The sequence below is a fragment of the Lynx rufus genome, unplaced genomic scaffold (assembly GCF_022079265.1).
Source record: "Lynx rufus isolate CCGP_SWC_20201006 ecotype Redwood Valley unplaced genomic scaffold, mLynRuf1.p SCAF_1, whole genome shotgun sequence".
Taxonomy (NCBI): domain Eukaryota; kingdom Metazoa; phylum Chordata; class Mammalia; order Carnivora; family Felidae; genus Lynx; species Lynx rufus.
In genome coordinates this window covers 174,681,491-174,752,774 of record NW_025814823.1, presented here as the reverse complement: position 1 = coordinate 174,752,774, position 71,284 = coordinate 174,681,491, and the positions used below count along the sequence as shown (strand labels likewise).

Below are 71,284 nucleotides of genomic sequence, written 5' to 3'. Positions count from 1 at the left end.
TGCTCCAGAACCCATTTATACTTAAGAACAGTTGGATCCTTTCAGGTATTGCTTTTAAGGCTTTTTAGATAGAACCAGAGCAGAATTTAGTCCAGGGCTAATTCTTTGCCATGACTGAGGCCAGATTCTTTTGTGAACTCTACCAAACACCTTGCGAATTTTGAGATTTTTCCAGTCTGGTTGGTGGGAACAAGTACTGTTCCTGGCCCTGTATGAGTTCCAGATACTGTCCCTTATAATCGTTACACTCCCATTTCCTCATATCATGCACTGATGGGTTCTCTGCCGAATGCTCAAAAGGACTCTGAAGAAATCTGGAGTTCTCTCTCTCTCTGTCTTTTTCTCTGCATGTCTCTCCTCTCCAGTACTCTGTTCTACGACCTCTAGGTCCTCTAGATGCCTTGGTGTTTCTGGACTTGCAATTCTGTCTCCTCAACTCAACGAGTCCACCAGACTCCACCTGTGTCCCCCCACCCCCGCCCCGTGCCATGGCCCAGAAATCCTGAGTCAGTAAGCAAGGGTGGTTGTCGGGCTGACCTTATTTGTTTCCGGTCTCTCTGGGGTCCCTGTCCTTTGTCGCCTGCTGTCTGCTGTCTTGAAAACCATTGTTTCATTTTGTAGATTCTGCCCATTTTATTGGCTGCTTCAGTGGGCGGGATCGATCCAGGCCCGGTTGTGTCATCTTGTTTGGAAATAAAAGTGTTGACATTTTATTTTATTTATTTATTTATTTTTTTATTTTTAGCAAAAGTGCATTTTTTTAATTTTTTTAATATATGAAATTTATTGTCCCATTGGTTTCCATACAACACCCAGTGCTCATCCCAAAAGAATAGAAGTGTTGACATTTTATTTTATTTATTTATTTTTTTTATTTTTAGCAAAAGTGCATTTGTTTTTATTTTTTTTAATACATGAAATTTATTGTCCCATTGGTTTCCATACAACACCCAGTGCTCATCCCAAAAGAATAGAAGTGTTGACATTTTAGATTTCAAATCTCCAAAAGCAAAGGAATCAGCAAGGGAAACTGGGATTGGCAGTGGAGACTTGTTAAACAATACTGATTTTTTTTTTTCCTGTGTTTTTTTGCACCCGAAGACTGCTACTGACCCACTGCTCTGGGCTGCCACAAACACCAAATCTAGCCCTGGCTCACTTGTTATTGTAGCTACAGAATTTTCCCTTCCCCTTGCCTAAATCCCTCAGTCTTGAGGGATACAAGGAATCAGTTTGGCCAAGCATGGTCTTCTGGGGCTGTGGACAGAGCCAACTCTCTGAGAAAAGACGGAATGTTTACAAATGCCGTCACACATTCCATAAATGTTTATTGAGTGTCTATTATTGGCTAAGCACTTTTCTAGGTGCTGGGAATACAGAAGCAAACAAAACAAACATTCTTATCCCCACAGAGTTTATACTTCTGTGATAAATGATAGATACATTTCACACAACACAGTATAGCCTTGCTAGGAGTCTCAGTTTCGTGGAAAAAAAAAAAATTAATGCTCTTGCTGGCAAAATCATAAACTAAGTTAAGATGAAAGACAGCCTAATTTGAGAAAATTGTTTATACTGTGTAAATATAGAATCTATTTAAGTCACCTTAAAGATACTTCTTTAGGCCATTTACAGAAAACACGAAGCCCAGGGGAGACACTTTGCAGAGAAAATGCCTCAGCAGGCTCTTAAGGCAGTAAATCGATGCTCTGTGGAGAACAAAAGCTGATGATTTGTCTGTTGGGTCCATGAGACAATGTATGATTGGAAAGGCCCAGAGAATCCTTCAGAACAGACTTGGTGAGCTGAGGCCCGTCTCCCAGCCTACCTCTGCCATTGGTTACATTATGTCCCCTCCTCAGGACGTAATCACCAGTCAGTCTTACCCCCCAGCTTCAGGTGTCCCAACTCTGCAAGAAAACAGCATGGACTGCAGGAGAAGGGACAAGGAGTCAGACAGGCCTGGCCCTGAATCTTGGCTCCATTCGAATCTAGCTGTGGGAACTTAGTCTAAGTGCCTTCACCTTTCTGACCTCCTTTGCTCACCCCGCCCCGAAAATGCAAACACTACTATTTGCCGTACAAGGTTGTTGAGATTAAATGGGATCCCGGCCAAGAAATGCCAGGTAGGTAGGCAGGCGGAGATCAGGAAATGTCACCTCACTTTCCATTCTGTCTTAGTACATGCGGTTTGTCAAATGTCATCTGTTGGGTTTTGGCAGCTCAGCAACCGGTCCCCCTTCTTCCGGTAGAAGCATCGAGATTTGTAGCAGGGAGTTTCCTGTTCTCTATTGATCACGTTCTGCTGGTGTGATAAGGTCGGTTGACCCTCTGTAGCAGAAAGGGTGGGCAATGACCTGAGGATGCTTCCTCCCTGAGACTTGACTCGCAAGCAGGACGACAGAGAGGCTGCAAGCATTTGGCAGTCACCCATCCCATCGGGATCACCCTGACCGTCTGCTGTGAGACTTTGTGTAACTCTTGCCCCCGGAGAACGCTTTGTTCCCCATCCACTCCCAGGCTTGTTCTGCCACCTTGCCCTCTGTCCAGTGCTAGCTTTCCAGGGAATCTGTTTTCATTGAGGTTAGCCATAGTGCATTTCTGTTACTTACAACAGGGAGCTCTATCTGATGCGAGAAACAAAAGAGCAAAAACCAACAAAACTCGCATTTTGTGTTTTATTTGGATTCAAATCAATGAGAGACACCAGTGTTACTTGCCTGGTCCACAAGGAGAAATAGTAGATACAGGAAGTGGCTGAATCTTCCTAATTAACAGAAGAGCCTGTATATTCTCTATAGTGGTGGGTCCTCCCACTGACTTATTTCATTTAAAGCTGTCATTCCCGGGGCGCCTGGGTGGCTCAGTCGGTTAAGCGGCCGACTTCAGCTCAGGTCATGATCTCGCGGTCTGTGAGGGCTGTGAGTTCGAGCCCCACGTCGGGCTCTGTGCTGACGGCTCAGAGCCTGGAGCCTGTTTCGGATTCTGTGTCTCCCTCTCTCTGACCCTCCCCCGTTCATGCTCTGTCTCTCTCTGTCTCAAAAATAAATAAACGTTAAAAAAATAAATAAATAAAGCTGTCATTCCCTCCAACAATCACATTCAGTAGATTCCGTGAACAATGTAGCGTACCCACCTGCCTCCAGTGATCCTTTGACTTGCCCCAGCCACCTCCACCTGGAACCCTCGGAGCCAACGTTCACTAAATCCCCACTTTTGGACACCGGGATTTTTAACTGATTGACTGCTTCTCCAAAGAGTAGAAGCTCCCATCCCAGCTTTTGGAGGCTGGATTGGGCCCAAGGGAGACTTCCCAGAGAAGACAACACTCAATCTCATGGCAAAATAAAGGCAGGAATCATCGGGATGAAGAAGGAGGGAAAGGTATGTTTGGCCGAGGGAACGATATGTGCAAAGACTTGGAGAAAGTGATGGTCGGGGAGAGAAGAGAAGAAATGAAAGATGAAGTCGGATGATTGGAAGACATGTAAAAAGCACCCACCCCTTCTTTGGAAACCCAAAAGCATTTTTAAGGCCAATATGTTTTCATTCAGAGGCTTATGGGGAGGGGAAGTCTCAAACATACCCAAAAGGTCTTGTGTTCGTGACGCAGAAGCCCCCATATGTCTCAGCGGCTCCAGTTTGGAAGAGATAGGGAACTTTGAGAAGGGCTGGGAGAATGGCCAATAACCTTGCAGCCAGAATCCTGGGGGCCTCGGGAACAGGTTTCCTTTCCGTACTGCCCATACGTCGTGTAGCCCCAGTGTTTGGCCGCCCACCTCTCGGAAACTCTTGTGTTGCAAACTGTCTACTCAACATCTCCACCAGGTCATACGGCTGTGTCCTTTGTTAAATTCGTCATCTTTCTTCAAGATTTGCTGCTCTTCTTGTGATTCCTTTCTTGGTCGAAGACACCTCTGCCCTCCCAGGTACCACAACAGAAACCTATGCGTAACCTGTCATCTTTTCTCATCTCATATATGACTTTGGATGTTCAAAGTCATACACCTCTGCCCGTTCTTCTGGGATTCACGGAGACATCTGCCCCCTTTTCTCTACTTCTGCAAATACTCTTCTAATTCAGGTCTCAACATCTCTCACTTGGTTACCACAGCCAGCCTCCCAATCATATGCCTAGGACACCAGTTTTTAAGTCATGGGTTATATATAGCTTTAATTGTCAGAGCCACCTTGTGAACTAGGATTGGCAGGGATGAGCAGAATCTTTCATTGTTCCCTCCATGTTGTTACCTGAGGCTACCAGATATCACAGCAAATATTATTCACCCTTTGCCCCTTAAAAAATCTATTACTTCCTAATGTATTATTTTTTTTAATGTTTATTTTATTTCTGAGAGAGAGAGTGAGACAAAGCGTGAGCGGGGGAGGGCCAGAGAGAGGGAGACACAGAATCGGAAGCAGGCTCCAGGCTCCGAGCCATCAGCCCAGAGCCTGACGCGGGGCTCGAACTCACGGACTGCGAGATCGTGACCTGAGCCGAAGTCGGACGCTCAACCGACTGAGCCACCCAGGCGCCCCCTAATGTATTATTTTATTAGGTCTTATATTTCTTTAGGCATCACCCTGTTGGATTTAATCCTAGCAAGAGGAATTTTATCTTCAGGCTTGCAGAGGAATCCCTCCTAATTAAAGGTAAAGGAACAAAAAAATAGCTGCCCACAGCTCTACTCAGGGGAAGAAATCCTAAACAATACAGCCTTTGGGGAAACACATTTAGATAAGGTTGGAGGAAGGAAATATTTACAAGAATCTAACTCAGTTTTCTGTTTAATAACCATGCAAGAGGCCTCAAGTATCTATAAAAGTCTCTTTGGTGATGCCTGAGCTCAGGGTCTTGCCAGTGTAATACACCTTCATTCACACAAGGCCTTTCATAATCATTGGCCATCATAGGGAACACTGTTCAAATTGGCATCTATCATTCCTGGAAGGTTTTTAAACTGCATTTTTCTTTACCAGATGTCATTTCTTTTTTTTTTTCTTTCTTTTTTTTTTTTTTTAATTTTTAACGTCTATTCATTTTTGAGAGACAGAGAGAGACAGAGCATGAACGGGGAAGGGGCAGAGAAAGGAAGACACAGAATCCGAAGCAGGCTCCAGGCTCTGAGCTGTCGGCACAGAGCCCGATGTGGGGCTTGAACTCATGAACTGCAAGATCATGACCTGAGCCGAAGTCTGACGCTCCACCGACTGAGCCACCCAGGCACCCCAGATGTCATTGCTTTTTTAAAGCCAGAGTTAGCAGGGTAACTAGAGAATATGAGACACAGTGGCAAAGCCATAGATCACTAAGATCCACTTGGGTCAAATTATTGCAAAGCACAGCCAATGCCAAATCAATGATGTTTCTGAGTCAAAGCAGTATAAAAACGTTCTTTTGTATTTGGTGCAGTACAATAACCGTGGGTCGTGTTCATGCTCAGGCGGGCTAAAATGAAACACACACCAGAAGAATGATAGCTACTAAAGCAACAATGTAGGAAAGAAACTGATGTCTTTAGCGCCATCTATGGGCCAGCCCGGATGGAAGTTTTACTGTCTTTATTTTAAATAAGAAAAAACTGAAAGCTCAGTAATATTTGTCAATTTGCCTCAGATCACATACTAATAAGAGACAGGTCTGGGCTTCCCACCTAACTCCATCTGATTGAAAAGAGTGGGCTCTTTCTGTGTTTTTTCATATTTATGTGTTCATTCCATAATGATTTATCAAAAACCTTCCATGAGCCCCCCCACACAGTTTTTAAATAAGTGTGGATGTATTTAAAACTGACAACTATAACTTGCCATGAAAGAAAGAAAAAAGAAGAAATAAGAGGGCACTGGCGGGGTAGGGGAGGGGCTCAGTCGGTTAAGCGTCTGACTCGATTTCGGCTCAAGTCATGATCTCACAGTTCCTGAGTTCAAGCCCTGTGTCAGGCTCTGCACTGATATCGTGGAGCCTGCTTTGGATTCTCGCTCTCCCTCTCTGTCTGCCCCTCGCCTGCTCAGGTTCTTTCTCTCTCTCAAAATAAACAAATTTAAAAAAAAAAAAGGAGGAAATAAGAATATAGGCTGGGAACAACCTTTTTGGTAGATTATATTATCGTTCAAAATAATTCCTACCCTTTCCTGGGAGAAGATTCTACTTCTCCAGCTCACTGACTTCAGGCTTGTCCCTAGAACTCATGGTACCCTCCATATAGGAACATTAAGCATCCACACCCTGTTGTGCATGTGTCCATATGACTTACTTTGAGCACTAGAATGTGGCTAGAAGCGACATGCATTTTTGTCAGACGGATTCCTTTAATCCAGCTCATGGTTCATCATCTCTGTTCTCTTTTCCCTAAGTCCAGCAATGTCCCAGGTAGAGGCTGTCCATCAGTCTGTCCCAGAGTGAAGCCATTGTGGATCAAGCTGACCCTTGATGGACATGCTGTGGCTATAAGTCACTGAGATCTGGGGGCGATCTGTTAGTGCAGCATAACACAACCTATCCTAACTCACACACCTTCTTAACAGAGTGTGGGTCCGTGAAGACTCCTTTGAGGAAGTAACAGAGGACCTGAGACCTGAATGAAGGATTCTGCTAGGTAAAGAGCGGGACAGGAGAGCTTTCCAGAAAGGACAAAATAGCCCGTGCGCATACCTTGAGGTGAGAAAGAACTTGGCACATTTGAGGAAACAATGCCTGATCGTCTGGAGTGGACAAGAGTGGTGAGAGATGAAGCTAAAGAGACATGTGGGCCTGAGCATAAGGACCTCAGAGCCAAGTGAGAAGGTTGGATTTTATTCCATGTGTGACAGGAAGCCACTGAAGGATTCCGAGCAGTGGGATGAAGTGAACAGATTCAAGTGTTCACACACACACACACACACACACACACACCTATATGATACAAAGTATGCATAGAAAAATAAAGCTGAATCCCTACCTCACACTATATACAAAAGTAGATCCTAGATGGATTAAAGACCTACATGTGAAGCATAAAACTACACAACTTAAGAATTAGATAGTGGAGGGGCGCCTGGGTGGCGCAGTCGGTTAAGCGTCCGACTTCAGCCAGGTCACGATCTCGCGGTCCGTGAGTTCGAGCCCCGCGTCAGGCTCTGGGCTGATGGCTCAGAGCCTGGAGCCTGTTTCCGATTCTGTGTCTCCCTCTCTCTCTGCCCCTCCCCCGTTCATGCTCTGTCTCTCTCTGTCCCAAAAATAAATAAACGTTGAAAAAAAAAAAAAAGAATTAGATAGTGGAGGATATCTGGGGAGACCTTCTAAATCAAGACCTCGAAAGCTCAAAACATAAGGTAACACGCTGATGGATTTAATTACATTGACATTAAACATTTCTGCTCGGAAAACCACACTGTCCACAGAGTTAAGAGAAAGATGACGGACTGGGAGAAGGCACTTGCCGTGTTTGTAACAGACACTGAATATCTGCACAGTAACAAAAGCAGGAAGCTTTTGAAATTGTTTGAAAAAAATAGGCAGAGAATATGCCCAAGCAAGTGTTAATAAATGGATACGAAGATCTTCAAATTCATCAACAGCTAAAGAAATACAAAGTAAAACAACGACAGGGTGCTTTGTTCTCACTGGAGGGGCAAAGATCAGAGAGAAGAATGACGTCAGTTCTTGGTGAGAGGTGGAGAACCAGGAGCCCTTTTGCACACCGCTGCGTGTTTCGATATTGCCGCCGTTGGGAAGGGTCCTCTGGCAGTGCTCATCCACATTGAGCATGTCTGTATGCACAGAAACCTTCCCCCTGAGCGCGTTCCCAGAGTCTTTATTAAGCAAGACTATCACTGGACACATGAGAAGATATTCATCACAGATTTGTTTACGGCACCGAGACGTGGAGGGCACCCTGGGTATTCGCAATGGGTGCTGGATAAGTAAAATATAGCGAGTGGCTCTCCACCACAGAATTTATCCGCAGGTAGAAGGAACAAACGAGGCGCAGACAAAACGATGTAAACAGATCCCCCAAACTTGGTGTTGAGTTACAAAGCAAAACACCAAAGGAGGTGTCCAGCAGAGCACGATTTCACCATTTGTATCATTTAAAAACCATGCGGCCAAAACAACATTACACTTTCTACCGGGATACGTAGTAACATGTTAGAACTGTTGCCTACCAAGGGAAGGAAAATGAAAAGCAGAGAATGGGGAATAAAGTGAATAAATATAAGCGTATATTTAATCCAAACAGAGTGTCTCCAACTCCACCTCTTTGCATTACCCTAAGAGCTCAGGTTTACTGAAGATCAGAGTCGAAAAACTTCCTTTCTGCCCTGTGGCAACTTTCCACTGAGGAAATTAACGCAGAACAGCCTGGTCATTAGGAGAGAAGTGAGGGAGACAGCAAAGAGTGTTGGGGATAGAGATCAGTTAATCAGCTAACCAGCTAAACTCTCAAAATATTATTCTACTGCAACTGTTTCAGGCTTCTCGGGGAGAGTTTTAAAACCCAGAAAAAATAACCAGAAAAAAAGTATTCCGTCTTGCCATTTTCCTGCGACTTAGGTTAGTCAGTTTTAAATGAATCCCAGTGAGGGCTGCTATGTGCAGTCGTATAGTCTGTGCACTGCACAAATATGCCTCCCCACTCAAGAGAATGAGGAGGAGCTAGAATCCAGCAGGGGCTCTGCTTATAAGCCCGCTGACCTGGGGTTCCTTCAATCACAGGTAGGAGTGGCTTTTTGCAACTCATTTGCCAAAAAGGGTGACTTTTTATAATTCCTACAGAGGCACTGTATGTGCCAGCTGGAGCCCTGAGTCTGCCTCATCAATATTCTTCTCAGAAATTCACATATCGACTCAAAGGTATTTTTGCAGCCTCTGCATTCAGTTCAGTCTTAAGGCTATTTCACTTGCCCTCACCTGTCTGGAACGCTCCTCCCCTGACCTCTGCATGGCTCCTTCTCTCCCTTCATTCAGGTCTCTACTCCAACATCACCTCCAAAGAGAAGCCTTCCTTGAACATCCCCTCTGAATTTCCAACCCCATCCTCACCTTGCTTTGATCTTTTGTTTTTAATGTTTATTTATTTTGGGGGGGGAGCATGAGTGGGGAGGGGCAGAGAGGGAGAGAGAAGAGAGAGAATCCGGAGCAGACTCCATGCCATCAGTGCAGAGCCCAACGTGGGGCTCGAACCCGTGAACCGTGAGATCACGACCTGAGCCAAAATCAGAGTCGGTCACTTAACCGACTGAGCCACCCAGGTGCCCCTCACCTTGCTTTGTCCTCTTAACCAGCTTTCTTCATTCCACTATTCACTTCCTGAAATCCCATATGTATTGGCTCAGTGCCCCTCTCCCCAGTGGGAAAGTAAACTGCACAAAGGGAGGAGCTCAGTCTCACAGGTGCCTGTCTAGCTCCGGCACAGAACAGGCGCTCAGTAACTAGATGTCGGACGAATGAATGGATCGGATCTGAAGAGTAAGCAGGATATGGACTCTTCATTGAAGAGTTAAAGACATGGAACAGCACGTACTTCACCGGAGCAAAAAGAAATGTGAAGCGTTATTTCTTCCTCACTTCTGCCCTATTATGTTAAGATTAATTTGACTAATGAAGCAGTCCCTTAAAACTCATAATGGAGTGAGTCAGCTTTCTCAGAATAATCAACATTATGTTTAGCCTCCAGGACCTATTTAAAGACATAATTGGCTTCCAAGAGATACTTAGTGTTGCTTTATTTTTAAACAAAGAGCCAATTCATGATGTGTTTTTCAGATGCTCTGTATGTGACACACGCTGGCTTTCACCCCCAAACAGGAATGCTCTGAGGATTATTGTCTGCGCATTTGAGGAGCAGGAGTCTAAGGCTTGTTCGCCTGCTGACCACAATTCAGCCTTACTAATGGGGGGGTGGGAGGGGGGGGACAGCAGGTCAAGTCTTTACAGTTACCACTTTACATCCTGAGGCAGACCCCCTGTGTCTCCAGAATGGAGGGCCGCTTTGAATCAATTGAAGGATGACTTTGTTGGTTCTTTGGTGTTTGGTGCATCCTGTTAAGAGCAACAGCTTCCATCCCCGGCTGCACTTTGAAGCTTTAACATCCAGATTTCAGAGGCGCCTGGGTGGCACAGTCAGTTAAGCATGTGACTTCGGCCCAGATCTTCGGGTTCATGAGCTCAAGCCCCACGTTGGGCTCTGTGCTGACAGCTCAGAGCCTGGAGCCCGCTTCGGATTCTGTGTCTCCCTCTCTCTCTGCCCCTCCCCTGCTTCTGCTCTCTCTCTCTCTAAAAAATAAACATAAACATTTTTTTTTTTTAAATCTAGGTTTCAGGTCCCACCTTTTAAGATCCTGATGTAATTTGTCCGAGGAATAGGGGGAAAAAATGAGAATTTTCCAAAGCTCCCAGGTGATTTTAAGCTGGAGCCGGGGTTGAAAGTCATTTTTTTAAAAGGTCCCTCATAGGACTTGGGCAAAACAATGTGAAATCTCATGCTGCCTGTACTCTGCCTGGAGAAATGCCCTTGGTTCCCCACTTGTCCACTTCGCTACTCAGGCCTCTCTGCTTTGCTGACGCCTCCTGGTCCCTGACTTCGGGCCCTGACCCCACTCTCTCCTAACCTCTTCAGTAAACCAACCCCATGAGGATACTCCCTCCAGCTTTGTTTCTTCTTTTTTTAATGTTTTATTTATTTATTTTGAGAGAGAGAGAGCCCACAAGTAGGGGAGGGTAAGAGATAGAAAGGTAGACAAAGAATCCCAAGCAGGTTCTGTGCTGTCAGTGCAGAGCCCATGCGGGACTCGAACCCATGAACCATAAGATCATGACCTGCGCCAAAACCGAGAGTCAGATGCCCAACCGACTGAGCCACTCAGGGACCCTACTCCCTCCAGCTTTGACCTCAACCCGTCTCCCAGGCAGAATTCCCGCATATCACCTAGCTACACAACCCCCATCGGGGGCGGGGAGAGGGCTAGGCCTGCCCCTTCTCCACCCACCCCTGCTCGTTGAGATCTGCCACCGCAGGCCTACCCCATGCACAGCACTGCCCACATGAGCTGCAGCTTTCTCATCCGCACCCAACGGGTTGGGCCTCTACACTGTTGCACATACTATTCCTTCAGCAGAGAACAGCCTTTCAAGCCCCTTCACTTTCTCTTCCTTGTCGCTTAAGCCCTGGTTCGCCTATCACCTCTGCGGGAGCCCTTCCCTGACGTGTGCCCAGAACAGACCAGTTGTTCCTGCCTCTGGGCTCTAGGTCGGCTGCTTAGACCACCTGGCCCTGCCTGCGTTGTGCTCACTGGCTCACTGGACCCGAAGCCTCTTACCGGCAAGACTGTCTAACTCGTCCTGGTGCCCAGAGCACCTTCCTGCGCCCCGACCCAACGCAGCATCAGAGAATGTGGCAAGCGGACCAATAAACGAATGGGATGTCAGGGAGAACCAGGAGATTTCGTTTGGTTTACAGGGGAATCTGTGCTTGGGCCACAAGCAGGCATTGATCATTTTTGTTTTTAGCCTTCTAAAGATTAGCATCCTAATGGTAAGAAAAATCAGATGGCAGGCTTAGCACCATAAGGCTCTGTATGCAAGGAGCAAATTAGTGAACAGAGGCCTTAATCCAGCCCACAGATGTCTGCTGATTGTCTTACCTTGTATCTAAAATAACAACTTAGTCGTCATCCAGATGGCTAACAGACACATGAAAAGATGCTCAACATCACTCGTCATCAGGGAAATACAAATCGACACCACAATGAAATACCACCTCACACCTGTCAGAATGGCTAAAATGAACAACCCAGGCAACAACAGATGTTGGTGAGGATGCAGAGAAAGGGGAACGCTTTTGCACTTTCGGTGGGAATGCAAAATGGCACAGCCACTCCGGAAAACAGCATGGAGGTCCCTTTAAAAAATTAAAAATAGAACTACCCTATGACCTGGCAATTGAACTACTAGGCATTTATCCAAGTTACAAAAATGTGATTCAAAGGGGCACATTCACCCCAATGTTTATAGCAGTGTTATCAACAATAGCCAAATTATGGAAAGAGCCCAAATGCTCCTCAGCTGATGAATGGATAAAGAAGATGTGGTGTGCATATAAAATGGAATACTACTCGGTGATGAAAAAGAATGAAATCTTGCCATTTGCAACAACACGGATGGAACTAGAGTGTACTACGCTAAGGGAAATAAATTAGAGAGAAAAAGATAAGTATCATATGATTCCACTCATATGTGGAGCTTAGCAACAAAACAGGTGACCATAGGGGAAGGGAAGGAAAAATAAGATAAAAACAAAGAGGGAGACAAACCATAAGAGACTCTTAAATACAGAGAACAAACGGAGGGTTGCGGGAGGGGAGGTGGAGGGGGGAAGGGCCATAGGGCTAAAGGCTTAATGATAGGCATTAAGGAGGGCACCCGCGATGGGCAGTGGGTGTTACATGCAAGTGATGAATCACTAAATTCTACTCCTGATATCATTATTACATTCTACGTTAACTTGGATTTAAACAAAATTGTTAAAAAATTAAAAATAAATAAAATAAGAACTTAGTTGTCAACATTCAACAATTAGGAAATTCTACAGCTTTTACAGATTTTTGGCTTCTCAGACAGGGAGCCCCCCCAAAGCCCATATTTCCATGGCAATAATTTGCCGGATTGGGCAGACTCTGCCATGTTCCCTGGGCTCAGCTCCATACTCGCTGCTGCCTTCACGACCCAGCTGACCCTCGAGGGCCTTTGAGCTCCAACCCCCAGTCTCAGCCGCATGCGCGGTGACTGGCCCGCACTCCGCCGTGTGCTGTAGTGTTAAGAGCACCTGACCTAGCGTCACAGCAGCTGCGTGGCCTTAGGTATGTCACTTCACAACTCCGAGCTCCTTGTCTGCCTTCCAGCAGCTCACAGACAAGAAGAGGAAACAGACCACGATTACAGAAATATATGTGATGAAATAAGTGATTTCACAATATTAAAACCAAAGCATGATGAATGCCAGAGAATAACACTAAAGCACCCACTGGCAAGTACAATAAAGTGCCTGGCAGATGACGGGCAGCTTCCTGGAGGAGGTGTCTTTCGCGCTGGGCTTTGAAGGACGTGTAACAGTTTGTCCACGTATCAAGACTCTCTGGGAGACAGTTATTCCGGCCAAAGTGTATGCAAAGGCAGGAGGAGGAAAACAGCTTGGGGCATTCTGGAAACAGTGAGCTGGAAGATGTGCCTGTAGCAGGTGTAAGGCAGGAGGTGAAACTGATTGGAGGTTGAGGTCAGTGTCAAAAAGCCTTGAATGCCATACCAAGGAGGTTGAACTTAACTGGAGGGCAAGAACAGGCTTTCACCTGCAGTGTAACATGAGCTTCATAGCTTGGAAATATCACCCCGGAGGCAGAGCTTATGGGTCAAAGCACATTGAGAACTAAATGCAAAAAAAAAAAAAAAAAAAATCTGTTCTTATATCCATAAGAAGTTAATCATATGAATGTTCATAGCAACTTTCTTCATGACCCTAAACTGGAAACACTGTAAATGTCCATTCCCCCAAAACTGTGGTAAATTCTTATAAAACAGAATTCTACACAATGAGCAAAAACTAGCTACAACTAAATCCAACAACAGGGACAAATCCCAAAAACATATTGAGTGAAAGAAGCCACACACACACACACACACACACACACACACACACAGACACACAAGCATTTGCTGTATAATTCCATTTGGATGAAGTTTCAGAACAGACAAAACCAGTTAGAAACAAGTGATGGAAATCATGGAAAGTAGGTAAGAGAAATCAGGATAGTGTTACATTTGGAGTAGGAATGTACTAAGAAAGGGCATGAGGGAAATTTCTGGAGTGATTCAGTGGAGAATACGGCAGATAAAACACTTGCTCTGATGGTAGATGACACAGAGAAGAAACAAGTCAACAAATAAACAAGGTCATTTTGGATAGTGACTATACAGGAGAGGAAGGAAAAGAACGACAAGCTCCAGTGTGCGTAGGAGAGGCTACTCAGGTGGCCAAGGAAGGCTTCTCTGAGGAGGAAACATTTGACCTGAAAGCATTCTAGGCAGTGAGAACAGCATATGCAAATGTCCTGAGGTAGGAAAAAGTTGGCCTGTTCAGGGTTCAGCAAGTTTGGCAATATTAACACGGACAAGGGGAAGGATGGCATATGGTCTCACTGGACAAATAGGACAAGACAGAGCATGAGGGCCCACAGGCCATGGTGGAGAGTTCATATTTTATGATTAGTAAAATTGAGAGATCCTGAGGATTTTAAAACAAGAGATGACATGATCTGATTCACTTTTTCAAAAGACCAGAGAATGGATTATTAGAGGCACGAGTGGAAGTGGAGTTGTAAAATCAGGTGAAGAGGAGTATGAGGTTTAAAGTGCCAACTAGGCTAGGCTATAGACCCAGTTATTCCATAAAACACAATTCGAGAAACTGCTGCAAAGGTGCTTTGTAGATGTGATTAACACCTACAAGCAGGTGACTTTACATAAAGAAGATGACCCTCACAATGAGGGTATGCCTCATCCAATCGTTGAAGGCCTTGAGAGCAAAGACTGATTTCCCTAGAGAAGTTCCGTCTCTCAAGACTGCAGCATCAACTCCTGTCTGGGGCTGTCCTGCCCTACAGACGTCAGACTTGCCTGCTCCCCCCAGCTGTGTGAGCTAATTCCTTATCAGAAACTCTCATCAGAAAGAAAGAATGAAAGAAAGAAAGAAAGAGAGAGAGAGAGAGAGAGAGAGAGAGAAAGAAAGAAGGAAGGAAAGAAAGAAAGAAAGAAAGAGAGAAAGAAAGAAAGAAAAGAAAGAAAAAGAGAGACAAAGAAGGAAGGAAGGGAAGAAAGAAAAGAGAAGAAAAAGAAAAAGAAAAAGAAAGAAAGAGAAAGAAAGAAGGAAGGAAAGAGAAAGAAAAAGAGAGAGAGAAAGAAGGAAGGAAGGAAAGAAAGGAAGAAGAAAGGAAAAAAGAGAAAGAAGGAAAGAAAGAAAGAAAAAGAAAGAGAAGGAAGAGAAAGAAAGAGAAAAATAAAGAGAGAAAGAAGGAAGGAAGGGAAGAAAGAAAGAAGGAAGGAAGGAAAGAGAAAAAAAGAGAGAGAGAAGGAAGTAAAGAAAGGAAGAAAGAGAAAGAAAGAAAAAAGAGAAAGAAGGAAGGAAAGAAAGAAAAAGAGAGAAGGAAGGAAGGAAGGAAGGAAGGAAGGAAGGAAGGAAGGAAGGAAGAAAGAAGAGGGAGGGAGGGAGGGAAGGAGGAAGGAAGGGGGGGCAGAAAGAAATAGAGATGTATCCTCTTGGTTCTGACTCGTGAACCCTGACCGCTACAAGTAGTTCACCCCTCAGGGTTTCTGTGCCGACTAGAGAAGAGCACTGTGAAAAGGACTGCTCTGTGCCCAGCTCACAGTGGGCACACAACTACTATTATTGCCCTTCCTCCTTTCGATAAGGCTCTGCTGAGTTGCTGGACACACAGCCTCCACGTCCTTCCTTCTCAGGACAGGATTAGCTCAGGTCATTTTCAGAGCAGCACCGCGAAGTTTTTAGAGACAGAGAAGCTAAGGTCCCCACTGGTTTTGGGTCTCGTAACCAATCAGGGCAGAGATGGAACCAGAAGTCAGGTTGGTCTGCGTCCAGAGCCTGTGTTCTTAAGCACTGGGCCACATGCTTCTATTATATGTACAGAAAGCAGAAGCCGAAGCAGGGATGAACCGAAGTTTGGTGGGTCAGAAAAGAAAAGGAAATACTGGAAGGAAACTTACTAAAAAAAAGTCTGTCAGGGAGAGCGTTGGGGAATAGCATGGAGCATGTACAAGAACTTTTCCAGTCTTTTCACATTCATACGATTATGTATTTAGTTTATCATCATAAATAACTTTGCCGATATAATCTGGAGCTTAAAGTTTCCACTGGCATGTTAACATAAAAGGAAAAAAAAAAGATTCTCACCAAATTCCCTGTTCTACCATGAGGAAAATGTCATCTTGTGAGATACTCAGCAAGATCTTTCTCCAGCTCACTGAACTTTTACTATGCTCAGAAATGTACCCCCTTCTTTGCTGACTTAAGCATTGTTTTATTTTTGCCATGCCTTGAACAGTTCAAAGTCCACATTAAAATGCAAGGGTTTTGCAACCTTTGTTGATGCAAGCCTCGCAAGAATTCCCAAGCACTCAGCTTCCTTATCAACAAAACTGAAAACTACGATCTTAGTTTCCATGGAAGCTGTTTCCAAAGGCCGTTTATTTGATACAATGGACACTTTTTATTTCTGCATCCTCAGCTCCTTTCTACTTCCTTCCTCTGCCTCCTTTTCCTACTTTTTCAAATCTGAGCTGAGTGCAACCATCTCTGGGAGTCCCCTTCCCCCAAATCAATCAGGAATGGAAATCTAACTTGAAAGAACTTTGTGATTTAAAAAAGAAAAGAAAAAGAAAAGAGTGTATGTGAGTAGCTTTCCAAGGCCTGAAATGATGTCATCTGAACTCTGTCTCCCTTGCATCTTTCAGCTTAGTTTCTCTTCTGTAGATTGGCAGAAAGTCCGCCCTGACCAATATCCCCTTATCCATGTTCTCCCAGCTCTGTAACTCCAATAGGGGCGAGGGAAGGGGACGAGTCTACATATAAACACAGGACAGGATTCTGTTTGGTCCAGCTTGGGTCTCGTACCCAGAACGTGGTAGGTATGAGAAGATAAAAGATTGATGATCTGACTAGGATCAAATGAAACAAGAAGGGGAATGAATTGGAAGTGAAGGCGTGTCAGTTCTCTTTTTTTTCTTTAATGTTTATTTATGTATTTGAGAGAGAGAGAGAGAGAGAGGGAGGGAATCCCAAGAAGGTTGTGGGCTGTCAGTGAAGAACCTAATACGGGGCTCGAACTCATGAACTGTGATACGACCTGAGCCAAAATCAAGAGTCAGACTCTTAACCTATCGAGCCACCCAGGCATCCTGAAGATGTATCACTCCTAAGCCTTCGCCTCAAGAAGCACTGAGTTTCCTTCTTCTATATCTATCTCTGTCCCTCCACCCCCTTGTCAGTCCAATTGTCCCAGCTGAGTCCCCAGACATGTAAAAGAGCCCTGCTAAGATCCACAAAGCCACTGACAGCCCACAGCTGACCAGACATGAGTAAGCCTTGCTGAGCCCAGCTCCTATCAGCACAACTTCCAGTCAACATAGGCTCAGGCACAAAAATAAATGTTCATTGTTGTATACTCCTGAGGTTTCGTGGCTGTGCTGGAACATCACTGTGGCAACAGGTAACTGATACGCTCTGTATCTACTCTACCTCTCTTGCAACCCCATTCTGCAGGCAAGCTAGTCAGTCCCTCCTCCAAGCCCTCAGCACTTAGCTATACAGCCCGCATTATACTGTTGCAATTCTTATATTGAATTATAATCATTTCTTGTAATTACTTGTTTACATCTCTATCTCCTTGCCAACAAGCCCTGTGAATGAACCATTTCTTTTCTTTCTTTTTTTTTTTTTTCCATCGTTTTGAGCCAAACACTTGCACAGGGTTTGGTAAGGAACATAAACTGCTTCAACATTCGTAGGAATTCTGAGGATAAGGAGTGCTACCAAAAATTTTGTGAAACCCGTGCTGAGTGTCCAAATAAATTACTGACCAGCTTGAAAATCTTTACTTACGCATCGGGCCGATTTCTTTTTTCTTCTCTGTGAGTTGCATAGCCATGATTTTTGTATGTCTTTCCATTGGGTGGTTTCTTCTTATTAGTTTGTAAATTTTTTTAAAATATTTTCTGGGTAGGTATTCTTTACCATATCCATGCATTGAAAATATTTCCTCCCAGTCTGTGAACTTTTCACTTTTTATGGTATCGTTGGTGAGCATGAATTTTTGAGTTTTAATAAGGTTTAACTTTTCAATCTTGCCTATTTTGTACTTTTTGTGTTTACTTAAGAATGACTCCTTCTCCCAGGGTCATAAACATACCCTCCTCTATTGTCTGCTAAAAACTTGAGAGCTTTGTTTCTCATACTTGGGTCTTTAATCCACCTGGAGCTGAGTTTTGTGTATGGTACAAGTAAAGATTCAATTGCCCCAGTATTATTTAGTGAATATTTAACCTACGCCCCTCACTTGGGATGCCAGCTCAGAGCACATTTCTGTAAGTGCAGGGTCCATGTAGGGTATTGCTGTTTGGCTGCACTAAGCTATTTGTTGCACAAACATACTACCTCTCTGTATTTATAGCATGAATCACTCCCCCCTCCTCTTTTTCTTCAAAATTGTTTTGGCTATTTCTGGTTCTTTGTTTTTCCCTATACATTTTATAGTCCTTTTATCTAGCTGTGCGTACACACTCTGATACCCACTGGATTTGTCAGGATTTTGTTTGGGATTGCATTACATTTATAGGTTATTTGGGGGAAGAATTTAGGACTTTAAAAATGGAGTCTTCCGGGGCGCCTGGGTGGCGCAGTCGGTTAAGCGTCCGACTTCAGCCAGGTCACGATCCCGCGGTCCGGGAGTTCGAGCCCCGCGTCAGGCTCTGGGCTGATGGCTCGGAGCCTGGAGCCTGTTTCCGATTCTGTGTCTCCCTCTCTCTCTGCCCCTCCCCCGTTCATGCTCTGTCTCTCTCTGTCCCAAAAATAAATAAACGTTGAAAAAAAATTAAAAAAAAAATGGAGTCTTCCTCTCCATGAACATGATGTAATTCACCATATACTGCATTTCATCTATCCCCAAGATATACCCAGAACCCAATAATTCTCACCGCCTCACTTGTATCAACCTGGTCCAAGCCGCCATCTTATTTCCCTGGCTAGCCAGGGTAGCCACCCTACTGACCTCTTTCTGTCTCCATGTCCTGCAGCCTATTCTCCATACCGTAGCCAGAGCGAGTGTTTTCAAAGACGTAAGTCAGACCATGGCACCTGTACCACCTACAATGGCCTTGTGGCACCAGTTGTGGCTAACTCCACACTCGGGGGGACACGGGTTTAAATGAATGGATGAGCGACTGAATGAGCGGCTGCGAACTCTCCTTGAAGAAATGATTTGCCCAATTTCCATTGGTTAAGCCCAAATGGGAAGCGCTGGCACCGGCCTGAGCAGAGAGGGCCACCGACCGCCTGGAGGCCGAAGTTGGGACTTCACCGCGGGGCGCGAGAGCGGGGAGGGGCCAGAAGCGAGAGCGCGGGCACGAGGGAGCGCGCCGGGCGCAGCGCGAGGCCAGGCTGACGGCGCGGCGAGTCGGGGGCGGGTCCGGGGCTCCACGCGGCCGCCTGGCTCCGCACGGGGACGCGCTCCGAGGGCGCGCGCGGAGCGGCGGCGGCGCGCGGGGCCGCCCTGGCGGGAGAATCGCTTCCGGTGGCGGCGCGGGCAGCGCTGAGCGGGGAGTGCCAGCGGCGCGGGCGGCGGGTGGCGGGGAGCGGTGAGTTGCGGGTGTCGGGCCGAGCCGGGGTGGGTGGGAAGCGCGCGGGGAGCCCGGCGGAGGGGCGCGGGCAGGGGCGGAGGGGCGCGGGCCGGCAGGCGGGTTGCGCGGAGACCCCCCTCCCCCTCCGGGCCGGAGGTCGGGAACCCCCGCGCCGTGCCGGGGACTCCCGGGCCAGGGGTCCCGGCACCTTGGGGACCCCTGCCCTCCCGCTGTCTGGCCGCCCCCCACCTGCAGCAGCCCGACCTGTCCCCGAGGCCCCCTGAGCCCCGGCGGTGGAGTGCGGTCTCGCCCCGGACGGGAAGGGGCTCACCCATCCACGCCCGCACGCGCCCTGCCACGCTGTGCTCGGCCGCGTGACCAGACTCCCCGCGGTGAGGACACCCAAAATGGCTGCCGCGGGGACAGGCCACCGCGCTACGGGCGCGAGTGATTGCCTGGTGACCAGGTGTTACCGACCCTACCCTCATGTCCCCACACTCTTAGCTCTTGGTTTCTCCTCCCGGCGCAGAGCAGGGCTCCTTGATCGGGTCAGAGACCACCCGGCCCCTGCCCTAGAACTCGCGATCTTGCAGGAAAGAGGGGAGCGAGTGGTCCTGGCCCCACCTTGCATCTCCATGCCCTCTTGATCTTTCCCACGTGTCACGGGTCTCCAACCTCCCCGGAATGACAACCGCGGTATCTGCTAAGCTTGTGCAGTGATTTCTTTCGGTCCATTTACTTTTACATTCTTTCAGCCCCGTGAGGTGCTTGGTGGTGGTGTCCATGATCCAGATGAGGAAGCTGGTACTCAGAGAGGTTAAGTAAGCAGCACAAGGTCGCATAGTTGGCCATCTGTAGAGCAAGGCCACGTCTCAGCTTAAGTGTTACTTGCCCATGACTGTGTTGTCTAAAATTGCCCCCTCACGCATCCATTCTTTGTTAGGTTACCCCTGTGGGTTTTCTTCAATAGCATTTGTCACCAGTTGGAATTAACTGTGTTTACTTGCTCGTTTTCTTCTCTCATCTTGTGATCAGGGCCTGTTTGTCGTGCTCACCTATCTGTCCCTACCTACATCCAGCAATCTCCTGTACCAGGTAGACCCTCAATGAATACGCGTTGGGTGCCTGAATGACAACGCCTACCTCCGAGTGACTTCGGAGCGTAAGCACTTAACCACCTCATGGACAGCTGCCTTCTGAACCCCCACTGCATTTTGTTTGTACTTCTCTCAAACTCATAATCTCTCTTGTGCCTCGCCTTCTAGATTTTGACTCGGGTGCCTCTTGCTTTTCTCTTCCTTGGTCTATCCCCGGTTCGCTGAGCTGCTTCCAGGCATTGCAATAGGTGGGAGGTGGGTATGCAGGTAAATAAGGAGGCTCTGCGACTCTTACGGTGCTGGAGTCAGACTTGACATACAAGGTATACAGGATTGGGGGGGATCTCTTTGAAAAAATGCGTGGAGGCTCTACCAAGAAGTTCTGGGGCCTCTAGCAGGTCTTTCTCCCTAGGACTGCAGGTGTCCAGCTTGCAAAAATGACAGTGTTTGGAAGGGAAGATCTACCAGATCCTGCCTTAGCCCTACATATAATTGCTCTAAGTATGCCCTCAAGGGTTAGATTGAGGGTGCAGGCTTTTAAGCCCCGTGGGCCTTCAGAAAAGGGACAGTATCTGGTGTAGTTGTCAGAGAGGAACCTGCATAGCAAAGCAAAGTCTGGCTGGACTTCAGAGGTGGTCATATATTTAGAATGCTCTTAATGCTCTGTAGAAGTCTCATGAAATCTCATGCCAATGGATGTAAGATGATGCCAACAGGGAGGAAACATCCCTCCCCCTCTTCGCTTCCTGGGCAGAAATCTTAGAGGACGACCAGAGCAACAGTGACCTTACGAATCGGTCCATCGTCCCAACTTCTTTGCTCTCCAGTGCCTTAGAATAAAAATATGGATGGCATCTACGTCCATCCTCCTATGCAGGCAGTGGTCAGATGTATTTAGTTGGAGTATAATCATGGGTGGAACTGACCTTTTGTATGAGGTTAAAGGTAAGACATCGGTAGCAGTAATCAAATAAAAAAAAAAAGGCTGACTTATCTGGAAAGTGAAAAATTAAAGTATCAAACCTGTATGTAATTATACAAAGTTCAAAGTTATTGACATTTTAGTTAACTGTTACTTTGTCACATATTTTCAGGTACAGTATCTATAACATGATTTGATTCTTTTTTTTTAAATTTTTTTAACATTTACTCAGTTTTGAAAGGCAGAGAGAGACAGAGCGCGAACGGGGAAAGGGGCAGAGAGAGAGGGAGACACAGAATCCGAAATGGGCTCCAGGCTCCGAGCTGTCAGCACAGAGCCCGACGCGGGGCTCGAACCCACGGACCGCGAGATCACGACCTGAGCTGAAGTCGGACGCTTACCCGACTGAGCCACCCAGGCGCCCCCATGATTTGATTCTTTAAAGCAGGTGGTAAAATATTCAACTGAATATGTCTAAAATAGTATGTTAACATTTGTATAGGCTGATGCCACCATCTCAAGTAGAAACCAATAGCATTAAAAAAAAGAAAGAAAATGGATGAGAACTTCACCCCATCCTAAGAAATTAAGAAACCCATACGCAAAGTTGATCTTGACTGCTGGAATATGACTGATGATTGTATTGTCACTGGGATGCTTTAAAGTTAATCCAAGAGTGGGATCTGCATTGTGGGGTGGGAAGTAGGGGGCGGGGAGGGTGCTGACAGGGAGATAGGCAGAAGGCGTTAATTCTCCATGTCTTCCCTCGGTTCTAGAAAAGCCCCCCCTGGAATAGAGGAAAGTGTGCAACAGAAAGCCATTGATGAGTGGAAATGCGCTTTGAAGGAATCTAGTTCTTTGCACAGGATTCAACTTTCTGGTCTGTAATTTGGTCTCCTGTGTGGCCACACCCTCGAGAAAGGAACCCTGTGCCTGGACGACCAGCCCAAACAAATTAGTAAATGTGCTGTTAGGCTTCTTGGGTTAGGGTGATTGCCCCTGGCAGGCACATCACCTGTGGGCCCCCTGGGGTCAGAAACGTGGTGGAAAGTCAGACAGAAGCACGGATTGCAGGTTGTGCCATCTTGGGTGTGGAACTTGATTTTTCTGAGCAACTCTACAAAACTGGGGACGTTTTCTTGGAGAACAGAAATGAGGGTTTGGCATCGAATAATCCCGGAAAGCCTAGCATCTGGCATAGTGGGCACTCAGTCACATTGCCCAGACGGTGACTTTGACGGGGTGTTTCACACCTGCCTGGCCCTAACTAAACCAGGGCAACTAGGATTTCTTACCTCTTTCAAACTGCAGTTGTTTTAATCAACAGCAAGGGTACAGTTTAATAATTTAATTTCCATCGTTAATCTTTAGCCAGGGTTGAAGGTCTTTGTTACTAAGTCCCCAATAAAAAGCATATTCTCTGCTAACCTGTTTCCTGCAAAGTTTCGGCAAAAAATTTTTTTCCAGTATTTAAGCATTTTCTTGGCATGTAGCTAAAAGTTTGAAACAAAGTTTCTCTTGGAGGGAAGTTATTTTTGATAGACACTTTCGATCATCATCTTCAGGCAGCCAAGCTCCAGTCCGTTTCTCCCCCAACCCCATCACCACCACCATTGCCAGGGACTGTATTTATGGGCAGGACTTCAGCCAGTGAGGACATCCACTCACAGGAAACTGGCTTGTTAGAAATGTTTCCTACCTTTATTTAGCATTTTGCAATTAATAAAGGTTTAAAGCTCTCTTGTGTACCTCAGCTTGCTCTATGAGCCACCTCTTATCTCCATTCTATAGATGATAATATTGAGGCTCAGAGATGTGAAGTGAGTCACCCAGTGACATGCCTACAAAGGAAGTGACAGAATCAGGACTCTAGTCCACAGTGCATTTGGTCCAGTCCCGATCTGATTCCATACACTGTCAGGGTAAGTGCTCGCAGGACCAGGCCATAGGGCAGGAAGCTACTCTCATCAGGAACCAGCCAGAAAGAACAGACCCAGCAACCAGTATTAACGGCCAGGGAGTCATCTAAATGTCTACACTGGCCCTCCAAAAGGGTAAGCATCTTCCCTTAACTGGGAGGGCATTTGGTCATTATTTATTTATTATTTTTTATCTTCTTCCCATGGTGTTTCCCAAACTTACCTAATCATAGGATTCCCCTGGTGTACTTCTTAAGAATCTATTTCCGAGGCCCCATCCACAGCTCTACTGAATCGGAATCTCCGGGGAAATGCTATCCTGGTTACAACCCCTTCTCCCAGGAGCAGGGTTCTGGAGGAGCCAGAGGACTTAGGTTAACGTTCCAACGCCCCTACGTACTTGAGCAAGTTAGCTCAGGAAACTGTTGTGAGGGTTAGAAGAGTTGGTAATCTAAGGAAAGCTCTTGGAACAGATGGTTGTTAAATATTAGTGGTGGTTATTAGGTAATATCCCAGTTTCATCCATAAAGATCCAGAAACTTGGAACAGTGGGCTAATGCATACAAGGTCGCAGAGTCATTGGTGGAGCTGGGATTTGAACTCAGATCTGCTGCCTCCACAAACACAGTCTCCTAACCACTATACCTTCCTTTCAGGGATCCCAAGTTATGAGACAGTTGGTTAAGTACAACCAAACGGATGGAAACCAAACGGATCACCATTGCCTAATTGGTGCAGACTTCAGCAGCCGTGAAGGCTTATATGTAGTAGAAGGTGGTCCTCGTTCTAGGAACCGGGGGGTGGTTTTCGCCTTTGTATAGCTGTGCACTGACTGTGTGACATCTAACAGAAATGCCCTCCCAGAATTGTTCATGAAGATTGTGATGTAATTTGAATAATGACTTGGAAGGAGATGGAGTTCATTAACATTGCCAGTAGGCCTATGATAGATAATGTAGTCCTGTGTTATGAGTAGAGGAACTTTGTCATGCCACTCTGGCTTTAAAAGCTTATGGATTCTGTGACTTAGTCATTGTGTACTTCAGAGCAGGCTTACTCCATATAACGGATATTCTTGAGAATTATGTACAGATTTGGATACCAGAGTCACTCAGCAAGATTTGTGATCTGATAACTCAGTTAAAGACTTTATCGGCAGAGTTGGGCAATGTCCATGCATAATAAGCTCTGTGTACGAAGGATGTCTGCAGGTTTTTGGGGGGAAATTTAGGTTGTGATCATTAAAATGTTTGTTTTTCAACTACTGTTCACAGTATATATTGGGTCTTTCCAAACCCAAGACCAAGCCGGTGTTGGGTACAAGGGAGGCCTTCAATGGATACTGAATATATCAAGTAATTTTGTTTGTGAATTAATGAATAAAAAGGCTTGGAGAAATTTATTTTGATGAGGCTCCCTGATACTATATTTATGCAAACCCTTAGCCAAGGGTTTGAATTCTGACAGTTTTCCTCCTAAGAGATTATTTCTGTCCCCTCTCAGGGGTTAATTAATGAATCAACATATATAATTTGTAAAATAATCTCTTTGGAAATGTCATTTAAATCCGGTCTAATTCTCTAATTATTAATGGTGCCAGATAGCCACATCCTGAGTTCATTCCAAGTGATTTTGTCTCTAAGTGATAAAGCTTTGGCTTTCTTTTAATTGCAAAGTGATGTCAGTCATCCACAGAAAACTTATAAAGTATGTCTGTAAATTTTTTTTAATTATTATTTAATTGCTTATTTAATTTATTTATTTTGAGAGAGACAGAGAGCACAAGCAGGGGAGAGTCAGAGAGAGAGGGAGAGAGGGAGAGAGGGAGGATCCCAAGCAGGCTCCACACCACCAGCAGAGTCAGGTGTGGGGCTCAAACTCACAAACCGTGAGATCATGACCTGAGCCGAAACCGAGAGTCGGATGCTTAACTGACTAAGCCACCCAGGTGCCCCTGTATGTATGTATTTTTTAAGAGAGAGAGAGCACATGAGCTGAGGAGAGGAGCAGAAGGAGAGAGAGAGAGAGAGAGAGAGAGAATATCTTAAGCAGGCTCTATGCTTAGTGCAGAGCCCGACGCGGGGCTCAATCCCACAACCCCCTGGGATCATGACCTGAGCTGAAGTCAAGAGTCAGACGCTCAACTGACTGAGCCAGCCAGGCACCCCTCATGGAAAAGATTGTTGAGTAAGAGTTCATACCTCATTTGGTCAGGCTTCAGGAAGCTCCTTACAGCTACTTAAACATATAAAGAGGTCACCTTCACCAGCCGTTTCCCCGTAATATCTCTGTTCTGGACTCTTCACAGCCTCCTTCCCTCCTCAGCAACCCTTATTCCATCATTTCAGATCGTGCAAGCTGAGTCTGTTGAACGTCAGAAGTGTGCCAAGATGGTATTGTGTAAACCGTAACATTTTGCTGTTGGGCATGTGCAGTTGTCACAGTGGCCGGGAACTGGCTCCTAAGTTCCTGCTGGGGGAGGTCTTCACTTACTGCCTCCGTGGCTGTGATGTTCCACAGTCCTGTCTCTCTCTCCGTGGCATCATTTCTGAAGGTATTTCAGCAGTTCTGCGTAACTGTGAAGGCCTCAGGTAGACGTGCGAAGGGGACATCCTCCCCACTGCTGCCTTCTGATTCTCGAGATGACTCTTTCATTCACTTCAGGTGTGATAAAGCCAGTAAACTCACGCATTCTTGAACACATTCTTTGGCGTCCCGTGCAGGCATCCCTTTAAGGTATTGCATTTTTCCTTATCCGTGCTGCTTTGGCAGTCCAGAGATGTACATCTTGTTCTCTGAAACTTTCTTCTGAACCATTTTGGCTTCTTGATCATTCCTCCTGCCACCAGTATCACAAGGTTGTACATCATGATGACTTCCTCCGGTGTTCTCTGCAGAAATTCCTAGTTGATGAGTATCTGTCATAAAACTGTCAGCATCCGTTGTTCATGAAAAACTGTCAGAACCATGTGCTCAGCTGTGTGTGAGAACATCTCTCTAAAAAGGTGTCTGATCTTGGACCAGTTTCAAGCCAGTCAGGGTGAGGGAGCTAGCCCAGGAACCCCAGACCTTCAGATGACTGCTCATTTTATGGGTGAACCAGACTGTGAGGAAACCAAGCTCATTCCTTCTCCTCCCACCCCTGGGGACTCGGCTTCCTCCCTACAGAGGTGCCCAAGGGGGGCACCCCCAACCCTCCAGCGCAAACAGCTGGTCAGTACCCAGTATGTGGGGGCCAGTGCCATCTGCCAGTCAGTGGGCACCCAGGACGTGGTGGTTTGACCAAGCGGTCAGGCCCAGTCATGGCCCAGCAAGCAGGCAGAAAGGGGGCATGCCTCAAAGACCCCCGCGTGGTGGCAGAGGCCACGCTGGCTCATTCACCCTGGAGATGGCTGCGTGATCAGAGACCCAGATGGGTCTCAGTCCCCTCCCTTAGCCAGCTCCAGGTACAAAATGCAGCGTGCCTGGGGTAATGATGAGAGGGGTCCCCAGCAGCGCCTCGGTGCCCCCTCAGCCTGCAGCCCCCAGCACCCTGGCTCGGTGCACAAAGTGCTGCTGTCTGGTCTGCAGTCAGAGCACCCAGGCCCGGGCATGGACAGGAGGGGAGACAAATACCCCAGGGCAGTGGCGGGACCACTCCTGCCCCCCCCCTTTTTTTTATGTTTTTATTTTATTTTTGAGAGAGAAACAGAGCATGAGCAGGGGAGGGGCAGAGAGAGAGGGAGACACAGGATCTGAAGCAAACTCCATGCTCTGAGCTGTCCGTGCAGAGCTGACATGGGGCTCGAACTCATGGACTGTGAGATCATGGCCTGAGCTGAAGTCAGACGCTTAACCGACTGAGCCACCCAGGTGCCCCACGGCCCTACTGATTTTTAATGTGGACTAGGAAATACATTTTTGAAAAGGAAAAAAAAAAAAACACCAAAAAACCCCAAAGTGGAACTCCTGATTCTAGACACTGGTTGATTTGTTTAAAGTTGAGAAAGTGGAAGTGTGCTTGAAGGTTCATGTGTGAAAAAGGCTTGTCTAATTGAAACATGGGCATCACAGTTAATAATTAAAAATTTACTTGGTTTGAGACCAGCTGTCTTGGTAAGCGTGTTAATATGACATTCCTGATGAGGCTTCATGTTTTTGAAATGCATGGGGGGGCAGAGACAGGTTATGAAGGCTAATTGGTATTTCTTATGCCAATGTACAGTGCTATTTGAAATCCTTTCTAAGTAGGGAGAACGGTGCTGTATTAGTTTCCTTTCGCCACTATAACAGACCACGACAAAATTAATATTTGTAAACCAGCACATTATTTGATAGTTCTGGAGTCCGGTGGTCTAAAATGAGTCTGTGTTACTTCTGGAGGCTCTTTGACTTTTGCAGCTTCCAGAAGCTGCCCATGTTCCTTGGCTCACGGCCTCACGTCACCCCAGTCTCTGCTCGTCTCACATCGGTTCTTCCGGCTCTGCCTCACCTGCCCTCCTCTTTCTCTCGTGGGGGCTCTTGTGATCGTATCAGACCCACCTGAGTAAGCCCCGGTGGTTCCCAGTCTCAAGAGCCCTGCCTTAGTCACAGCAGCAGAGTCCCTTGGTCACAGAAGGTGACCATGCGTGCGGCTAAGACGTGCACATGTTGGGGAGGGGCATCATTCTGCCTACCACAGGTCCTTACAGGGCCCATCACTAAAAGCTTTCAGGGTTGGGGTTTTGGTGGGCTTGGCCGGGAGTCTGAAGATCAGCCTCCTAGCTCCCTTGCTGGGTAGGTGAGGATTAGTTGTGAGTAGCATCTCAGAATCTTGCTTTCCTCCTCGTTGAGCACGCTGTCAGGAGAGCTGAGGTAGACTCTTCTGCCACGGCGTGTAGCAGGAGCTGGCACTCTTAGGCTAGCATCTAGCCCAGTTCCTGGCATGTAATAGAAACTCCAGACGTGTTGGGGTTCCTTTCTTCCATCTCTCCCCTTTTCCTTTGCCTAAAGAAGGACTCCTTCTTTAGGCAAAGAAGGCCTCCACAGCTTGCTTCTTGCTCACATGTTCTAGGGTCACCACAGGGTCCTTGTAGTGCAGAACTTCATAGTGTCCGTAGACATGTTAGTATTTAAACAAAAAAGGAGGGCCTCAAAGATACCAGTTCTGTGCAGGCGTTAATTGATGTACTTTGAGGGGAAAAATAGCTAAATGAGAGCGGTAGAGTAGAGTAGAGAGAGCTGGCAGACCAATGCCCGGGAGTGCAGTCCTGCTTTGGGCTGTCCAGCTTGTCTTCAGCCACCAGCACCAGTCACACAACCCGGGCAAGTTATTTGCAGCCTCTGGGCCTCCGTCTCCTCATCTGTGTGGTGCAGTTAAAAATGGCGAGTCAGGGGCCCCTGGGTAGTTCAGTCGGTTAAGCGTCCAACTTCGGCTCAGAGCATGGTCTCACGGTTCATGGGTCCAAACCCTGCATCGGGCTCTGTGCTGACAGCTCAGAGCCTGGAGCCTGCTTCGGATTCTGTGTCTCCTTCTCTCTCTGCCCCTCCCCAACTTGTGCTCTGTGTCTCTCTGTCTCTCAAAAACAAATAAATGTAAAAAAAAAAAAAAAAAAAAAATCTCATGCCTGGCCTTCTGCTAGGCCTACTGGGTCAGAATCTCTAGACAGGAGATAGTGATTGCCTTTGCGGGGACAAACCGTTCCCTAAGGAGGAACACGTAACGTGTGTGTACCATCTCTCCCTACTTGCAGCCACCATTGCTGAGAGTTTTTAGAACGTGCAGAGCTCTGCAGTGTTCCCCTCCCCCTGGACTGGCTCCTCAGGGGGCTGTATTCTCCGGTCTTCACATTCCCAAATGGGAGTAACCACCTACCAAGGTGTTCTTCATTTTGGCCAGCTGGACTACCAAGGGATTCACTTGGCCTGTTTTCTAGGACACCACCCTGTCCTGCTTTTCCTCATGCTGGTCACTCCTTGTCAACATCCTTTGCTGTAGCCCCACCTGCTGAATCCCCTCCACTCCCTGCGGGGCACGAAGGTGTCTCAGCAGGCAAGTCTGGAAGCTACTGCTCTCCTGGGTGTGAATTGGAGTTTTTGTTTTGCTTTTTGTATGTTTTGTAACACATTTGATGTATTCGAATTCATAATTTAGACATTTCTCATAACAGTGGCACAACTCTTTGATGTGTACTACATAGCCCTTGATTTTGATGTGTTCTAGTTTGAAATTTAAGACGTTTTCTCTTACCATAGCCCGGTCAGCCAAAACCCAGCAGGGACAAAGCTGTAGTCAACAAAGTCACGTTCATTGGCTTCTTGCATTGAGGGAGACCACACACCAGAGGAACCAACAAAGGAGGAGATAAATCTTATAGAGCATCTTGGAGAACAGTGGACTTTAGATGAAGTTCAGTGAAACAGTATTTTGATTGGCTTCAAGCAGGGCTGCGTGTTAAGGTCTAGACCCTGAAGTGGTCCCACTGCCCTGTTTCCTTGGAAATTACAGCGTTAAAAATTTGTGGAATGTCGTGTCCAGAAACTCTGTGATAAACTCCACACCTAGGCTGGGAATCCAGGCTCCTTTTCTTTTCTTTCCTTTTTTTTAATATGAAGTTTATTGTCAAATCGGTTTCCATACAACACCCAGTGCTCATCCCAACAGGTGCCCTCCTCAATGCCCATCACCCACTTTCCCCTGCCACCCCCCATCAACCCTCAGTTTATTCTCAGTTTTTAAGAGTCTCTTATGTTTTGACTCCCTCCCTCTTTTTTTTTTCTTCCCCTCCCCCATGGTCTTCTGTTAAGTTTCTCAGGATCCACATAAGAGTGAAAACATATGGTATCTGTCTTTCTCTGTATGACTTATTTCACTTAGCGTAACACTCACCAGTTCCATCCACTTTGCTCCAAAAGGCCATATTTCATTCTTTTTCATTGCCAAGTAGTATTCCATTGTATATATAAACCACATCTTCTTTATCCATTCGTCAGTTGATGGACATTTAGGCTCTTTCCATAATTTGGCTATTGTTGAAAGTGCTGCTATAAACATTGGGGTACAAGTGCCCCTATGCATCAGCACTCCTGTATCCCTTGGGTAAATTCCTAGCAGTGCTATTTTTTAATCTTTTGAGGAACCTCCACACTGTTGTCCAGAGCTGCTGCACCAGTTTGCATTCCCACCAACAGTGCAAGAGGGTTCCCGTTTCTCCACATCTTCTCTAGCATGTATAGTCTCCTGATTTGTTCATTTTAGCCACTCTGGTGTGAGGTGGTATCTCAGTGTGGTTTTGATTTGTATTTCCCTGGTGAGGAGTGACGTTGAGCATCTTTTCATGTGCCTGGTGGCCATCTTGATGTCTTTAAAGAAGTGTCTATTCACGTCTTTTGCCCATTTCTTCACTGGATTGTTTGTTTTTCGGGTGTGGTGAGGTCTTTTTTGGTTTGGTGAGATCTTTATAGATTTTGGATACTAGCAGGCTCCTTTTCTTTGTGAAGAGTGGAATGTTTCATTCTTTCTGTTGGATTTCCAATAGCAAAGTTTCTAACAGTTTGTGATTATAGAAAACAAGGTGTCTGGGTGAGATAAGAAAGCAGTGGTCACTCCAAGAAGGACAGTGTTATGACACTTTACAGCTGCATCGTGACCTTGGGAGAAGTATGGTTTCCCATTAACTTTGCAGTTGGCTTCATCTGTGTTTGCTAGTCCAGCTGGCTTTATGAACAGCAGACCTGATTTTTACCTTCTCACTCTTCCTGACCGGCTATGTCACACACACTAGATTTCTCACGTCTGTTGTCCTAACACGTGCGCTTTTGATCCGGTGGGCTGTGGTACGTATTGAGAGTTTGATAAAGCCCGGTGACCAGAGTGCCTAGCGTCTGCACCTGGCATCTTGCCGTACCTAAGAGCTTGTGAAGCACCTGGAGAAGAAAGCTGCTATTCGAACTGGTATTAGAAATGTAGGGGAGGGAGACAGGAATACAAAAGCAATGGTTTGAAGCCTTCATAGTGATCCAGTCCTTCAATCTGCTAATGTCATGCAGAGATCAAGCCTAAGGAGATCACCAGCTTTGAAGAGATCAGAGACAAGGATACAACATGATTTATCATGGTGAAAAACTGGAAATAACTTAAACATTAAAGGTGTTGTTATATACCCAAAATGAATATTTAGTGCCGTGGGAAATGCTCATGAAATAAGCACAAAACAAAAAAAATCAGGAAATTAAAATACAGAGTATGATATCAACTTTATTTTTTTATTTATATGATAATATGTATAAAAAAATGCCTGCAAGGAATTACCAAAACATTAAAGATGTTTATTTCAGTGTGGCTAAATTAGCAGAGGTTTTGTTTCTTCTGTGTTTTCTACAATAAGCTTACGTTATTCAGAATACTACCATAAGCATGCATTTTAATAATACAGTGCAGTTTTAAAAATAAGTGTGTATCACTCAGAGAAAGAAATTATTTACTTTGGGGAAAATAGTAATGGTCCTTAGCCACAAACTACACTAAATGCTGCAGTGTTACTCTTATTCATGGGATTGCGCCACTGTGCTTTTTCCACTATGTTAGATTGAAGAACATAACTTGTCTTTTTGATTGGTGGCTTATATGCTCAACAAGCCTGCCTGAATCTGAATCTTGTTCTAATTGTAGGATGTTTAGCATTTACTTAACCCTTTTTTGCATAATTAGTCACTTCTGGTAGAAACAACAAATTTAATAGGCCAGAGTGCAGTAGTAGTTTGAGAAAAGGGGTTTCAAACTTCAGACCCTGTTACTGCTGATGTTAATTTTAACTTTTTATATTTCTTTTTTTTCTAGAGTATTTCTAGGCTTCCAAAAGTTAAGGAGTGATGAAATACTATGTGTCTATAAAGAGAAATATGTGGGAAATTAGTGAAATTTGGTTAAGATCAGGTGGGATTTATGGACAAAGTAAGCTTTGGGTGTAGATGGTCCTTCTGCCAGGTATAGCCAAGTTATTTTTGTAAATAGGAATGTACATAAATCTTTGCCTGAAGGCTGATGTGACTCTAAGTTTGTAAAACGTGTTGGAATATTGTAAGCCTTGACTAGACTTGTCTCTTTGACCCTCTGCAGAGTCCAGGACGATGTCTGGAGAACTTCCAGCAAACATTAACATCAAGGAACCTCGATGGGATCAAAGCACCTTTGTTGGACGAGCCAATCATTTCTTCACTGTGACAGACCCCAGGAATATTCTGTTAAGCAACGAACAACTAGAGAATGCTAGAAGAGTGGTGCATGATTACAGGTAACGTTAACGGCTATGCTTTTTGGTGACTATAGTAATAGGTCGTCCCGTGACCTATTATCTCTAAACCTTCACTTAGTGATTTTACAACTTTCTTTTTAACCAAAAAGAAGAGGAAATAGGAACACACAGCTTATCCTGTTTTATGCTGAGCCTGAATGCAGATATCCAGGGTTCACAGTAACCTGGAAATAAGACATCCATCCCTCCAGCTACTAAGTACCAATCTGTGAGGTCCCCTCTCCCAGCGCTCTGCCTCCTCCTCTTAAGTACACCCCAGCATCTGTAGCCCCCTGTGTATCTTTCTGTCTCCAGATGGAGACAGCATCGTGTAGAAAACAAGTTGTTAAGAGTTAGGGTAGGTTGGTTGCTTCTGAGCTGGAACCTCAGTGAATAAACCCCACGGGCAGGAGCTCAGATGGAAAGATGCCGGTGGCAGGTTTGTAGGTTTGGGCTGCAGTTTATCAACTCAAAGAGTCGGTCATGAGGTCAGAGAAGACAGATGCTCTAGTAAGGCAGTGGTCACACCTGTCTCCATCGAAGACCACATAAGAATATCTCGGGCTTTGTGGGCCACAAAGGGTTTCTGTCGCCTGTTTTTCTTAGTTTGGCGTTTGCGTTGTTGTTGTTTCTTAAACAATCCTTTTAAAAACTTAAAAGCCACTCTTAGCTAGTGAGGCAGACAAGCCAGAAACAGTAGTTTACAGACTCCTGCTCTCGGGGAGAGTCCGCCGGAAGCTGAGAATCGGAGCAGTGGGCACTCGGGCCACAAGCCGCATACACAAGGCAGGAGTTTGATGGTTGGTCACGTGGGTGGTTGGGGAAGGAACCAAGGGCAGCCTGTAAACTCTGTGAGCAGCTCTGAGGCTGGCCGGATCTTAGCATGTGCTTGCGCGTAAAGAGAGAATAGCCGGACAGCAGTGCTGGAAGCATATACAAAAGTACTGAAGAACAAGGCAGGGAGGACAGCAGAAGCACAGTCAGGAATTCAGAAAAGCAGGTGTCCTATGAATCTGGAACAAGCGCCATAAAAAGAGGAGAGGTGGAGAGGAAAAGACAGAGGGGTTGAAAGGGCACAAACACATTGCAAAGAAGCTAACAGTTCTTTGTAAGAGCATGATGAAGCTTCCCGGGAGGCAGTGGCAGGGCATTAATGACGGAGCTGGCTCGGTGAGAGAGTAGAAACAAAGACGTGGGGAGCGAACCGGGGTGCTCTTCCAGCGGTGAAGGGCATGGGGTGGCCCACCTTTCCCACAGAGGGCCAGGTGGTAAATACTTTCAGCTTTGCAGGCCATACAGTCTACATATTCTCTCTTGCATATTCTTCTGTGTTGTTTTGCTTTTTTTTTTTTTTAATGTTTATTTATTTTGAGAGGGAGGGACAGAGCATGAGTGAGGAGGGACAGAGAGAGAGGGAAAGAGAGAGAATCCCAAACATGTTCTGTGCTGTCAGCACAGAGCCTGATGTGGGGCTTGAACTCACGAAACCACGAGATCACGACCTGAAACGAAACCACGAGTCAGATGCTTAACTGACTGGGCCTCCCAAGCACGCTGCTTTTTTTTTTTTTTTTTTTTTTTTTTTTTAAACAACTGTCTAAAAACATACAAACCACTCTTAGCACACAAACCATTCAGAAGCAGGCCATGGGCTGTAGTTTGCCAGTTCTGATACAGAGGAAAAGGTGGAAGCTGACTGGGGTTTGCCAGGAAGTGGCAGAAAGGAACGGAAGGAACTTTTGGGGAGATGAAAACATTCCATACCATGATTCTGGAGGTGGCCACACCACTGTGTACATTTTCCAAAACTCATCAAATCGTACATTTAAAATGGGTGACTTTTATTGCGTTTAAATTATACCTTAATAAAGCTGATGTAATTTCCTGAAAAAAAGGAGATGCTTCCCAATTCATGTGCAACCCTGGTACTGTAAATGACAGAAGTGTGCTGAAAGAAAGCAGTGGCCCATCTTACAAATTCATAAGGCAAAACTCCGAAATAAAATACTGGCACATCAAATCCAGCCTTACGTTAAAACCTGAACAGGTAGGGTTTATTCCAGGAATAAAAAGATAATTTACTTTAGGGCATCTATCACTATAATCTATCACACCAAAGCAGGAAAGTCACATCTTGATAGATGCCCAAAAGAAGGTGAAATTATCCATGTGTTTCTCAGAAAGTAATTTCTGAGCTGGGAATAAGGTACAGTGTGTCTTTAATATGGTAAAAAATACACATTCCACAGTAGCAGCCAGCCTCGCACTAAATGATGAAACAGGAGAACTGAACTTCCCAGACAGTTCTGCAGAAAAGCAATCCTGTGGAATATTTCCCCCCAACACCAGAGACCAAGAGAAGGAGAGAGACACCCAGAGAGGGAGAGACAAGGTGGCTTCCGTAGTCAAATTTGAATAAGTTTACCTCCCATTTTTTTTGTTTTTTAAGATTTTAAGTAATCTCCAAACCCAACATGGGGCTCAAGCTTACAACCCCAGATCAAGTGTTGCACGTTCCACCTGTGGAGCCAGCCAGGCATGCCCCTGCATGCCATTCTTGAGGATGTCCTATCCCATTGACTTTTTAAATATTCCACAAAGTCTTGGACTAAAGAAAGCTGTTGAATCCTTTTTCTCAAACTTGAACGTGGGCCCTTTTTACATCCAGGAGAACACTCCTAAAAATCCTGCACTAGAAGGCATTCTCTCTAAAGTCAGGGGCAAGTCAGGGATGCTTGTATCTTCACTATTGTATAGTATTTTTCTAGAAGCTCTAACTAATTCAGTAAACATAAAAAAAAGGAGGAAGAGGGGCACTTGGCCAGGTCAGTCAGTGGAGCATGTGATTCTTAATCTCAGGGTCCTGAGTTCAAGCCCTGTGTTGGATGCAGAGATTGCTTCAATAAATAAACTTAAAGGGCGCCTGGGTGACTCAGTCGGTTGAGTGTCCAACTTTGGTTCGGGTCATGATCTCGGGGTCCGTGAGTTTGAGCCCCGCATCAGGCTCTGTGCTGACAGCTCAGAGCCTGGAGCCTGCTTCAGATTCTGTGTCTCCCTCTCTGCCCCTCCCCACTTATGCTCTGTCTTTCTCTCTCTCCAAAATAAATAAACATTAAAAAAAATAATAAACTTAAAAAAAGATGTAGAGATCTAAAAACATGAGACAATTTCTTTTTTTCCCTTCCTCCCTTCCTCCTTCCCACTCTTCCTCCCTCCCTCTCTCTCTCCCTCTTCCTTCCTTCCTTCCTTCCTTCCTTCCTTCCTTCCTTCCGATATTCTTACCAATCAACTAAAAAGCTAGTGGAACAAATAAGAGAATATGAGTGGGCTACACCCAAAGAGTCAATAGTTTGCCGTATACCAGCAATAATAAGACAATATTTTTTAATATCATTCCTAAGACCAAAACACGTATATACCTGTATATGAAACATCTGGGCATATACTTACCCGGAGGCGTTAAGAAGTTAGACGACCACAGAGGGTCATTAAGAGAAGCCTTTGAGTAACTGGAGAAACATGCAGTCAGTCTGGACAGAGTTTCAATCCAAATACAATTGTGTTCACATATAAAATTGGCAAAATAGGGGCACCTGGGTGGCTCATTCGGCTGAGCATCCCAACTCTTGGTTTCGGCTCAGGTCATGATTTCACAGTTCATGAGATGAAGTCCCACATCAGGCTCTGTGCTGGACCCTGCTTGGGTTTTTCTCTCACCCTCTCTCTCAGCCCCTTCCCCCCACTCTTTCTCTCTAAAATAAGTAAATCAATATTGAAAAATGACAAAATAGTTCTTTTTAATTTTTTTTAGTAGTTACTAATTTTTTTGAGAGAGAGAAAGAGAGATCGCACATGCGTGTGTGCACAAGTCGGGGAGGGGCAGAGAGAGAGGGAGACAGAATCTGAAGTAGGCTCCGGGCTCTGAGCTGTCAGCACAGAGCCCGACGCAGGGCTCGAACTCACAAAGGGCGAGATCATGACCTGAGCCAAAGTCAGACGCTCAACCCACTCAGCCACCCAGGCAAAACTGACAGAATAATTTTAAGCCTTGTCTGGAAGAATAATGAGTATAATTCAGGGGCTTTTGAAAGGGAAAATGAGTCATGGTAGGAGAGACCTCTGTTCTTACCAGGCATAAAATGGACTGTCTGTAAAAGGGTGGGGATCGGCCCCACAAGGTGTAGATAGTGGGAACTGCACAGAAAGCCCCAAAACCAAACCTGGCATTCACAGGATGTCAGCAGATGATGACTGTAACATTTAAATCTTGGTGTTAGCACGGTAGACCAGCCAGGGGGAAAGCAAAATTAAGCAAATTTCACATTTTCATAACTGAAGATAAGTTCCAAATAAACTAAAAACTTCATTGACAACAACAACAACAAAACAATGTTGAAAGTATAGGACGTAGAGGTGAATGTTTGTACAACCTTGCAGTGGGTCAGGCCTTTCTAGGTATTTGTTCCTACCTGACCACATAAAGATAAACATGTTCTGGGCAGCCGGTAACACAACTAACCAGATCAACCACAGTGTGTTAAGTGTACATGTGAGTTGCTTAAACAGTGAGGTTGCTGCTGCCACTGATAATAAAAAAAACAGTCAAGTAAAGAAAAGGATAAAAGGCATATTTAGAGTCTCAATGTTTCATATAACTTTTGCCACAGGAAATGTACTCGTTTCTAAATAATCTTGGATGCAGAAAAGATTTATTTATAAGAAGATTAACTTACTCATCCTTTACAAATGAAAAGATTAGAAGCAATTAAAACGTCCAACAATAAGGGATTGGGATAATCTGCTATCTGAGATTCAGTGGAATGCTGTAGCATTTGAAAGGATGATGTGTTAGTTTCCTAAGGCAGGCGGCTGTAACCAACTACCACAAGCTGAGTGGCTTAAAACAACAGAAATGTATTTATTCTGTTGCAGTTCTGGAAGCTAGAAGTCTGAAATCAAGGTGTGGGGAGAGCCATCTCCCTCTCCCTGAGAAGGATCTAGGGGAGAATCTTTCTTCCCCTCATGCAGCTTCTGGTGGCCCGAGGCATTCCTTGATGTTCCTTGACTTGCAGCTACATTATTCCAGTCTCTGCCATCACGGGACCGCCATCTTTGTCTGCACATGGCTCTTCTGAGGGCCCCAGTCATTGGATTTAGGGCCCACCCTAATTCAGCATGACCTCATTTTAATTGTTACATCTGCAGAGACCCTGATTCTGAATAGGGTCACATTCTGAGGTTCTGGGTGGATATGAATTCAACCCAGTATAGATGATATAGAAGAAGAAAGATCCAGAGAAATGTTTACAAAATACTTCTTGTTTTAAAAAGGTGGTCATAAAGCAGTGGGTCTGGTGTTTTGTAAAGGTCCAAAGTGGCGTATTCAGGTCCTGCAAGACACTGGCAGCACGTTTACCACAACAGTGTCGGTGGGAATGAGTAGTTACAGGCTTGAGTGGTTTTCATTGCAGTAATGAATTTCTGCGTTTTCTAAATGTTTAGCAATGAACATGCGTTTCTTTGATAACAAGACCATGAGCCTTTCTAACCTAGGGTTTCGAACTGTAGGTTTAAAAATAAATTAATGGGGCGCCTGGGTGGCTCAGTCAGTTAAGAGTCCGACTTTGTCTCAGGTCACGATCTCGCGGTTTGTGGGTTCGGGCCCCGCATCGGGCTCTGTGCCGACAGCTCAGAGCCTGGAGCCTGCTTCGGATTCTGTGTCTCCCTCTCTCTCTGCCCCTCCTCTGCTCATGCTCTGTCTCAAAAATAAATAAAAAAACATTTAAAAATAAATAAATAAATAAATAAAAATAAATTAATGTTCTTGATCGCCATGGCTTTTGTCTAGTTGGTTAAAAATATTTTAGAGTTTGCAAAGTTAAAGATACATTTTTATTTATTTAATTTTATTAAAAGTTTTACTTATTTATTTTGAGAGAGAGAGACAGAGAGGGGGGAGAACAGGGAAGGGAGAGACAGAATCCCAAGCAGGCTCTGTGCTGTCAGCGCAGGGCCCGACATGGGGTTTGAACTCGCAAACTGTGAGATCATGACCTGAGCCAAGATCAAGAGTCGGACGCATAACTGACTGAGCCACCCAGGCACCCCTCAAGATACATTTTTAAATACGTCATTTAAAACAAAGGATATTTCAGAGTTGAGTACTTCAAGATATAAGTTTTTGTTTTTCAAAATTACAGATTTGAGATATACGGGTGTGAAATGTACATTGTGTTTACTGTCTTTTGTGTTACTAAAATTTCACTTAGTAACTTGCAGGCACAGTTGTTTCAGGTAAGCGGAAACTCAAGAACTTTCTAGCTACACATCTCTAGAGCACTGGTGAGATAATTAAGATGAAATTTCCCTTGTTATTTCTTGTTTCCCTAGGCAAGGAATTGTTCCTCCTGGTCTCACAGAAAATGAGTTATGGAGAGCAAAATACATCTATGATTCAGCTTTTCATCCCGACACTGGTGAAAAGATGATTTTGATAGGCAGAATGTCAGCTCAGGTTCCAATGAACATGACCATCACAGGTTGTATGATGACGTTTTATAGGTAAGTTCTGGAAATGTGACAGCAGTTCGTTTTACATCACAGAAGCTTCAAGTACAGTTTTGTATGTGAATAGTTTTATTGAAAGAAATGTCATTTCACATTGAGTTCCACTTCGTATAGATGTTGTAACTCTAGGGGGTGGTTTTAACTTTTCCCTGTGCTAAATAAATAGTATTCTCTTCGTTGTTCAAAAGGAGACTGAATGTTTCCCTAAATCTTAGACCCAAAAGAAAATGAGATGGAGGGAAGAAAATTAAAAAACGCTCTAAGCAGATTCTCTTTTGAATCCGTTCATATGACACACAGTGTAGGTACAGCTGTAGACGTGGACGCTTAGGCTTGTGCACGTGGTTGGTTAGGAGGCATCAGGGCTACTTTGCCTACAAATGGCTTCTTTTTTCCCCAAGAGAAGGAACCTGACATTTGTTGAGTGCCTACTGTATGTATGCCAGGCTCTTTACAGATTTAAGATAAAATGTAAGGAAGATAACTTGCTCCTCACTGTAACCCTTTGAGCTTGGTGTTACTCGTATCTAAAGAACGAGAGAGCTGAGAACCAGAGGGCGAGCATCTGCCCCGCCGTACAGGTCCGAAGCCCTCGACCCAGAATGCACGGTCTCTGCCCTAGCGTCCTCCTTCCGCAGTCCATCTCCCCTCTGGTTACTGGTGTTCACATTTTCTGTTCTGCACAGCGGCTAGGTCACAGGCGATGGCCGGTATGTGATGGATCGCTCTGTTTTAGGACCACGCCGGCGGTGCTGTTCTGGCAGTGGATTAACCAGTCCTTCAATGCCGTGGTCAATTACACCAACAGAAGTGGAGACGCTCCCCTCACTGTAAAGTAAGACTGTAAGAGTTAACTGTTCCCTGACTTCTCCAGCGTACCCTTGATTCAGTGCCGTACGAATTGTTGATACTGTTCGGAATATCACGGGGCATAGTTTTCAGTAGTGTTTCTTCTCCTCCCTTCTCAGGGCTCGTGCTGTTAGTGGTGCTGGTAGGTGGGTTTGTCTCCCACACCCTCGAGCTCCCCCTGCAGAATGCCTGTGGCAAGTTTAGACAGCCCCCACCTACCCTGAGCCTGTGGCCAGACAGCAGTGTTCAAAGTAGCAGGCTCAGTAGTGCGATCTCTGCAGAAATCAGGGGGACTCTCATACAGGATTTGTCTTTCTGGGGTTTTACTGATGTTTTTATTATTTATTTTAGAGAGAGACAGAGCATGAGCGGGGGGAGGGGCAGAGAGCGAGGGAGATGAAGAATCCGAAGCAGGCTCCAGGCTCCGAGCTGTCAGCCCAGAGCCCGACGCGGGGCTCGGACTCACGAACCAGGAGATCATGACCCGAGCTGAAGTCAGATGCTTAACCGACTGAGCCATCCAGGTGCCCCAGGATTTGTCTTTAAAATAAGTCATCTACAGAGCCAGTCCTGTAAACAACTGTTTCAATGTCCTGAAGTGATTAGCTAACCACAGCTTTTAGCTCAACTTGTACAACACTTCAAAGTGTTTTCTTTTTCGTCACATCACTTCAAATGGCTTTTGACGGTCCACACGGTCTTCTTTCCCCAAATGGAACAAAGGCTGTGGAAATCCGCCACCAGCAGTGTTTATCACACCTTCGTTTCTTCCAACCCTTTGAACTAAAATTTCTTTTAAAGTGAGAGAAAAGCGCTGTGCTTGGCTGCCTGTCGAGGACGGGACTTTCAGTAGTTCCATACGACAGGTTCTATCGTTTTAAGAACAACACCAGCGCAGGATTGCTTTCGGTGTGTATGTTTATATTGGGGAAGTATCTTTCGCTTGAACAGCCGTGCTGCCAACACGCAGACCCAGCTGCTCCTCCCTCCTCCCCGCGCTGTGGCGTCGTGCACGCACGGCCCCTGCGTCCCACCCTGGAACCGGCTCCCTGTGGCCGCTCATCGTACGTGGCAGTCGGCTTGTGTGCGAGGGGTGCCCCTTCTCCAGGGTCCGCCTGCTCCCCTTCGGCGTTTCTTTTTTTTTTTTTTTTTTTTTCAACGTTTATTTATTTTTTGGGACAGAGAGAGACAGAGCATGAACGGGGGAGGGGCAGAGAGAGAGACACACACACAGAATCGGAAACAGGCTCCAGGCTCTGAGCCATCAGCCCAGAGCCTGACGCGGGGCTCGAACTCATGGACCGCAAGATCGTGACCTGGCTGAAGTCGGACGCTTAACCGACTGCGCCACCCAGGCGCCCCTCCCCTTCGGCATTTCTATGTGTAGACTGATAGCGGGTGTTGTTTTGGGGGCTCTCCGCTCTCAGTCACGCTCTTTCACATCTTCCCTCATTTCTTTAGAAAACGGCGAGCCCAAGTTTCCTGACGTGCCCTCGTTTCTCACGCACCGTTCTTTCTCTTTCTTTTCAGTGAATTGGGAACAGCTTATGTTTCCGCCACAACTGGAGCCGTAGCAACAGCTCTGGGACTCAATGCATTGACCAAGGTACCCAGATTCTCATTTCTGTAGCAGAGCTTCTGAATTTCTTCTCACCTGCCTGGCTCCAAGCCTCTCAGTTATTTCCCAGAATAGTTCAGGTCCAGTTGTGTCTTCCAATGAGCTTGGGAAGTGCCGTCACCCACACCGTCTGCCAAGCCCCTGGTCTGTCCCTGGCACTGTGCCCAATGTCCCCTGACCCTAACTGCCCGCTAGAGGCTGTGTGCAGAAGAACGTGCCTGCGCCCACACCTCCGGAGAGGTAGGGATGCCAGTATGTGGACTCCAGACTCTGTGATTCCAAAGCCCCCCAGTCCGTCAGCCAGGCTAAGCTGTCACATGTCCCGGAAGTGCGCCCATGCGGGCAATAGATGGACACCACCAGGCCACAAGTTTTGAAAGTACTCCTGGCCTGAGCGTCCGTGCAAAGAAGGCTCTGGGTTTCTAGCGGTTTTCAGGGAGAAATAAGTGTTTGCATTTAATCATCCGGGCAAAGTAAGGTAATGCTTTTGGAATTCTCTTTTCTGCAGCACGTCTCACCACTCATAGGACGTTTTGTTCCCTTTGCTGCGGTAGCTGCTGCTAATTGCATTAATATCCCGTTAATGAGGCAAAGGTAAGATCCACGTGCAGTCGTCGAAAGGACTGGTGCTTGACAGTGGAGCCGCTTGGGATAATTAGTTTTGTCGGAACTTTTATTACAAGTTCATGTTAATCTTTGCAGACGGAATTACAGGAGACTACGGGAGACATGGGGTTTGCTTCAGCATAATCTGTCACGGGCGCGGAGATGGGTCCATTAATGAAGCAAGCTTAGCCATGACCTGCTAGTTACTAAAGTAGGCTGTGGGCATGTGGGGGGATAGAATATTCTTTCTGCTTCTGTGTAGTAAAACGTTTAAAACGTGGATCTCAAGCTAACATAATGTTTGTGCTAGGGCTAGGCAGAGAAGGTCTCTGCACTGAAAGTGTATTCTCTAAAATAGGTTCTCCCCCACCACAGTCCAGAACCGTCTTCTTGGCTTTAAAATAACATTCATGTCTATTTTTGAAAGTATTTTATAGCCCTGGCAAAAAATTAGGAGAGAAGAAGGGACAAGGAAAAGCAGCTTGGAATGGATAACGAGGAAGGGTAACAAATAGGAGCTGTACTGTTAGTAACTAGAGTTAAATACCCAGTAGTGCCACGTACTAGCGAGTCCTGCGTCAGTCTAGGCAGTTAGGTCACTGATGGCACATATCATGTATGTGTCTCTCATTTGGAGAGTTGCTCAGGTTTGCACGTGAGCATAGGAATTAGCTTTATCTTTAAGTTAGCATACTTGCCCTTTGAGTCCTATTGTTCCTAAAAACGAGATACTTTCTGTAATGGAGTTCGCTAGTGTTATTTTACTCTTGTGCCCGTCATACAACTTGTCCGTGGTATTTGAAAACAGGCCCCTTAGTGCCAAAAATGACACCTGAGTGGCTAGTTGGATTAAGTGGGGACTTGATCTTCCACAGCACAGTGCTGTTTCCAGCCTTTTCACGAGAGGGCGTCTGTGAACCTCTTTGCATGTGTTTTGCTCGGCAGGGAACTCAAAGTCGGCATTCCCGTCACAGATGAGAGTGGGAACCGCTTGGGCGAGTCGGCCAATGCTGCAAAACAAGCCATCACACAGGTGGTCGTCTCCAGGATTCTCATGGCAGCCCCGGGCATGGGTTAGTAGCTCTCAGTCAGCGAGGCCTGACTGTAGTCTGAGTGGCCATGGAGAAGTTTGGGCAGGGGTGTGGGGTCATCTTTCTTAGGCTTTTGCTGCATGACACCTGGCGCTGTGGGTGCCCTGTGGAGGCCAGAGGGAGCCAGCAGTGGTGGTGGGATGGTTGGGGAGACTGGCCGGGAAGCTGGCCCACCACAGCAGACCAGTGTTGGGGACAGGTGTGGACCTGGGCGGTGACAGTATCAGTTATGAGAACCTGAAGGCAAAGAATTTGATTTTCATCACTCTTAAAAAGAAACTTCGAAAAGTTCTTGAATCAGAATAGTTTCTGCTGGAGGTTGATTTGTATCAGTTGGAGACCCTTTAGAACACACACCAAGTCGGGTTGGTTAGAGCAGCTCTTAAGATGTGCACCAAGCTTCTACTCAGTTTTGTTCGCAGGGCTTGGAGTCAACACAAGCGCCTGCCAAAATCTGCATTGTGTTTAGTTCCCCTGAGAAACTCTGGGCCACTCCTAGGGCTTTCTAGACCTACCCTCAGACCAAAGGCCGAGAGAAGATTCTCAGACTTACTCAGAAACCAGATGGTCTGGAAGGTCTAGTGCTGTTTACAGCAACAAATGGAAACTCGTATGATTAATTTCATCATCTAAACTGAATGCAGAAAGCACTTGGCTATTAACCAGGCTCTCAGGGGAAGCCTACTTACTTAATCAACTGCTGTCAGGTTGTCCCACTAGTATATTTTGTTGTCTTTAAGTTCATTTTGTCATTGTGAATTTCATCAGGGGATAAGTAGGAGTAGGCAGCAAAAGTTGAAGAGAAGGGCCTGAAGGAAAACTCGGAGGAACATGGTAGTGGCATCCCAGCCAATTGGGATTATCCGATTTCGCCACCATTAATTCATTCAACAGAGGCACCCTCGTGGCACCCTCACAAGACAGCAGTGTATGCTCTGGAGGTGGGTGCACTGTGGAAACCGCAGTCCTGAAACAGGCCAAGAGTCCCCCCGAGTCTGGCACCAACACACTGTCCCCAACCTACAAGGGGCCGCGGCGCCCTCCCCAATGCGTCTGCTGAGCCCGGATTTCCAGATTTGCCAAAATCAAGCTTGCAACTCCTGCTTCTGTCCCGTATCTGTGTTTGATTTTAGTTTTGTTCTTTCTCATTTTGAAATACAAGGCTCCCCTTTGGAGTTCAGCCAGCCCAACAGATCTATTTCTAGAGGCTTGGTTATTTTAAACATTATTTAGTCCCCAGAGGAGAAACACAATCTTTCTTTCCCAGTGAAATCTATAGAGGTAATTGCCATATTGAAGTGGTTGACGTGACAGTTTAGTCTGATGGAAATTGTGAGTAAATAATAAATGAACTACCACTCCCCGAAGTTTTATGTGTACCATTGTATCTGACCGTCACAGCCAGTTTGATAGAATTTTCTCCACTTTATCAATGAGGAAAACAGAAAGCAGAGGCTCAGAGAAGTTAGGTAACTTTTCTAGGGTCACTCCAGGCAGGAATCTTTTTTTCTTTTTCCTCTTTTTTCTCCCCCCACGTGGAATGGATGCCTGGGGGAGGTTGCATGTGTTTTATTAACACAGGAGAGAAAAGTTCCTGATGTGCGTACTATTGCGTTTAGAGTAAAATCTAAAGTTCCCTTCAAGATTATAAAATTTTTTGGCTGGTAAAGACCATCACATTATTTTTAAAATCTTTTTTAAATACTAAAGTATTTTAAAGAATTACTGCAAATAATTGCACTCTGCCAGTGAAAATACCCTAAAAGTGACATAAGCGTTTTGTGAAATTGTTGAAAAAAATGTAAGCTGAAAATAAATATTAAGACTTAGGTGGATCTGTCTTTACTCGCAGCCATCCCTCCATTTATCATGAACACTTTGGAGAAGAAAGCCTTCCTAAAGGTAAGCCCCACTTCTATCTCTGCCTCAACCCTTTCGGATTTCAAACTGTGCAGAATATTTCCTACACAGCGAGTAAAGAGTTTGAAGGCCGTTGGCACTTGGGCACTCACATAACTAAAAAGATGTTTCGAGGAACATTTTACTTGTGATCTCAGATATTTGAAAAAGCTTTCATAAATGGAAGGTGGCTGCTCACTTCTCGAGAGGTCACACCCTCGGGATGAATGACACACTCATCCTCGTCATCACTGGGATGCCTAGCTAGGTGATAATGAAGACGTGGTGTGAATTTGGAGTGATGTGTTGATAGGTCACTATGCCGACTACTGGAAATGGAAACGTCATTTGGAGTAGTAGCTTTGTTGAACCCTGAATATAGCGCCCAGTGTATTTTTCTTTGGTGATCATATCTAGTAATTCATTAGTCTCTCAGCCACCGCCCTTCAAGGTCTGAAAACATCACGGGATGAAACTGTGACCGAGGACTCTCGATGCTCCTACACTGCTGTTTGTAGCATCCGCGGTTTAAAGCAATAGTGTTCACACATCATCTTCATTTTCCAGTGCTTTAACAAGTGGGATATGGAAGAATCGGGTGACTCATGTGGCTCATGCGGTTTGGAAAGTGGCTTTGTTAGATCTACCAGGAGAAAGGAGGCAGGCTCCTCGCTGAAGGAACAGGTGTCTTGTGGGGAAGACCGCAGCTGTCTTGGGGCGAATCGTTTTGGGTCTTAGAAACAGAAATGTAGCATCGAAGAGACACTATAAAGCTTTGAAAAAGGACCTAGTTCACAGGCCAAACACTTCCTGAATGGTTTCCTAATCCTAATCTCACGATTAGGAGAATTCTAATGGGCCCCAGGAGGAAAGCTACAGTCACCGCTAAGTGAACACTTCATAAACACTTGCAATACAATTATGTTCTTAGAGAAGGAAACCAGAAAGTATGCCGTGAGGAGACAGTAACGTCAAGTGCCTCATTTGACCCATGTACCCAGGCTGTGGCCTGTCCCTGCATCAACCCCATGTTAGGGAAAGGGGACCCTCTCTCCAGCACCTTCTCTCGTATTCTTTTTTTGGGAGCTGTGGGCACATGAAAGAGTTGTATTCCCTGAGCACCCTCCCACAGCAGTCTTGCACGTCAGTATGAATTGTGCAATAGTGTGTCATGGTGGCCCTGTAGCCATTGAACTGTCCCCAGATACAAAACAGCTTTATATATATATAGATATAGATACCTATCTATATCTGTGTATATATATGTGTGTATTTAAGCAGTAAAGCTATCGGTATAGACCAAAGTGTTGTTGTGGATTCATGTGACATTTTACCTACTTCACTAAGCTGTTATTTTAAGAATTAATGAAAAAATTTTGCCCATCTCTCCTTCTGCTGCAAAGCTTAGAGAAGATGGACTCTTAAAAGCTGCTAACGGGTTAGTTTATGTACTTGAACAATGACTGTATCCTAAAACTACCAGATTATATACACATCTGGAATTCATCAGCTTTGACATCTCCGTGCTTTTCAGAAAATCTGAAAAAAACTAATGCAGTGCTCCTTTCTCTGTCGATCCCCGCTTTACTTACGGGAAGTGATTTCGGCTTTGAAGGAAAACACCTATCACGTTCATTTAAATGGGGTTTTTCAACATCACTCTTCAGGGTGCTAGTGGTGAGTGGCCCATCCAGTACATGCCTAACTTTGCAGACGTTGAATTGATGCCCTGTGTTCTTCTCTGCCGGCTCTTGCTCTGGGAAGGCATTAGGATCCCACTGTTTCTGCAAGGGCATACGTCGGCCCAGGCAGCCTTTTTGGCTCTGCCTGGTTGATAGCTCCTAAGGTCTTGGCGTGCCAACTTCAGGAGCAGTGGAGGATCAAAATAAATCTAACCCCCCACTCCTGCTGAACTGAAGAAACAATCAGGTTTTTAAAGCAAGACCAGATTTCTAGGTTGGTTACAAGACTTGGAAGCTGTCATCTTATATAGTTCGTCTGACGATAAAAGTGACGCTTTTGTAAGAGACGGGTCATCAGTGTGGCTCATTCTGCCGATCGTGTCACAAGGTTATGATTGTCATGAATCTGCAGGTGACTGTGAAAGCTGTTGGGAGGCCACCTTCAGTGACGGCATCCCCACTGACGAAGCCCTCCCGTCCTCTTCTCTCTGTCTCTCAAAGGCCACCCAGCAGAAGAATCTCGGCAGCCTGGCTCTGGAGCAGAGGCTCCGAGTCTCGCTGCGTCCACCGCGGGTGGGACTCGATTCTGCAGAGTCTGGCTGCAGCCTGGGGGCACGTGGTGCCCTGTGGCTGCTGACGCGTATCCCGATCATGGCTAGGGATCCCAGAAATTCTCAAGGAAAGTCTGCATTGGAAGCTACATTAATGCTGAAAAGTTAGGTCACTGGAGAAAACGCATGGAAATGAGGCTGGTACATCATTCTCCCAGTTCAGTCGTGCCTTGGCACTCCTAGGGTCTCGGCATTGTTGGAAAAGTTGCTGTAGTTACTGAGTGACAAACACTGGACAGGGGACGTAGTTGTACATATTGCATCATTTTCTTGTTTCGGCCTAACAGCATTTTCTACATGAAAGAAGCAGCAAATGAGCCAGGCAGTTAACCCCCCATTGCCACTCTCTTTTAGGCTTTTTCACGTTAATAAATGAATACATATTTTGTTTTCCTCCCCCACCTCAGTTTGCAGTTTTTAGCTTCGCTCGATATCATGTACTTAATAATAATTTGGAGGTGTGCCACCTTACACATCCTTCACGGAGAAGCCCTCTGCCTGCCCCTCTCCCCAGCCTGCCCCTCCGCCCCTCCGCCCCTCCGCCCCTCACCTGGAGCTGGCAGAGGCTGCCGGTTGCAGATCCCCAGGGTGAGGTTGGGAGAGGCGGTCAGAGTAGCTCGTGGATCAGTCCCAGGGTCTCGCTAGCTACCGGGGGTCTGGTTGTGGCTGCACCCCTTCAGACCCCGGGGGAGGACGTTGCTTTGAAAAAGCAGTGGCTAAATGTTGAGCTATTCATACACACATTCCACTCCCCGAAAGAGTGCAGGGTTGCTGTTAGGCTGAAGGACTGCATTTTGCGCAGTAGAGAGTTCCCATGGGACTGAAGGGATAGTGTAGCTGCTACTAAACCATAGGCAGAGGTGGCTTGTGTTAATAGCCATACATTTCCATCTTCGGAGTGCTTTCATGTGCATCTTGAAAGGCAAGCTTTACCATGCTCCTTTCACAGAGGTTTCAGAGATCATTTTTCAGCAGCTCGTAACGTCCATGTGGGTGATATCTGCCTCGCCTGGCCCCCTGATTGTTCCCACAGCTCTAGCGGCCGCATGTGCCCCTCTGTAAGGGTGTACTTGCCTGGGCTTTTACCTTGGACATGACCAAACTCCTCTGCCAACATGAAACAAATTGGACATTCTTGGCTTTTTTAATGGTGAGCTTGGGGAGCATTCGGTATGACTCATCCCTCCCCCCTACGCCTTATCTTTTTCCAAGTGGAGTGCTAGCTAGAAAAAAGCATCAGCTGTGGGCAGGTGACTCACAGAAACCTTTGCAATAAATCAGAAAGTTCACTGCCTAAAATCTGGCACTTTGAAGAATGGTATTCTTGAAGAATAACTCCTGTGGTCTCTTTACCTTGCTGGCACTTTCATTAGGAATAAATAAAGTTACTGTGGTTTAGATCAGATAATAGTTCCTCATCCCTTAGTTCTGCTTCTTCCTTATTCCTTTTAACAAAGGTGGACAGCTCTGTCTACTCAGTGTATTTTCAGGATTTTCTCTTAATTAAGTGTGAGTGTAGCATTTATTTGTTCATTCACTCATGTATTTACTCAGCAGCCCTTTGCTGAATGCCCTGTTACAATCCAAGCAATGTGCTGGGTAATTGAGTCATAGAGACAGAGCCCTGCTCTCAACAGCCAGAAAGCACGGTGACAGGAAGAGGCACAAGGCAGTGGTTCCAACACTTGGTGATTACAGAATGCAGCACAGAGGGATTAGAAATGTCTCCCCCAAATGCAGGAGGTGGGCAGAGACTTGAATGGTGGCCAAGGATACATGGTCCACACAAGCTCAGAGAGGACACACAGCATGGCTTATTGGGAAACTTCCAGATGGCCAGGTTGTGGGCTATGTATAGGGAATTGACTGTACCATATATAAAAATTAACTCCCCATGGTTCATAGACTCTAAACGTAAAAATCTACAACTGTAAAATTTCTGGCAAAATATAGAAGAGGCCATCTTTGAGACTGAGAGTTTGACCAAGATTTCTTAGACACAGCAGCAAAGGCACAGTCCATAAAAGAAAAATTGATAAACTGGACTTCATCAAAATGATAAAGTTCTGTTTTTTTGAAAACTTTATAGTTTTTTTTTTTTTTAATTTTTTTTTTCAACGTTTATTCATCCTTGGGACAGAGAGAGACAGAGCATGAACGGGGGAGGGACAGAGAGAGAGGGAGACACAGAATCGGAAACAGGCTCCAGGCTCTGAGCCATCAGCCCAGAGCCTGACGCGGGGCTCGAACTCACGGACCGCGAGATCGTGACCTGGCTGAAGTCGGACGCTTAACCGACTGCGCCACCCAGGCGCCCCAAAAACTTTATAGTTTTGAAAAGGCAAACAGACTGGGAGAAAATCTATGCAAGCTTGTATCTGATAAAGGACTTCTATACAGAAGATATAAAGAGCCTTCAACACTCGTTCAAGAAAACAACCCAATTTAAAAAAATGAGCAAAAGGTTTGAACAGACATTTCCCCAAATATATACATATATACATATATATACATGTATATATGTGTTTATATACATATACATGCTCAGTGTCTTTAGTTACTGGGGAAATTCATGTCAAAACTACATGAGCTACCACTAAACACCTCCAGGAGTGGCTAAAGTCAAAAAGACTGACCATAGCCAATGTCGGTGGCATTGTGGAGAAACTGGAACTCTCATATCCTGCTAGTGGGAATGAAAACCAGTACAACCACTTTGGAAAATAGTTTGGTAGCTTCTTAAAAAGTGAAACAGATGTTTACCACCTGACCCAGCCATGTCACTCCTAGGTGTTTACCTCGGAGAAATGAAAGCATGTGTCTATAAAAGACGGATGTTCGCAGCAGCTTTATTTTTATTTGCAATCTCCAAAAACCAGAAACAACCCAGATGGTCATCAGCAAGAGAATAGATTATCAAGTTGTGCTGTATCCATGCAATAGAAGACCTAACTCAGCAAGCAAACGTAATGAACTATTGATAACGTGCAGCAACCCGAATGAATCTCAAAATGATTACACAAAAGAATATATTCTGTACATAAAATGCTGGAAAATATAAACTGATACATAGTGACAAGAGATCAGAGGTTGCCAGGGAATGGGGTGCGGGGGTTTCAGAAAGAGAAATTGCCAAGGGCACAAGGCACAAGGAAAGCATTAGGGATGGAAGGATATGTTCATTATCTTGATCGTCGTGATGGCTTCTCAGCCAAATACGTGTATCAAAACTTTACACATCAAATATGTGCGTTTTACCATAAGTCAGTAAAGCTGTTGGGGAAAAGATCACGATCTTGGCGGAGGGAAGATTTTAGAGTCATATTAACTTTTTGCACATTGGCCTCATGAATATATACCTTTTAAATTGATGGGTAGTGTCTCTAATTCATTGGAACTATTATTTAAGATAGCCTCTGTTGGCACAGTTCGAGGTGTGGGAGCATATGAGGGAAGACCAAACATCCACAGCTCCCTGAGTCTCAGGCTAAGTGCTGTTTAAAAAGTGGGGATGAGTTGAGTGGATGGGGTGCTGGAGAGGAGTCGGGAGAGAGGATGACATCCAGGTTGGATGAAGTCAGAGTTCTCCAGGATCCTTGTCACTACCGAGAGCCTTTCCATGGAAACCATTGGCATGAGGCACAGTCGGCCTCTCACTTGCACACGTCCTTGGAGATTACTTGCAGCTGCTCCCTGGTTTAATAGGTTAGCCCCCTTCGCTTCAGACAAGAGTCCACTTGAAATAAGGCTGCTCTCAGGGGCTCAAGTTCATCCTTCACAAAATCTCCTTGCTGAGCTTGCCTTCCTGTCACCCAGCGCGGACGTCACAAGTCTGGGCAGTGCCAGGGCGAGGATTTACATCTCCTGATGAAAATCCATCATCACTCCAAGCCAGTTGCCCAAGATACCGTGTGTCCTTTTCTTACTGTCCTTGGAGGGGTGGGTGTGTCTTCTCTTGATGACATTTTTCCCTTCCTCTCTAGTACATGCCTCTCTCCCCCCCGCACTACCCTGCGTGATGTACCTGTTCTCCAGAGGAGTCTTCTCGGGGACGAGGGTATGCCTCTCATGCAGGCATCTTGGGGGTCATGATTTTTTTAACAGCTTGTGTTGACTCTTCACTAAGTTGGCTGATTTCATAACGACCGGTTCACAACTTGGTTGCAGACGTTTCAGTGGCCTTGTTTCTATAACCATATACCCCACCGTTCTTTATGTTGTGTTTTTTGGTACCACTCCTTTTTGAAAACTAAAAAGCTAACTGCTTATTCTCTGAAAGACCAACCAACTCCCTCGTTTCCATTTAAAAAAAAAAAGTGAAAGGCACAAGTTTTCTGTGCCAGCAATAGTTTCAACCATATTGACAGCAACTAAAAGCAAGAAAGGGAAGATGCAGGAGAGGAGGGAAATGTTGGGTTTCTGCTACGTTCCAGGCACTGTTCTAGGTGCCTTATGACCAATACCTGACATGTCTTCTCTCATTCACTGTTGGGAAACCTGCTGTGATCCTCATTTTGCAGACGAGAAAACCAAAAGCTTGGAGCGCTTGGGCTCTGCCTGTCTTTCCCCCACTGTCAGGAGCAAACTGGCAGGGCAGAGATTTGAGTACAGGTTAGTTTGTCTTCCAACCTTGACACCAGGCTGTATAGCCTCCCCAGCCAAGAGGTGAATTACAATTAAATGGTAATGATTTCTTCACCTGTTTAGAGCCAAGCATCTCTCAGATTATATGTGCAAGAGAAAAATTGAGAAGCCACTTGATCTCTGCATGGGCATTTACTGACAGATCAAGGAGGCTGCAGGAAGTCAGAACTAACGTGCCTGCTGCAGTGTTCCCCCCACATTTCACTAATCTGGGTCTTGTAGTGTGGAGAGTTTCCTTCCCGCTAATCAGGAGAAATTGTCTCGAAGAGCCTGTATAAAAAGCATTCAAAGTAATTTATTTCTCCACACAGAGGTTCCCGTGGATGAGTGCACCTATTCAAGTTGGATTAGTTGGCTTTTGGTGAGTGGAATCACTTTTACATACTTAATTTCCTTTTTGGAGGTAAATATACAGCATAAGAAAGGTAAAGCAATGGGTAGATAATGTGAGACACAGGTTTTGAAAGTGAGACCCAGAACAGATCCTGGAACTTGGGGAACTTATGGTCCCAACAATTGGATAGAAGCAAAGGGAAACCTACAACATTTGGGACTCTGTGTGATTCTTTTTTAAGTTCTGGATATTTCTCTGATTTTGTTTAAACTTATTTTGACAGTCCCTGGTGATAAAATTACACAAACAGGACGTATTTTTTGGGAGGAAATGTAATATTTGAAGGATCGTTATAAAAGTGAGACAAAGGATCTGAAAGTTGCCATTGGAAAGGCTCTGACTTGTCTTTTTCTTTTCCGTTTTCCTAAGTTTGGTGTTTGCTACGCCACTGTGTTGTGCTCTGTTTCCTCAGAAAAGGTATGTATTTGCTATTCTTCGGAGTGATCACCAGCTTTAATCCTAAAAACCATTTGAAGACGCAGGTGCTGCTGTTCCATTTCATTTGTATGGACGTTGAGATTCACAAAGATGAATGAAGCCACGTCCCTCAAAGGACAAGACAGAGGCAGAAATCAAACACACATCTGCTTAATTTCAAAACTCTCTTGATCCAGCTCTACCATCACATTTGAAAATGCTTTATTCTTTTGTAAGAATCACGTTAACTCCTGGTACAAGTGTGCTTTTAGAAAACTTTAGATACGGCTCCTGGTCGCCCAGTCCGTTGGCAAATGCAGCTGTAACACAGATGCACTAGAATTTGAGATCCGCCCCAGGGACAGCAGCTACACACACTTAGTCTCAGTGATTGGTATACTGGCTTCCCTTCTTCCTACTTGGCTTTTCGCCTCAAACGCCTTATCGTGTGCCTTCATCCCAGGCCACCCTTCAATCCTGCTTTTGATGTAAGAACGGGACTGACGGGCATCAAATCAGCATCGGATAAATGTAGGTCTTCAGCCTCCTCCTGGTCTAACATGAAAGCACAGAGAGCAGCGTTTCGTTGTTTGGCTTTTGTCTGAGGATTACCAGGCTGCTGCTGCCTTCGTGGCACCTTCACGGGCCGACAGGCTTCAAACATACGGTCTTTAATGCCCTAGGCTTTCAAAGCATGATGAAGTGTTCTGGAACTAACTGTATCAGGTCCCCTCCACCTGAGAGAGAACTCCACTTTTCACCTGCTCTTTCACTTCTGTGTTTGGCTCCTACTGGTACTAAATAGGGCACTAAATCTCCAGGAGAGGGAGCCTTGTACCACTTTGATGCGTAGAGCCCTGCCCTCCCCTGGGAGAGGGCAGGACCTTTAGAACCTCTTCTAAGCCCAGGGCAGATGCATTTTTTTTCCATCTCCTAAGAGGGCTAATCATACCTATTTACTTGTGCAAACCCCAGAATCTCAGGGCTTAACGCAAGAAAAGTTTATTTCTCTAGTATATACCAGTGTCCAACAGTTGACCTTGTACTCGGTGACTCAGAAATAGTGTATGTCAAATGCCGAGGAGAGCACCTGATACAAAGTAAACCCTTAATAAATATAGCTTTTGTAATTGTGAGATTAAAGGATTTGAAAATCCATAAAGGAGCTCCTTACATAGGCCTTGGTTTTGTTTAAGTGTTATGAGAAAAAACACTGTATTTGTTCTAACATTTGTTGTTATGATTGATTTAAATTCTAGGTTTGGACCTTAAAAGTTTTTCTGTAACTACTGGTGCCATGAGGTCACCTGTCCTTGGAGAGTACGTGGTTTCCACATTTGGGAGACCAAGGGCACTCTTTTGTGTTCCCCTATCTAAAAATGAAGCTTATCACTCTGGGTTTTTTTTTGCTTCTACATTTGCTTATTTTTCTTTTTGTTTCTTGCTCATAAGTTCCATAGAATAGGATTACTCCTATTCCTTGGTTCTTTACACACTGTTCTTATTGGTCCAAGCACGACCCTATTTTATTTTGTTTACTTTAATGATACAATGAACATCCGTGCACCCACTGCCCACTCATGAATAAAAAGATCACCGGTCAGTTACATCTTTTTGTAGGTTCTTCCCGGCCCATGTCCCTGCCTCCTCTGCAGATTTAACCATTATGCAGAACTTCATAGTTATCACACAATTGCATTTAAAATGTTTTATTTTTTATTTATTTAAAAAATAATTTTTTTTAATGTTTATCTTAGAGAGAGACCGAGCACAAGCAGGGGAGGGACAGAGAGAGAGGGAGACACAGAATCCAAAGTGGGCTCCAGGCTCTGAGCTGTCAGCACAGAGCCTGACACGGGGCCTGTGGACCCATGAACCGTGAGATCGTGACCTGAGCCGAAATCAGCTGCTCAACTGACTGAGCCACCCAGGTGCCCCTTAAAATTTTTTATTTTATATATATAATGTATATACACACACATATATGTATTACTAATGTTTAGTTTTGCCTCTTTGGGGACTTTTTAGACAAGGGCGTCATTACTATGTAGAGTCTTCTGGTATTCGTTCTTTTTTACTCAATGTCCTACAGCTAAGATTCCTCCTCATTATTGCATGTAGCTAAGTTCATTTACCTGACTGCTGTATAATAGTCTGTTGTATAAATATGTTACAGTTACCCATTCTACTGTACAAATGAGAAGTAATAAAAACCCTCCTTATCAAAATTTGTGGGAAGCAGCAAAAACGTTGCTCTGAGAGAAATGATTGGCTTTAAGTGTTCATATTAGAAAGGAAGAATGCCTGAAAATCAATGCGCTAAATGTCCAACTGAAGTTCAAAAAGGAACAAAAAGAATAAACTCCGGGGAAAGAGAAAGGAAGGAGGTAGGCCCAGAAACAAAAGGTCAAAAGTTGGTTCTTTGGAAATAGTAATGGATGGTCATCTTGTGACGCCAGTCGGAACAAATCGTGTTGTGAACGAAAAAGAGGTATAACTAGAGACCTTGCAGAGTCTAAAAAGGTAAATGAATATTATCGACATCATTACACCAGTAGATTTGGAAACAGGCACACGGACAGGTTCCTAGAAAATGTTAACAATGCTAAAACATTAGAAAGTCTGAATTGGCATATCACCATTAAGGAAGTAGAAGGATTATTTAAACTTCTTCCTACAAAGTAAACACAAGAACCAGGTGGTTTTACAGGTGGAGTTTACTCAGCTGCCAAGAAACCTATTACTCCAGTTTTTATTTATTTATTTATTTATTTATTTATTTATTTATTTATAAATGTTTATTTATTTTTGCGACTGGGTGGCTCAGTTGGTTAAGCGTTGACTCTTGATTTCAGCTCAGTCACAGTTCGTGAGATCGAGTCCCAGGTTAGGCTCTGCTCTGACAGCTCGGAACCTGCTTGGGACTCTCTCTCCCTCTCTCTGTACCTCACCAGCGCATGCTTTCTCTCTTTCTCTCTCTCAAAATAGAGAAATAAACATTTAAAAGTAAAAGATTAATTACATATCAAAATATTACCAGGTTTTCTGTAGTAAGTATTCTGGACAGTTTTTCTTCGTACTTTTGTATAATAAATATGCATTTATAACAAAAAAAAAGCTTTATTAAATATACGCATATAATACATTCAAGTACTTTTTTAAAATTCATCAAAGACTAACAGAGGTCATCTCTCAGTGGTGTGTGACTGACTGTGAGTGATGTTTTTCTTTTGCAATTTTTAGTATTTTCTTTTTTTGTAATGTTTATTTATTTTTGAGAGAAAGAACATGAGCAGGGAAGGGGCAGAGAGAGAAGGGGGACAGAGGATCCAAAGCAGGCTCTATACTAACAGCAGCGAGCCTGATTCAGGCCTCGAACTCAGGAACTGAGATCATGTCCTGAGCTGAAGTCGAATGTTCAACTGACTGAGCCACCCAGTCGCCCCCATTTTAGTGTTTTCTAAAAGTTTTGCAATAAGCATGTGTTATTATACAATGGACAAAAGCATACTAGTGCCAGTGAATTGTTAGTGTTACAAATTCCACTAAATCGGGGCGCCGGGGTGGCTCAGTCCATTGAAGTGTCCGACTTCAGCTCAGGTCATGACCTCACGGTTCATGAGTTTGAGCCCTGCATCTCGCTCTGTGCTGACGGCTCAGAGCCTGGAGTCTGCTTCAGATTCTATGTCTCCCTCTCTCTCTGTTTTTCCCCTGCTCATGCTCTCTCTTTGTCTCTCAAAAATAAATAAACATTAAAAAAATCCACTGGGGCGCCTGGGTGGCTCAGTCGGTTAAGCGTCTGACTTCAGCTCAGGTCACGATCTCGCGGTCCGTGAGTTCGAGCCCCGCGTCGGGCTCTGGGCTGATGGCTCAGAGCCTGGAGCCTGCTTCCGATTCTGTGTCTCCCTCTCTCTCTGCCCCTCCCCCATTCATGCTCTGTCTCTGTCTCAAAAATAAACGTTAAAAAAAAAATTAAAAAATCCACTAAATACATGTCTTTTTTATTAATGGTGAACATTAGATTGTTCTCTTTGGGCAGTGGCTTATTACCACGTTTCCCAATACCAGCAGGGTCTGGAAGTGGTGTTGCTTATTTTTCCCAGCGAAGAAGTTTGTAAGCTTTAATGATTGTTGGGTTCTTAGGGCTCCTGTGTGGCTCAGTCAGTTAGGCATCTGACTCTTGATTTTGGCTCAGGTCATGATCTCATGGTTCATGGGATCTAGCCCCACATTGGGCTCTACGCTGAAGGCATGGAGTCTTCTTGGGATTCTCTCTCTCTCTCTCTCTCTCTCTCTCTTTCTTTCTCTCTCTGCCCCTCCAGGACTCACTCTCTCCCTCTCTCTCTCTCAAAACATAAATAAACATTAAAAAAACTAAGAATTGTTGGGTTCTTAAGTGTATTTCTTGGATTTTTAGCAACAACTAATTGTCTAAAAGGAACTGGACACTCACTTTCAGGGCCCAGGAAGCATTTTTCAAACAGGACCCTGTTTTACAATACCAGTCATGGTGGGGTGGGGGGGGTGAGGGGTGGCACGGAAAGGTCCCTTCTCTGCCGTCTGCAGATTCTAGTTCCCTGCTCCGCCCATGTAATAATCCTGTCATTTCTCCGTTATCCCAGTTCCATGTCTGTGACGAGCTTGGAGGCTGAGCTGCAAGCCAAGATCCGAGAGACCTATCCTGAATTACGGCGCGTGTACTTTAACAAGGGATTATAAAATAGGGGAAGAAACTCTACAGCTTGTCCCGCCTGCTGCAGACCTGGTGAGGAGAAGCCTGTTCAACCCGGGTTCTCCCAGTGACAGAAACCTTTTCAAGATCCACATTAGCCTTTTAGAGTCAAGCTGCCACCTACAGCACAGCACCTGGTGTGGGCCTGGCGCCCGACACCCGTTGGCTCCCTTACATTTGAATCACGGTGTAATTTACAAAAATACCCTTCCTGTAGCTTTTATAGTAATTGTTTTTCAAAGACAATATACCAGCCCTCCCCCAGAGTTTTAAAAAGCACTGTTAGGCATAGAGTAGATGTTCAGTATATACTCAATAAATACTTACTGATTATCAGTGAGCGAAAAGGAAATCTGTTTGAAATACTGAATGTTTATCCTGTTCTTGTTTCAAATCACTCAGCAGTGATTTGGGAAAACACAAAGCTCTGAGGCTAAGCTGTAAAAAACTGGACTCATAAACATTAAGGGAACTTTACTTCCAGTCTGGGCAGTGGGCAACCCCAACTAAGTGACATGTCTTTTGGATTTGTAGGATTGAAAGCTCCCCCATGTACTTCCCGAAAGGCACGGTAATAGACAAGTGTAATGAGCTGTTCCTGCCGGCCACGATTATGTGCATTCACATTGCTGGGGGATTTCTTTGATTGACTTCTAAATTTTTTGTTTTACATTCTTACAAAGTTCATCTTACCTTGCACTTGTTGACCTTAGATTCGGTTATTTACACCAAATAATCAAATCACAGAAATGTTACACGTGGAAGTATATTCAATACCAGTGCTGTGTGACTGGGTTGGATCTGGTTTGTTTGATTCTTTAGAAGTGAGAGCCCAGCTCCAGCTAGCTACATGTGTTGGTCATTCTTCTAGATCTCCTTGGCTTTCAGAAAGATGCGGAAATGTTGTGTATGTGAATCAGTGACTAAATGAATTTTCCTTGACTATTGTCTATTGCATTCTACCCTGTTTGAAAATAACGAATCCGTGGGCCACTGTTTACATCATCTGTAGTAGCTTCACCTATTTTTAACGTAACAGGTTATGTTTCACGTCTGTCGATGTTCCAGGCATATGCTAGGTGGTTGTTCTGTTGAGTGAAGACCACTCAGTTCACTTGTAATTCAGAGACTTGTAAGTGGGGGGGGGGAAATGTAGAAGCTAGTTTCGACAGATTTTTCCTGACGATGTGACCAGTCTGTATTTCCTCATAAAGAAAAAATGGTGTGCCTTGGGTCCGTGTTTCTCTTTTTCTCTGAAAGGATTATGGATCTGAAGCTTGGGGGCACCTCGAGCCTTCCTTTGTGCCACCAGAATTTTCTCTTTGAGATTTTCTGTCTTAAACCATTGGAGGCAAATTGGTTCCCCATGACATTCTGATGTATTTTGTTGCCGTAGAGGCTTCTCTTTAAATAGCGGTAAGAGCCTGAAATTGAAGGCAGATCTCCATGAGGTGCTGAAAGGGTGGTTTTTAACCTAACTAAGCGCTTGACGCCAACCCCACCTGCCCCAGCTAATCTCAGAATTCTCGCCGCCCCCTCCCCCATGAACTGTTAGGTCCCTTTCAGAATCCTAACCTTCATTGAGAAATCAGCTAGCAACTGGCTTGACGCTTGATGAACTAACCAAAATTTTGTACACGCCAGGAAGGTAGGACCAAAGCACTGTTGTAGAAGGGATAATGAACATGGAGATGTGTCTTTTTAAACACTTACTGAGGCTTCCAACCCCTGATGCTTTTATATAGAAATATTAACTGTATCATTTAATCGTGGTTTATAAAAAGGAACAAATGAACCAAGATTGGCAATTTCGCTGATCTCTTAGAAATATCTTTTCTGGAGAAAAGTCCACATGAAGTGCAATGAGCTTATAAAGGTAAATAGTTGTTCATATTTCTGGTCACGTGATAATTATGATTGTACGTATTACTGGCAGATCTTATTACTTCAGTATTAGCACGGTGTCTTTGCCAGTGTTGGAGTCAATGTATTATTTCCGTTCAACTGGATGAAATGTTAAATAAACTCAGAATGAAAATAAATTCTCTCTCATTTGTATGTAAAGGGCGATGCGGTTTTTGTGTTACAGTCGATGGTACTTTCGTTCAGACTTAACATCTGGCTACCATCAGGAACTCCTAATGAGGAAACAGTTTTCTGTGGTGCCTTTGGCAGGAAATGTTTTCCTGTGTGGGGCTACCAGTCTTCCACCTTCTCGAACACCATATGCGCCGGGCACCCACCCTCTGCCCCCCGCCCCGTGGTGTCATTCCAGGAACGTTTGTTATGAGCACGGGGGGGTTGGGGGGCGGGGGGATGTCCCACTGCACATGGTTGGTGAGGTGCATTTGCTTTCATACTGTTTGTCAGCTGCTAATGTGGAACTAGCATTTTCTGTCGTTCAGAGAGAAAATCTAAGTTAACCCAAGATTGGGGAGCGCCTTATTAACAGACTCAATAAAAGATTGCGCATTGTAACCTTGTCGTTCACGTCTCTGCATCTGTTCTGCTACCGTTCCCTCCGTCCATCACTCAGATTAATTATACTCAAGAACGTGGGTCCAGAAGTCACAGCTGGTAGAATCTTGGTCGTACCCACTGTGGCAATCGATGTGTTTGGGCAGCTGACATTCTCTGTGACCTTCAGTTTCCTTTGTTCGCTTTGGTTATGTGGAGAAAATAATTGAAGCTACTTCATAGAGCTGTAAACATGAGCAAGACCGTCCCCGTACGGCAATTCGCATATCGCCTGGCACCTCGTGAACATTCAATGAATGGCTGCCCGTGGTATATTTATGAGTTCTAGAGACACGGAGAATACCAGTTCCTCGGTATTCATGGTAAGATTTTAGAACCCCAGCAACCTTCCCAGAGATAACCCACAGCCTAACTGCAATTCCTAGGTTAAAATGGTCAAACGGAGACACTTGGATCCATCCTGTCAAATGTCTAACAAGGTTTTGCCTACACGAGACCAAGGTAGGAAAAGTCTGTGCTTGCAGATGAGAAAAGCGGGGCTTCCAATGGTGAAGCGCATGCCCAGGGCTGCTCCTGGTCACTAGAAAACTGCGGTGGCAGCCAAGATCAGACACCCAGACTTCCAGCCCTGTCTGAGAAAGTAAACCACTGGAATGCTCAAAATTAGGTTTGTTTTTGTTTTGCATATGCAGAATTTTACTGAAAGCTGAAGAAAAATAAGGTCATGTTTGTTGTGATGAATATAAGATGTCACTTAAAATGTAGATATTAAAAGTGTGGTCCATAGACCAGAATATCCAAGTGTGTTAGAAATGCAAGTTCTCGGGGCGCCTGGGTGGCTCAGTTGGTTAAGCGTCTGACTTCTGCTCAGGTCATGACCTCTTGGTTCATGAGTTCAATCCCCACGTCGGGCTCTGTGCTACCAGCTCGGAGCCTGGACCCTGCTTTGGATTTTGTGCCTCCCTTTCTCTCTTCCTCTCCGCCCCCCCCCCCCCACACACATTCTCTCTCTCTCTCTGTCTCGCTCTCGCTTTCTCAAAAATAAACATTAGGAAGGGAGGGAGAGAGGGAGGAAGGAAAGGAAGGAAGGAAGGAAAGGAAGGAAGGAAACTTCTCAGGTCCCACTCCAGACCTCCCAAACCAGAACCTGCAGGATAACAGGAGCCCCAGGGACACCTTGACAAGTTCTGGCTGTAGCCGAACCTCTTGGTGTTCCCTGAGAGCTGAGTGTCCTTGCGTCAATTTCAGATCAACCTACAATTTTCCATGAATTGGCATATTTTGCCCCCCACCAGATTCCAAGAAAGTTCAAGGCTCAGTGTTGACGTACTTAGGAAACCAGTATCAATAAGCTTATGAGAGCAGGGATTTCTGTTTTGTTCACTGCCATATCTCCAGCACCTAGAACAACCGGTACCAGGCAAGGATCCGTGTGATCATTGGGTTCAAACTGGGCTCTTCCCAGGAATCTGAAAAAGCGGCCTCCCATTTCCTTGCAGAAAAGAATCCATTTTGTGTCATCACCAGGATGTGTCAGGAGTGGAGCACAATTTTCTGGGGCTAGAGCCCGAAACAAACATCGTCCCTGGAAATTGAGAGGGGAAATGGCTGTCAGCAACCAAGCTGCATTCCTTTGACAAAGGAGCATTCCTTTGTCACTGAGGACATCACTGCCCCTAAAGCCTCTGGAGCAGAAAGAACACTTGGGATGATGCACATTTAATCCTCAAGGAGCCCATCATATCCCCATCTCTTTAAAGAGAAGGAGTACCTGAGTGGCTCAGCCGGGTAAGCGTCCGACTCTTGATTTGGGCTCAGGTCATGAACTCGGGGTCGTGGGATTGAGCCCCATGCTCTGTGCTGACAGAATAGAGCCTGTTTGGGATTCTCTCTCCCTCTCTCTCTGCCCCTTTCCCGCTCGTGCACACATGCACGCGCTCTCTCTCTCTCAAAATAAACTTTTTAAAAAAGAATTTGAGGCTCAGCAAAGTGCACTAACTTGTCTAGTGTCACACAGTGGCCCAGCCACCATCTCAATCCAGGCCTGTCAAACTCAAGTAGTTCCCACTGTATTTCACAGCTTCTCCATTAATAGGAATAATTATAACGGACTTTGGAATAGCATTTTATGATATTCCAAGTGGTTGCGTGCTTTTTTTTTTTTCGTATATCACTCCTTATAATTCCCCCAAAGCTTTCATCTCCATTCAAAGGTGGGAAAACAGACTTGGAGAAGTGGGATGACTGGCCACAAACCTAACTTGGTTCATTCAAAGAACTATGAAAGATTGTTCACATTCCCATAGACACACACACACACACACACTCACACTCACATGCAAGGTTTGTGGAACATGTAGGTCTGCGAGGTCATTTCCAGATAAAGTCCCAGATTAAAATAAGAATCAGGAGCAACGGTTCTTAAAATGCATTCCCTGGACCAGCAGCAGCGACACTGGGAACTAGAAATGCGTGTTCTCAGGCCCTTTCCATAAGTACTGAATCAGAAAGTCTGAAGGTGGGGCACAGCCAGCTCTGAACAAGCCTCCCCCGCGCGATTCTGATGCATCCAACGTTAATGAACCACCGCGGTGTTGTTAGGATGAAAGGCTGAGGTCGAATTCAGCTCCGTTCCGTGATTTGAGGCAGGCTAAGCGATCTGAACCTCAGTGTCCTCTTCTGTAGCAAGAAAATAACACCGCTTCCCTCACGGGCTACTTGTGAGAATTCGGGGAGTGTTCATAAAGAGACAACACTAGCCGGGTGCCTGGCGCGGGGCACACGCCCTCAGCACTTTGTAGCTAAGCTTCCAAGTGCAGATCCCAGGGGCTGAAAGTTTGACAACACTCTGGGGGATCCTGCTGAGAAACAGGCACTCCCATGACCGCCGGTGGGTGTGCAACCTGCTATGATTTCCCTGCAAGACAGTCCGCGGTATCTATGAAAACTTACAAAAGCACATGCCCTGTTTTAAGCAATTCCTCTTCTAAGAATTAATCCCACAGATGAGTACACTCAGGTTCTTGGAAGGCCCGCCTACTCCCACGGGAGCCATATGGATGCAAGGTCAGGCGGAGGTTGGAGGAAGGGGGAGGTTGAGGGGTATTTCCAGAGAAATTACTAGGCAGGAAAAAAAGTTACTGTAGGGTAATCTAAAATATAACAATATGTTTTCCCTTGGGAACTTTTAATTTTTTTTAAGGTTTCATTTATCTTTGAGAGAGCACAAGTACGGGAGGGGCAGAGAGAAGGGGACAGAAGATCTGAAACCCGCTCCTCGCTGACAGCAGCCAGCCCAATGTGATGTGAGGCTCGAACTCAGATCATGACCAGAGGCGAAGTCCAACGTTGAACCGCCTGAGCCACCCAGGTGCCCCTCCCTTGGGAACTTTAAAAAAAATTTTTCTGATTGGGATTCTTGCAAGAGAGATAGATAAATGGATTAATAACAGTCCATTGTCGCTAATATAAATAAGTCGAGAAGAAAGTCAATCTCTGGATGATGGGATTATAAGCGATTTTTAAATTTTCTCCTTTATGCTCTTCTGAGTTTTCAGACTTCTGCTCCGGAATTCAGGACACATTAAATACTATTTTTTAAAACCTCTGTGTAGGATAACCCCAATTTTCTAATAATAAATGCACGGATCTGTATAAAAGACGTATTAGAAGCATATACACCAAAATGGTGAACAGTTGGTGTCTCTGGGTTTACAGGCAATCTTTATTTTCTTTATAGTTTTCCGTGTCACATACTTTCTGGAATGCATCTGTATTCCTTTTATAAGCAGAAGAACGTCAAGTTCAGGCTGCTGAATAATGCCTTGGCTTTATCTTCCTCATAGGATCATTGCCAGTCCCAAGCGGGCTCCCCTGGTTTCCGAGCTCCGGTGGGAGGGAGCTGCAGCGCTAAGAGGCGCCACTAGGGTGCAGCATTGCCTGCGAGATCGCGCGGCTGAGTCTCCCCCCCCCCCCCCCCCCCCCCCCCCCCCCCGCGCTCCCCGCAGCTGACCGTAGGTGTCCCAAGGCAAGGGACTGTGGTGGCAGGAGAACTTGCATCTCTGAATTTCCGAGGCCAACTCGGGAAGAGAGGAGAGGACGCTTTGAGAAACACGATCTCTCCAGCTGCGGCAAGCTGGAAAGATGGCCAGGTTTGGTGTAGGACAGGCAGGGAAGGATCTATCCGTGGAAGCACCTGATGCGGGTGGGGGTGGGGCAGAACACAGAACAATGGTAGACGGACCCAGGGCGTACCCTCAGGGCCATCGGCGCTGTGACACAGGCCGGTGACACCAGGAGGATGAACCCTGAAAGCTCCGGGAGGGGAGCTGGGAATGGGGGGCGGGGACTTTAGGGAATGGTACATCATCTGACATCAGTAGGATGAGGAGGAATTACTGATGGGGAAGAGAAAGGAGCGATGAAGAAAATGGGGGCTTCTGGTTGGAGGGAACAGTCAATGGGAGGACCTGGAGAGCGGAGAAAGGGTGGCTAAATACGCTGTGCAAAGGCCAGCGCTCTCAGGAAGATGCCAGCTCCTGGGTGGGGGATGGGGGGGGTGGGTAGAGTAGTGAGATCCCTTCAGTGCCCAGAGAAGGAGCATCATGTTCATCCTGAAAGCCTGGGCTCATTCTGAAGGGTTTTGTGCAGGGGAGAAACAGTAGTCAAATCCTAGCTCTGCCACTTGCTATTTTCATGATATGGGAAAAGCCAGTTCCCCTCTCGGAGCCTTAGTTTTCTCATCTGTAAAACGGAGACAGTAAAACCCACTCTTTGGTCTTGCGAAGCTTAAAAGAGGTAAACGCTTGGGGCGCCTGGGTGGCTAAGTTGGATAAGCCTCTGACTTCGGCTCAGGTCATGATCTCACAGTTCATGGGTTAGAGCCCCATGTTGGGCTCTGTGCTGACAGCCCACAGCCTGGATCCTGCTTCCAATTCTGTGTATCCCTCTCTCTCTCTCTCTCTCTCTCTCTCTCTCTGCCCCTCTCCCGCTCATACTCCTGTCTCTCTCTCTCTCTCTCAAAAATAAATAAATGTTAAAAAAAATTTTTTTAAAAGAGGTAAATGGAGAACCCCGAATCATGACTTTCCTTCCCTGGTCTTTTTATTTTTTCTGCAATAGCATTCGAATGGAAAAACCAGACAAACGCCATTGCCAGTATGGCCACGGTGTCAGCTTGGCAAACATTAGTAGTCCAGGGGGGTCATCCCAGCTAGCTTCCAGTGGCCAGGAAATCATTTCATCGTGTGTGATTGCAATCAAGAACACATTCTGCCCTCTTATTCCCGTTTATAATGAAATGTATTTTAATCATGTGCAATCTCCAGGAAAGATGGTAACACAGAGAACAGTTTTTCTTTAAAAAAAGAAAAACATAATAAAAAGCTAAAAATAGAGACTAAACCAGCTACTGTATTGAAATGCTAAAGGATGCAACCTCCTGGCACAGATCGAATAACAATGTTGGCTCAGAATGCAAGGGGTGGGGTGGTACCGGGACCCCATTCCCGGGCAGAGTCCCATCAGCTGGCGCTTTCTGGGGTGGGTGCAGGTGGGGACAGATGCAGGAAGCACAGGAACACAGCAGATGTTTCCCTCTGGCCAGAAGAATGAGTGCCCATTTTGCAAGGGCAAAATCTGGACAGTGGAGGAAAAACACGAAGGACTCCCAAGCTGTAGGTAGAGCCTGACAATGTAAAGTGGAGGGAGGAAGGAGAGGCAGAGGACAGAGAAGCGTGGACCACAGCTCTAAGTTGGCGAGTTGAGAGTAGGAAAGAGAGGGTTTGGGCACAGAGAGAGGCAGCCATGGGGAGATGCATCCGTAAAAGTCAGCTGGGTATTAAGAGGGCGCCCCATCTGAGTAGGGTTTCTCACGCCTGGTTTCCAAAACCACCTGAGGAACATTCCCCAGTTCCCATGCCTCAGGTGTTATCCAAACCAACTGCATCAGTATCTGGGGGTGGCCTGGGGACTGGCATTTTAGGCTCCCCAGGTCATGCCAGGGTTGAGAACCACTGTTCTGGAGATCGAGGGTACTTTCAAATATTTTTTTTTTAAGTTTACTTATTTTGAGAGAGAGACAGTTGAGGAGAGGCAGAGAGAGAGAGAGAGAGAGAGAGAGAGAGAGAGAGAATCCCAAGCAGGCTCCACACTGTCAGTGCAGAGCCCGATGCGGGACTCTAACTCACAAATCGTGAGATCGTGACCTGAGCCGAGGTCAGATGCTTAACTGAGTCACCCAGGCACCCCACTACTTGCAAATAATTTAATGACTTTGGGGGTGCTCAGGGGGGCTTTTGAGGCACCGCAGTGTATGAATGTCCTCCGCTGAGCTAACGCTGCGGACGGACGTGTGTCATCCTTTAAATCCACCCAAACACCAGTGAGCCCCCATTTACAGAGATGGCTAACGTTCACTGCGCAATTATTTTGCCTTTTCACCACCTCACTGAATCTCACGACACGCTGTGAAATAACCGCTTCACAGATGCAAGTGTGACATTTCAGGCCCCGGCCTGAATACGTGGCAGCTAATACGTGGCAGAGGCAGAACAGTACAGTACAGCAGCTGTGCCTCGTGTCCTGCCCGGGCCCGCCCTCCCCTCAGCCTGCCTGCCACCCGAAGGAGGGGACGGAGCCAGCCTCTGACCCCAAATCCCACCACTAAGGCTCCGTTCAGAGCAGCCTGCGCAAAGGACCCCGGAAGAGCGTTGCATGCAAACAGTAGATGGCCCCAAGACGGCAACGTGTGGGTTGTGGACAGGATGTCTCTGTAGAGACTCTAGTAGGAAGGGAGCTTGCCTTTTGAAAAAAAAAAAAAAAAATGAAGCTTCTGGAGCCCTGCAGGTGCTCAGTTCTGGGCACGCACCTGCTTCTCTGTTCGTTCCCATCCCAGCAACCGCCCTGGCTCCGCGTTGCTCTCCTCCCCCTCCCCCTGCCTTCCGTCTAGCCTCAACCTCTCCGGCCTAAAGAGCTCTTTAAGTTGCACTGCAAAAATAATACATGCTTAGAAGAATAGACTAAGAGAACACGGAAATGGATCAAGTGATAGCTTCCCTCTTCTCGTTTCCCAGTCCCAGCTCCCAACACTGCATCTCCGAGGGAAACCTGCAGAATAACGTGGTCTGTGTTTATCCAGACCGCGTATGTGCGGATGCAAACATGCATGCTCACCTGTCATGGGTGTGGTTTGGCTTTGTCTATAAAAATGAAATTTTAGGGGGTGCCTGGTTGGCTCAGGTCACGATCCCAGGGTCATGGGATTGAGCCCTGGGTCGGGCCTTGCGCTGAGCGTGGAGACTGCTTGGGATCCTCTCTCTCTCCCTCTGCCCCTCCTCTGGTCGTGCTCTCTCTTCTCTCAAAACTTAAAAATAAAAATCAAAGAAATCTTAGTATACATATTAAATTACATGCAACCTCATTCTTTCCCCTTAAAAATATGCCGTGGGTATTTTTCTTACTTTAAAAAATTTTTCTCTTTCTTTAAGTAATCTCTACACCCAATATGGGGCTCAAACTCACAACCCAAAGACCAAAAAGAATCACGTGGGCTTCTGACTGAGCCAGCCAGGTGCCCCCACTGTGGACATTTTTCAAGGTGACAAAGGTAGATCTTCCTCATTCTTGTTAGGAGTTTTACAGAAGTTCAAAATAATAATTCCTAGAATTTACTTACCCTTCCCCAATCAATCGACAGTGCCATTATTTCCGTGGTTTTTCTATTTAAAAAAAAAAATGCTGTGGTGAATATTCCTGTATGTAGTTTTCTATTCCCCTGACACTGTTGTTTCTTTAAGAGAAATTCCTAGAAGTGAGATTAGCTGGGTCGTAGGCTGTGACCTTTTCAAATTTTGATGGTGATGGCGGTGACGATAAGGATAGAAGCTGACTGCATTTAGCATTGACTTTGAAGTGCCAGGCATTATAAGCACATTTTACTCACTATTTCATTGAAGTCTTTTATCAAGTCTATAAGATACATCCTCTTATTGTCCTCATTTCTCATGCAGTGACCTTGAGGCCTACAGAGGTTGGCTCCCTTGCCCCAAATCACATGGCCAGTAAACAGACCGTCCTCCAAAAAGGTGATGCCAATTTCCACTGTAGCAACAGGACCCCTTTCTTCACATCTTCCCCAACAGAGGATGTAATGGTCTCTGTGCGAAGTAACAATCAAAAGGTACCTCTCTTTGGGTTTGCTTCTTACTCCTTGAGGTTGCGTACCTTCTGCGGTCCCCGTCACTACAGCCCTGTTTCAGACCATCGTCTCTTCCACTTGGACCAGAGCCTTCGTGGGCACCTGCTGCCAGGATTCCCCCTTCCAGTTCATCCTTCACACTGTCTGAACAGGCTCACCCTCTCCTGAAGCCCTTTGACAAAGTTCTGGTTCCTGGATCCGACCGTTGAGGCCCTGCCAGCCTGTCCAAGTTGGCATTTTCCCTCTGGCCTTCCTGTCCCTTTCCTATCAGCTTTCACAAACCACGTCCACGTACTTCCACATGGACATGCCATTATCTCTGGAATGGCCTTTCCATCTTTGATATGCCCAGAAAACTCCTACTCATCCTTCAGAGCCCAACCAAAATGGCCCCTCTTAAAATCCAGGTGAAACCAAGAATACCAAAATGTTATCTGTGACAGAGACTCAAGTGATATTTATTTCTGTTATATGCTTTTTTTTCTAAATGTTTTGCAACGAGTAACCATTACTTTCATAAGTAGGAAAAATAAAATAACTTTAATTTTCGAACACGTCTCAGCTGAAACGTTTTAGTCTGTGCTTTTTGGTTTATATTGGGGTCAAAGTAGGTGTCCTTTCCTTCTGAGAAAATTTCCAGAGTGGATGGCATATAGTTGAACCTCAATAAGTGGCTGCTGAATGCACTGATTAATTAACAAGTCAAGCACACCCTCACACACACCTTGGCTGACTTCTAAAACATAAGCCCCTCATGCATTCAAAAGAAGTCTCCCCCCTCGGCTCCCCTGCCCCAGAAACTAGAGATGGGCATGATCCTCCAGCAAGCCCTGATGTGTGACAATTTCAGGGCTCCTCTGAGTCTTTGCTGTCTAAGAGAGCAGACATCATCTATGTGACTCAGGGATGGGCCCGTGTCCCATTCCCAAATGTGGAAGGCACAGTCTGGGAGCAAATTCTGCCCCCTCTGATCCCTCGCGTTGACCCTAGGTGTGAGGGGCAACCTCTACAAATTAGGCGGCTAGGGACCGCGTGTCTCCTTCCTGGGGACTTGTAAGGTTTCAGAGAATTCGCTTCTCTCCTCAGGCGGTGTTTATATGGGTACCTGTGTATCAGCTATCTATTGCTACGTAATAAACATTCCAAGCAGTGTCTTAAAAACAGTGAGGGTTCGTTACTTTGCCTGATTCTGTGGGTTGGCTGGGTGATCTTCGGCTGGTTCACCTGGCCTCCCTCATGCAGCTGCGTTGGTTGCCGGAAGGTCTAAGATGGCCCCTGCCTGGTAGTTTAGGTTGGCTGTTGGCTGGGACACCTTGGTGCCCCTCCTTACGGCCTCTCATCTTCCAATAGGCTAGACCGGTTTCCTTGCATGGGCCTCAGGACGGTGCTCCAAGAGGAAAAGGTCCCAGTCCCCCAAGCACTTACGAAGCCTCTGTTTACCCAGTGTTTACTGGTATCCCATTGACCAAAGCAGGTCACCTGGCCAAGAGTAGCGTCAGCTGGGGAGGAGGCTTGGCCCCTGCCCCTCGATGGGAGCAGTGGCAGAGGGGACAAAGCTGGATCCCCACTTAGCTGCTGGACCAGTGAGATTATAGATGGGTGTGTCCACCCATTGGGGGGAGATGTCAAAGGGAGCAGATGTGGGGGAGCCTGGGTGGCTCAGTCGGTTAAGCGTCCGACTTCGGCTCAGGTCATGATCTCACGGTCCGTGAGTTCGAGCCCCGCGTCGGGCTCTGTGCTGACATCTCAGAGCCTGGAGCCTGCTTCGGATTCTGTGTCTCCCTCTCTCTCTGACCCTCCCCTGTTCATGCTCTGTCTCTCTCTGTCTCAAAAATAAAGAAACATTAAAAAATAATTAAAAAAAAAAGGGAGCAGATGTGGATGACACCCACACCTGGGCCTGCACTAGGGGAGCTAGAGCCCCAAGACCACCCCTGGGTGTCCCCTAGTCCCCAGGCTCTCCGAGCCTCAGTGCTAAACAGGATAGGACTTGAGGAAAGCCACTGTGGTGGGGAAGGAAGGCGGGTCCTGAGGAGAAGCCAGTCCCCGTGGAAGGGGGGGTGGTTTCCAAAAGCCGGAGAGAGGCCTGACAGTTTCTTAGTTCCAAGACGTGTGTCTGGCCGCCAGCCTCTTGCTGGGAGACAGAGCTCAGGACCAGCTCTAGCTGAGGCCACGCTCTTCCTGGGAAGTACCCGCCAGTGGCTGGGCGTGGCAGGGGCACTCGGGCCCGGCCATTTCTGTCCAGTGCAAGTCTTCTAAGAACAATCTTTGCTCTACAACTGCATGCTGCCCTGGCCAAATGTCAGAGCTGTACCACCGTCTGAGGGTCTCCCTGAGTCATCCCCTTGCCCTCATCTTTCATGGGCCTTATGCCCCCTGAGCCCTCTGCTCTGCTATGATTATTGAGCATTTATTATGCCCCAGGCACCGTGCTAAGTGATCTGTGCGCGTTGCCGTTTAGTCCCCACGGCAATGTATGAAGCAGGGGCTGATATCATCCCCATTCTCTGGGTGAGGAAACTGAGGAGCAGAGAGATTATATGGCTGGCCCGGAGGCCTTTGGCCAGTACGAGGCCAGGCCGGGTGTTTGAGTCTGCGCCTCCGGAGGGCAGGTCCCTGGGCCGCGACTGGGCAGTCTCATTTCTATGGCCTCCCAGCCTCAGGTTTTCTAGACTTTCATTTCCTCCAAACTGAAAACACCACACTTCAGTTCTTGGAATCTAATTTTGGAATGAAGTTTCCTGGGACTCGGGTCAGACATTCATCAGCAAGAGCTAAAATTAAAGGCTTCTCCTCAGCGTGCCTGTGTCAGAAGGGCCCCCACGGAGACTTGAGTCTGACTTGAGTCAGAAGGAAGGCACCCCGTGCACGTGGAGCATGAGCAAGGCTCAGTTTCCCCAGCTTCGGCAGGGACTCACGAGCCAAAAGACCC

General features: G+C 45.8%; 1 protein-coding gene across 2 annotated transcripts; it reads left to right on the top strand.

Annotated features, from left to right (window-relative positions):
- The first annotated feature begins 17,127 nt into the window (after positions 1-17,127).
- On the top strand, positions 17,128-59,719 carry SFXN1 (sideroflexin 1). 2 transcript variants are annotated; one of them, XM_047090961.1, is made up of 11 exons: positions 17,128-17,253; positions 32,393-32,567; positions 38,958-39,128; positions 39,871-39,969; positions 41,514-41,589; positions 42,110-42,195; positions 43,153-43,280; positions 45,151-45,200; positions 52,446-52,495; positions 52,898-52,945; positions 57,568-59,719. In XM_047090961.1, the coding sequence occupies exons 2-11, from the start codon at positions 32,404-32,406 to the stop codon at positions 57,662-57,664; spliced, it is 969 nt and encodes a 322-aa protein (XP_046946917.1). In that variant the 5' UTR covers positions 17,128-17,253; positions 32,393-32,403; the 3' UTR covers positions 57,665-59,719. The 2 variants fall into 2 exon arrangements, with proteins under 2 accessions (XP_046946917.1, XP_046946925.1); XM_047090969.1 differs by lacking the exon at positions 17,128-17,253 and adding an exon at positions 19,349-19,396.
- The last annotated feature ends 11,565 nt before the right edge of the window (positions 59,720-71,284 follow it).

Excerpts from the sequence above, each read along its gene's own strand:
- SFXN1 (XM_047090961.1), top strand. The coding sequence starts at position 32,404 with ATGTCTGGAGAACTTCCAGCAAACATTAACATCAAGGAACCTCGATGG. Across the intron at positions 43,281-45,150 it reads CATGGCAGCCCCGGGCATGG|CCATCCCTCCATTTATCATG; the intron begins GTTAGTAGCTCT and ends CTTTACTCGCAG. Across the intron at positions 52,946-57,567 it reads GCTCTGTTTCCTCAGAAAAG|TTCCATGTCTGTGACGAGCT; the intron begins GTATGTATTTGC and ends CCGTTATCCCAG.